General features: G+C 40.0%; 4 protein-coding genes across 4 annotated transcripts; 3 read left to right on the top strand and 1 right to left on the bottom strand.

Moving 5' to 3' along the window:
• The first annotated feature begins 43207 nt into the window (after positions 1-43207).
• LOC138874505 (uncharacterized) lies at positions 43208-44576 on the top strand. Its single transcript, XM_070153027.1, has 3 exons — positions 43208-43273; positions 43370-43561; positions 44427-44576. The coding sequence occupies exons 1-3, from the start codon at positions 43208-43210 to the stop codon at positions 44574-44576; spliced, it is 408 nt and encodes a 135-aa protein (XP_070009128.1).
• Positions 44577-55891: 11315 nt separating this feature from the next.
• Positions 55892-57985, top strand: LOC104240942 (nectarin-1-like). Its single transcript, XM_009795844.2, has 2 exons — positions 55892-56165; positions 57199-57985. The coding sequence occupies exons 1-2, from the start codon at positions 56042-56044 to the stop codon at positions 57735-57737; spliced, it is 663 nt and encodes a 220-aa protein (XP_009794146.1). The 5' UTR covers positions 55892-56041; the 3' UTR covers positions 57738-57985.
• Positions 57986-60825: 2840 nt separating this feature from the next.
• On the bottom strand, positions 60826-70680 carry LOC104240944 (glutamate--tRNA ligase, cytoplasmic). Its single transcript, XM_009795846.2, has 6 exons — positions 70344-70680; positions 69142-69238; positions 68817-68970; positions 63448-64571; positions 62560-63027; positions 60826-61337 (listed from the first exon to the last, which is right to left on the bottom strand). The coding sequence occupies exons 1-6, from the start codon at positions 70478-70480 to the stop codon at positions 61092-61094; spliced, it is 2226 nt and encodes a 741-aa protein (XP_009794148.1). The 5' UTR covers positions 70481-70680; the 3' UTR covers positions 60826-61091.
• LOC104240943 (serine/threonine-protein kinase AtPK2/AtPK19-like) lies at positions 67004-67954 on the top strand. The gene is made up of 3 exons (XM_070167769.1): positions 67004-67285; positions 67465-67575; positions 67670-67954. The coding sequence occupies exons 1-3, from the start codon at positions 67115-67117 to the stop codon at positions 67952-67954; spliced, it is 567 nt and encodes a 188-aa protein (XP_070023870.1). The 5' UTR covers positions 67004-67114.
• Positions 70681-72089: the final 1409 nt, after the last annotated feature.

Raw genomic sequence — 72089 nt, 5'->3', positions numbered from 1 at the left:
CGAACCTTCGCTTCAGAGGTTTCCTACATATCCTGGGCTGAACAGGAATCAGGTCAATGTAGTTCGGGAAGTTTTGGTAGCTGGGACTACCGTGTGACTGTCATGTTTGTTGTTGTTGTGTGCTGTTACATGCTGCTGTATGCCGTTATTTCTTACTGATCCCCTCGTTACATTGTGCTGAAAAGAAAACAAGAAGCTAGGCTATCCTATGGATCATAAGATCTCATCTATCTTCAACTTGTTCTTGTCGCCTTGCTTTTTTGTCGGCTTGCGTTTTCCTCCGGTGTTTTTTCTTCTGTGAATTTGGGGATGACACTGGTCCTTTGCCTTTTCTGAATGCCAGTTTTCATCATTTGCTTGGTCCGTTGGGGAAATGGCTTTCTTCAGTAAGCTTTTCAATGGTTCCCCTGGCGGTACGACTCTCTTCATCAGGTCTGTTATGCTGGGCCTGATTTAATGTTTACCAGCTGCTTCTTCCAAGATGCGTCTTTTCTTCCTTTTTACTCATGCGCCTGAGTTTGCAATCTTCTGCTTCCCGGTGCTGGGATTTTTATTATTCCTTGCTGGGGATTCTTGTTGTAACCTTCTGCCTTCCGGTGGGGTTACTGATTACAAAATCTGAAATATAAGACTAAAAGTATTCCCGCATTATGCTGGTGGGCGACCTAGAACAGAAAGTATTCCCGCATTTTACTAGTGGGCGACCTAGAATATGAAGTATTCCCGCATTTTACTGGTGGGCGACCTAGAACAGAAAGTATTCCCGCATTTTACTGGTGGGCGACCTAGAACAGAAAGTATTCCCGCATTTTACTGGTGTGCGACCTAGAACAGAAAGTATTCCCGCATTTTACTGGTGGGCGACCTAGAACAGAAAGTATTCCCGCATTTTACTGGTGGGCGACCTAGAACAGAAAGTATTCCCGCATTTTACTGGTGGGCGACCTAGAACAGAAAGTATTCCCGCATTTTACTGGTGGGCGACCTAGAACAGAAAGTATTCCCGCATTTTACTGGTGGGCGACCTAGAACAGAAAGTATTCCCGCATTTTACTGGTGGGCGACCTAGAACAGAAAGTATTCCCGCATTTTACTGGTGGGCGACCTAGAACAGAAAGTATTCCCGCATTTTACTGGTGGGCGACCTAGAACAGAAAGTTTTGAATTTGTTTCCTCGTTCTTCCGAGAAAATTTTCGACAACGGCAAAAAATTTTCTGCCCCGGTTTTGGTGATTTCCCTGGCATCGCGTCTTGCTGGCATCATCAACTTTTATTTTCCTGCAGCAGACAAAAGGATTTAGTTAGTTTTAATCATGGTGGGCAGCGGTGTCTTTCCGCTGGGAGATGATTTTTCTCTCTTTCTCTTTGCTGGCTTTGTGCCCCCCCCCCCCCCACAACTGGTTGGTGGGCAAAATTGCTTGCTGGGGGTGACCCGTCTGATGGGGATGGTCTTCCATTTATCCCCCTTTTTCTTTCCTCTTTACAGAACCAACTGTGGGAGTCTGCTTCCCTCCCGAAACCACTCCTTTAAGAGTTTACTTCCTCCCGAAATTGCAAGGCATAGAACTTTATTGCCTGGGGATAACCTTTGGGACTGTTAGGGTTATCTTGCATCGGATCAATTTCCCTTTCCTGGGGAGTCCGACTACTTTGGACTTGGGTCCGTGATTTATCGACGTTCTGCGGGGAGACCTTCTCGGAACTTGGTCCACGAGTCCTTCACTCGTCATTTTCCGCTCTCTTTACGTCACCCTTCTTTCGATGCAATTCGTCCTTCGGTTTTGCGACCGACACCTTTTGTCTTATTCTCGGTTTTTGGCCTATCCCTTTCGTATTTCGCTTTTGGACCCCTTCAGTCTCTGGTAGTAAACTTTGAAAGATCCTTTTCAAAACAAATTTTTAAAAAGAAAACGAAAAAAGGTAGAAAAGGAGAAAAATCTTTCTGAACCAAAAACTTATCTGGATGACATGACTGGTCCTTATGATCATGACGTGCACCATAGATTCCCGACCCAGTCTATTTGTATCAATCATCTTGCCTGATGGTCTTACTTGCTGGGGATAAAGGGGCGTCCATTTCTTTGCGAACGTGGGTCCTTTTACTGATCTGTCTTGTCGCCTCATAGTGCCCTTGAGGGGTTTTCACTAATGAGACTCTCTCTTTTCTCTCATCTCCCGGCGCCTTATGGTGCCTGTGAAGGTTTTCATCGATAAGACTCTCTCGTTTTATATCTCTCATCTTTCGTCGCCTTGCGGTGCCTGCGAAGGTTTTCACCGCCAAGACTCTCTCAATTTATTTCTTCAACGGAGAATTGGAGTGTTGTCGATATGACCCTATCTTTTGGAGATTCCTTTGTACTATCAATTCATTTCCAGTTTTATGATCCTCTTCTTCACCGGGGATCAGTGTATTATTCTCGGCTTTATTTGCCTGACTTGGCACCTCTTGGATATTGATCGGGAGGTCTTTTGGACGTTGATGTTGGTTTTGGCGTGGGGCTAAAAGAAAGGCTATCTAAAAATGAAATAACTTTGATGGGTGATCCGCTACAACTTTTGGAATCAAACCTTTGTTGGAATTTTTAAAACATAACCTCTGCCCCAGTTTTCTTGCTTGGGGGATTTTATTTTTTACTCTATGTTGAGCTATGTGCGTTACGCACACTGTGTCCATTATGCAAACTTATGGACATTATGCACACTATGACCGAGCCGTGAGGCGCCTACGTATCCTCTTTGAGGAATCAGGTCAAACATAGTTCCTAGGGTTTTGTATTTCTTGTGATTTTTATCTCTCTCTCTTTTTCTCTTTTTTTTCATTTTCTCTTAAAAAAAATTCTTTTCTTTTCTTTCTCTTTTTCATATCTTTCCCATTAGTGATTCCAAAAGAGGGGTATGAAATAATAACTTAAGACTCAAAAGGGGGAAACAAGGGTAAAAAGTGTTTGGATAGAAGAAAGAACTGCCTCCGTCATTTCATTATCCAATAAGTACCAAGTACAAACAAACGAACCAATAATTGCCATAATCAAAGAAATTACGCATAATATCTCTTGACTGCATCTGAATTGATAGCCATGTCAACACATCTCCCCTCGATATCCGTCAAACACAAAGCACCGTTGGACAACACTCTGGTCACGATATAAGGCCCTTGCCAATTTGGGGCGAACTTGCCTTTTGCTTCGACCTGATGCGGGAGGATCCTCTTTAATACCTGCTGCCCTACTTCAAACTTCCTGGGGCGTACCTTCTTATTATATGTTCTTGCCATTCTCTTCTGATACAGCTGACCATGGCACACTGCTGCCAATCTTTTCTCATCTATCAAGCTCAACTGTTCCAATCGAGCTCTGACCCATTCATTATCATCAATCTTGGCTTCAGCAACAATCCGGAGGGACGGAATTTCGACCTCCGCTGGTATTACGGCCTCGGTTCCGTACACCAACAAATAAGGAGTTGCACCTATGGAAGTCCGGACGGTAGTGCGATAACCCAACAAAGCAAAGGGTAATCTCTCATGCCATTGTCTAGATCCTTCCACCATTTTTCGCAGTATCTTCTTGATGTTCTTATTGGCTGCTTCGACCACTCCATTCGCCTTGGGGCGATATGGGGTGGAATTGCGGTGTGTAATCGTGAATTGTTGGCATACCTCTCTTATCAGGCTGCTATTAAGGTTTGCACCATTATCCGTGATGATTACTTTTGGAATCCCAAATCTACAGATGATATGGGAGTGCACAAAATCCACAACTGCCTTTTTAGTTACCGACTTAAAGGTTTTAGCCTCAACCCATTTGGTGAAGTAGTCGATGGTCACCATAATGAACCTATGGTTGTTGGATGCTGCCGGCTCGATAGGCCCAATGACATCCATGCCCCATGCAACAAACGGCCAGGGTGCTGACATAGTATGTAACTCTATTGGCGGAGAATGAATCAGATCTCCATGTATCTGACACTGATAGAATTTCCTCACGAAAGTGATACAGTCATGTTCCATGGTGAGCCAATAATACCCTGCTCGAAGGATCTTCCTTGCCAATACATATCCGCTCATATGTGGCCCGCAAACTCCAGTATGTACCTCTTCCATGACCGTCGTGGCTTGACCGGCGTCTATGCATCTTAACAATCCCAAATCCGGAGTTCTTCTGTACAAAACTCCTCCGCTGAGGAAGAAACCATTCGACAAACGCCGAAGGGCTCTTTTTGGTCTCTAGTGGCCTGTTCCGGATATATCCCCATTCTGAGGTACTCCTTGATATCATGAAACCAGGGCTCGCCATCCGCTTCCTCTTCCATCGTGTTGCAATAAGCGTGCTGATCACGAACCTGGATGTGCAAAGGGTCAACATACATTTTGTCAGGGTGGTTCAACATTGATGCTAAGGTGGCCAATGCATCCGCAACCTCTTTATGAACTCTCGGGATATGTTTGAACTTCACCGATCGAAATCGCTTTCTCAGATCGTGCAAGCATTATCGATATGGTATGAGTTTCAAATCCCGTGTTTCCCATTCACCTTGAATCTGATGTACCAAGAGGTCCGAGTCTCCCAAGACCAAAACGTCTTGGACATCCATGTCTGCAGCCAATCGCAGACCCAAAATGCAAGCCTCGTACTCGGCCATATTATTGGTGCAATAGAAGCGCAGTTGAGCCGTAACAGGATAATGGCGTCCTGTTTCAGAAATGAGTATTGCTCCTATTCCAACCCCCTTCGCGTTCGCAGCTCCATCGAAGAAAAGCTTCCAACCTGGTTCCTCAAGTAACTCCAGCTCATTTGTATGCATTACCTCTTCGTCGGGAAAATACGTTCTTAAAGGTTCGTATTTTTCATCAACGGGGTTCTCTACCAAATGATCGGCCAGCGCCTGGGCTTTCACGGTTGTCCTCGTCACATAGACGATATCAAACTCTGCGAGCAGAATTTGCCATTTTGCCAACTTTCCTGTGGGCATAGGTTTCTGAAAGATATACTTCAATGGTTCCAAACGGGATATGAGGTAAGTAGTATACGAGGACAGGTAGTGTTTCAACTTCTGAGCTACCCAAGTTAGGGCGCAACATGTTTTCTTGAGTTGAGTGTACTTGACCTCATATACCGTGAATTTCTTGCTAAGATAGTAGATGGCATGCTCCTTCCTTCCGGTGTCATCGTGTTGCCCCAGTACACAACCAAATGAATTTTCCAGGACCGTCAGATAAAGAATTAAGGGCTTCCCTGGCTTAGGAGGGACCAACACGGGTGGATTAGACAGATACCCTTTGATTTGGTTGAAAGCCTCTTGACACTCTGCCGTCCAACTTACCGCAGCATCCTTTTTCAGCAGCCGAAATATGGGCTCACAAGTGGCTATGAGTTGAGCGATGAACCTGCTGATGTAATTGAGTCTACCCAATAGACTTATTACCTCTGTTTTGTTCTTTGGCGGTGGCAAATCTCGGATGGATTCGATCTTGGATGGGTCTAACTCAATCCCCCGCCGACTGACGTTGAATCCTAACAGCTTTCCTGATGGAACTCCGAATGCGCATTTGGCCAGATTGAGCTTGATATCATACCTTCGGAGTCTTTGAAAAAATCTCCTTAGGTCTGCTACATGGTCTTCTTGACTCTAAGACTTTATGATCACATCATCTACGTACACTTCAATTTCTTTGTGTATCATGTCGTGAAACACAGTAGTCATTGCTTGCATGTACGTTGCCCCGGCGTTCTTCAATCTTAATGGCATTACCCGATAGCAGTAAGTTCCCCATGGCGTAATAAAAGCTATCTTTTCCGCATCTTCCTCGTCCATTAGGATCTGATGATAACCCGCATAGCAATCCACAAAGGATCCGATCTCGCGCCCAGCGCAATTATCGATCAAGATATGGATGTTGGGCAATGGAAAATTGTCCTTGGGACTTGCTTTGTTGAGGTTGCGGTAGTCGACGCACACCCTGATTTTCCCATCCTTCTTTGGAACTGGTACCACATTGGCCAACCACTCGGGATATCGAGTGACCCGAATGACCTTCGCCTGCAACTGTTTAATCACCTCTTCTTTGATCTTTACACTCATTTCTGTTTTAAATTTCCTTAACTTTTGCTTGACCGGAGGGTATGCCGGGTCAGTGGGCAATTTGTGAACCACTAAATTGGTGCTTAATCCCGGCATATCATCATATGACCATGCAAAAACATCTTTGAATTCCACGAGGGTTTTGATCAATTCTTCCCTGACATTCGGCTCAATATGGATGCTGATTTTGGTTTCTCGGACATTATCAGCGTCTCCTAGATTCACAGCCTCAGTGTCATTTAGGTTAGGTTTGGGTTTTTCTTCAAATTGGCACAGTTCTCGGTTTATCTCTTCGAAGGCTTTATCTTCGTCATATTCAGATTCATCGTCACAAACGACCTCTTGCATCATTGAGTCGGATTCAGATTGATTTATTAGACTAGGTCGAAGATCCGCTGTGCATGCCATGTCATTAGAACCAGTAAAAAGAGAACTGTTCAGAAAGAAAAAGAACAAAACAAAATTAAAATGGGACAAAAGAAGAGAACTTTATTAAACTTGCGGGATAAAAGGGTTCACACTTTTACAAAACAAAAGTAAAATTTGGATTACACCCTGGAATAATCCGAACAAAACAAAACAAACAAAACATAAATCAAAGCCTACTACCAAGACTCCCCTCGGACAGGAAGAGGAGTAACTGTCCAATTGTTGGTTTTGGCCTCAGGCCCCACAAACTGTATCTCTGCTCTGTTGGAACCTTCTCCAGCTTCTACCATACTGACATCAGCGAATAGCCTCTCGAAACTCCGATTTAGGTCCCCATCCATACCAATCAATGGTCCTAGAATCTTTGGTACCGGTTCCCTTTTGGCGCTTGCTCTGACAAAAGATCTTGAAAGACGTGGCACGGGTTTGGGAAGATACCAGACGTTCTTCTTCATTTTCCGCGCTTGCTTTACATCTGCTGCGGTTGGTTTGAACCCTAATCCGAAAGTTTCCAGATTTTTAGGCAGGGAGACAGGTTGGACAATCCCCTGAAGCTCGACTCCCAGGCCCTTTCCCGGTACAAATCCATTACCCAGCATTTCCCAGACCATCATGACTGTCGCGGCAGCTACCCTAGGGTGCGGGATGATTTCTCCTTCAGCAATTTTGGTTGCCGACCCTGTATCGAAAATCTGGTAGACCCAAGGACCTTTGTTATCATCGGTCTCTATGAAAGGTACAATGGCGCCACCCATGGTGCACGCCGTGTCCTCGCCGTGTAGTACGACCTCCTGCCTATCCCACTCGAACTTCACCATCTGATGTAGGGTGGAGGGCACTGCTTTGGCTGCATGAATCCATGGTCGTCCTAACAGAAGGTTATAAGATACTGTGGCATCTAACACCTGGAACTCCATGGTGAACAGGATTGGACCGATGGTCAATTCAAGTACCATATCCCCTACAGTGGTTGTTCCATTTCCGTCGAATCCTCGGACACAGATGCTATTCTTGTGGATCCTTCTGTGGTCAATCTCTAACTGGTTCAGAGTGGATAATGGACAAATATTGGCACTTGAACCGTTATCCACCAATACCCGAGTAACTACCGACTTTTCACATTTAACAGTTAGGTAGAGAGCTTTATTATGCTATGTACCTTCCATCGGCAGGTCATCATCTGAGAATGTTACCCTGTTCACCTCAAAAATCTTGTTGGCAATGGTTTCCAGGTGGTTTACAGAAATCTCGTTGGGCACGTGAGCTTCATTCAATATCTTCATCAAGGCCCGACGATGCTCCTCATAATGGATTAGTAATGACAGCAGCGAGATCTGGGCCGGTGTTTTCCTCAGCTGTTCGACCACGGAGTAGTCCTGCACTTTCATCTTTCTCAGGAACTCCTCAGCCTCTTCTTCGGATACAGGTTTCTTGGTTGCAGCTGGGTTGGTTCTTCTCAGCTCTACCGGAGCGAAACACCGTCCTGATCGAGTCAGACCTTGCGCTTCACAACTAACCTCTTCCACTTGTTCTCCTTTGTACATCACCACCGCCTTTTCATATTTCCAAGGCACAGCCTTGCTATCAATCATCGGCAGCTGGACTACAGGCTTTATGGTGACCAGTTCTCTGTATACCCCCTTCAACGCAACTGCAGGTGTGGGTGGAGTCCCTGATATTACCAACTTGTTTGGCTCGGGTTTGCTTGTTATGGTGGGCGGGCTCTTTCCCAATATCACTACTGGCTTGACGCCTTCTCCCTGCGTCTGTACCCTCGTTCCCCCACTGGTTGATCCTTCTTTCGGGGCGGCCTGGATCATCATCACTGTTTGTGAGGGTTTTCTCAACTCTCCTCCCTCATACACCAACTCGATCATGTGAGTCTCGTGGTGTGCTGGCAGTGGGTTCTGGTTGATGTTGGGGGCCTCCGGTGTCTGGACCTCGATCTTATTGGTGTCAATAAGATCCTGTATGGCATGCCTCAATTTCCAACACTTTTTGGTATCATGCCCCAGCATCCCTGAGCAGTATCCGCAACTTATTGATCGATCCAAATTATGGGGTGGGGGATTTGGTTCTCGAGTCTGGACAGGACTAACCAAACCCAGTTGCCTCAATTTGTGGAACAAAGCGGTGTAGGTTTCTCCCAACTCCGTGAAAGTTCTGCGTTTCCGCAGCCTGTCATTCCTAGCATCTGGATTTCCCCGAAAATCTGCCTCTGGCGGGTTTCTATACGCCCTCGGTGGAGGATAGGTGTTTTGTGGTGGTGCATATGTGTTCTGGGGAACTGGCGCGCGCCATTGCGGGTGAACCGGAGGCTGAGTGTATGTCTGGGCCTGGTGTACGAAGCAATGTGGTTCTCGAGGCGGATAGCAATGTTGTGATGGGTTGTATGGGTAGTTTGGCCTGTGAGGTCTGGGTTGGTTGTAGTGTGGATTGCCAACCCTGGACCAACTGCCTGCCTCGATCGTGGCAATTTCTTCTTTCTTTCTTCTTCTCAGCGCACCTCCCGTGCCACTCTGAATAGCCTGGGTCGTGGCCTTGAGTGCCGAATAATTCAAGATTTTGTCAGACCTCAGACCTTCTTCTATCATGACCCCTATCTTCACTACCTCGTTGAAGGATTTTCCAACTGTCGTCACCAAGTGACCAAAGTAGGTTGGATCCAATGTTTGCAAGAAGTAGTCCACCATCTCTCCCTCTCTCATGGGAGGATCGACTCTGGCTGCTTGCTCTTTCCAATGGAACCCGTACTCGTGAAAACTTTCCCTGGGCTTCTTTCCTGTCCTCAACAACATGAGACGGTCGGGGACTATCTCGAGATTGTATTGGAAATGACCCGCGAAAGCCTGCGCCAGATCATCCCAAGTGTACCATCTACTGGAATCCTGCCTGGTATACCATTCTAGTGCAGATCTACTCAGACTTTGGCCGAAATAAGCTATCAGCAGCTCATATTTGCCGCCTGCCCCTGTCATTTTGCTACAGAATCCCCGCAAATGTGCCATGGGATCACCGTGCCATTCATATAAATCAAACTTAGGCATCTTGAACCCGGCCGGGAGTTGGACGTCCGGGAAAAGGGAAAAAATCTTTGTAAGCCATGCTGACTTGGTTGCCCAATCCGTGCAGGTTCCTAAAGGACTGCTCCAGGCTCTTGAACTTTCTTAATACCTCATCCTGTTCAGGGGCTTTAACCGGCTTTTCAATCTCTGCCGGTACCTCCAAGTGCGGATTGTAGGCCTGTGGTTCGGGGGCATGGAATGTAGGCTCAGGGGATAGTATTGCGTATTGTGAGCCTGAAACAATGGCTCACTGGTCGTTCTTTGCAAGGTGGCTGATGTGGGTCCCACAAAAGTGGGAATATTTGGTGTTGGGAGACGTTGATGGGGTGGTGGAACTTGGGAATCATGTGGGCTTCTTTCCTGATGATAACGGGAATTCGGGAGGCTTGTTGAAGGGCCGGAGTGAGGGTATTCCGGCTTGTGCCCCAGCGGCTCAGGGCTCTTTTGCGCTTTGGCTAAAGCTAGTTGCATTGCATTCATCTCTAGTCCCATACTTTCAATCTTTTTCATCGCTTCTTTTAACAATTGGCTCATCGGCCTTTCTTCCTCGTTACTATTCTCTGAAGTAGCCATACTTGTTGCTACCGGTCCTTTGGATCTAGTTTGGTAAGGGTGTGTTGCCAGAATTCTTTAACAACTAACTGTCTGGATTCAGACAACAACAAACTTTGTTAGCGTTAGAGCTTAACAGATTTGATCATAACACATAGAGGATGCAATGCTCCTAGGCAGTTAACCGTTTCTACATGCTTTGCTTCAAACAACATGCGTCATCCCGGCTTGCTCATTTGTCCCTTTTTAAAGTACTTTGGGAAACCCTGTATTTTATTTTATTTTTGTATTTTCTTTTCTTTCTTTATTAAAAGCGGTCGAATCTTATGGGGATTGCCTACGTATCACGTCCCCGCGCGAATCAGACCAGGCGTAGTTCTGCCATAAAGTAAGGAAACACAAAATTCTTTTGGAATCATTAAATTCATTCTCAAAATTTTGCTATTACACATTACTTCAAACAAGGAACAGCAATAGAACAAACTCCATAGTTATTAACCCGATTTGACTAATAGAAAAGAAAACAACATATGGGAAAGCAACAACGCCAAATAAACAGGACTCGACCAGAGATTAATTTTCCAACTTAAGGGCCCGCGAAGCATCATTCGGCCTTTCCGCGGCCCTTGGTGTGAGGTCCTTCTGCAAGCTCTTCAACTCATTCATAATTCGGTGGATGCAGCCCATGATGGAAACAAGGAGGGTTTTCCGAGGTATTTGCTCCCCTGCTAGGCATTTCATGTAGATGTAATGCCCAATTTCGTCGATCCTTCCTCGAATGTTGTCCCTCTCAATAAACAATTGCCTAATTTGTTGGTGCTTCAATCCCAATGCCTGAGCATTGTCGGCAAGTCGATCCTGGAACAACTCCATTTGTCTTTCCATGCAGGCCATTGCATCGTAGCAATGTCTCATGTCGGCCTGAGCATCTCGTGCTTGTTTGATGATCCGATCATGTAGAGTGGAATTTGTTTCCCTTAATATCCCGATGCTCATTTCATAATCCCTTATGACCTATTGCAGACGCTGCTTCCGGGCCATTGTGCATTTTGCCCATCTGACCTTCATCCTTGCTATGCGAGCTTCTGATTGTTCTAATTCTTCTTGGCTTTGGACGACCTGATTTTCCAAACTTGCTATCAACCTTTCGTCGGAGCGACGTTTCTGTCGGTCAATGTTACTTTTGATAGCTTGGCGTAGGCGGGCCTTTAGTGTCTGGTTCTCTTGGGCTAGCTTGTTCTTTTCACCCTGCTCCGAGGCGACTTGCACGTTGTTCTCAAATACAAGCCTCTCGACTTGTTGCTTTAGCCTCCCGATTTCAGCCCGGTAGCCTTCTTCCCTTTTTAACCAGCTCCAGTCTGCCTATGAAGATTCCTCAAAGCCTTGGATGTGAGCTCTCTTGGTTGGTCTCTGATGTTTAAGCTCTCTTCTGTACCACGGGAGGTATTTCGGAGACACTTCGCCCTTAGCCCGATCTCGTACACAGGTATCTAACTTCAGGGTTTGACATTCATTCCAGATTCTCCGAACGAATGCTTCAGGGAACTGCCCACCAGGTCCAATTTCAATCACCTGGCTACTGAGATCTTCTTCCTTCGGGATTACTTGGTATCGTCCCAACTGCCTCAACACCCTGCATGGTGCGTAGGGCTGGATACTTTGGAGACCCATCAACAGCAAATAAGATTCGGTGGCCGCCATGTGTATGACCTCATCTAGGGGTAGCCACTCGAATGCCCACTCTATCTGGTTTGCTGAAACAGAGCGCAGTAGCGTGACCCATTCGGCGACCCCTTCCGGCAATCTGAACCCGTCGATCCTGGTGGGAAACTCTTCTATACAAGTCTTTTGTGATGACCCATACTTCAGAAATTGAGGGCGATGACATAGATGCTCTATCATCCACATTTGTAGCAGTATATTACATCCTTCAAAGAAATTTCCTCCGGTTTTGCAAAAGGTGAGCGCGCGGAAAATTTCCGCAATTATCAGTGGTGCCAGCGTGCTATTTTCTTGTCTGATCAAAGTATTGACGACCCCAGCAATTTGTATGTTAATTTTTCCGTCTCTTTTAGGGAACACCAAAAATCCAGAAAGGCTATCATAAAAGCAATACATCTATGCTTCTCCCATTCCAACCGGTTCTCCCCACTACAGATCTTACTCTCGGGATTGTTGAACCCTCCCAGATGACCGTATCTGTCGTACAGAAATGCAAAACTACAAAACCCTTTTGATAACTCTGGGTTATGTACCATTCTGCGGATCTTTACAATATCCAGGAATTTGTGTATAGTTACGGCCCTTGGTGCAATGAGATACTGCTCTTTCATAGGGATGTTGGGACATCCAATGTACCCTTCCAACTCCTCCAGTGTCGGGGTGAGTTCGAAATCTGAGAAGTGAAATACGTTGTGGGCCGAGTCCCAAAATGAAATTAGAGCCCTGATAATGTCCCCTAGCGGATCGATGTCCAGCAATCCAACCAAATTTCCCAAGTATATTTTGACCGTATCTTGCCCTGATCCTCCCAAGTCGCTCCACCACATGCGTAAGCCCAGGGGAACTTTGTTTATAATGGCCTCAGATGAACTTCTCCTTGTGCTCATTCTGCACATTTATTAAGGTGTTTTTAGACAAGAAAGAAAAGATTTTTTTTTTGAAAGAAATAATATATGTATATACATACATGGGTATATGTATATATATATATAATTTTTGGTAAACAAAATCGGGGAGTTGGACCCGATAAGGGTTGCCTACGTATCCCACATCCGGTGGGAATCAAACCGACATAGTTCGGGTAAAAAATTTATCTAAATCACGAGTTTTCTAAAAATGAAAAATATTTGGACATTGCTTTTTTTTCATTTTTATTTATGCTATCGAAACTCCTGTTATCACCCGCTGGTCAACATGCAAAATTTGAAGCAAATTAAATGCGATAACAGACAAAATGCCACATGATGGTCTCTTTTTTTTGTTTCAGGTTGCTATTCCTGGACGAGCCCAACCCCTCTGTTGAGCCCCCTAAGTCAAATGCAACGTGATGCAAATAAGCGTTTTCCTACTAGGGATCCGGCATGAAGTTATGTTTTACTAAGCTTCAAACTGGGCTTTGTTCTAGACCTGGCTTACACGAGCGGACAACTCGAGTCGAGGAGGGGGCTACGTACCGGGGACCCGCGGGGTCGTCCGGCTTTGTAACTTATCCGAGCCTCTTTCTACTTGGGATTGACACTAACAGAATAGGGAGTCTCGACCAGCGAGCTTCTCCCTGGAGGTAAGAAGAGAAGGGTTTCGGCACAGTTTATATGTACAGTTCAAATAATATCAAAGCAGTAAAAGCAGCATTTAACACATTAGGCTCAAACATGTAAAAATCAGATAAAACCAAATGTAACAATTTATCTAAGCTCGAATTTCTAACCCTGAACCAGTGGTTCTGGGTCTCGAATTCCCCAGCAGAGTCGCCAGAGCTGTCACACCTCCTTTTTCCACACCCGCAGGGGTGAAGGGAGTTTTTCCAATTAAAGGACAATGGAGACGGGATTTGTTTATTTATTTCAGAGTCGCCACTTGGGAGATTTATGGTGTCCCAAGTCACCAATTTTAATCCCGAATCGAGGAAAAGAATGACTCCATATTACAGTCTACGTACCAGAAATCCGGATAAGGAATTCTGTTAACTCGGGAGAAGGTGTTAGGCATTCCCGAGTTCTGTGGTTCTAGCACGGTCGCTCAACTGTTATATTCGGCTTGATTATCTGATTTTATACAAATATGAATTCATGTGCCAATCTTGTCTTTTAACCGCTTTTATCATTTAATGTTATTTTTTATCAAGAATTGCAACATCGTGGAAAACACACCTCGAACCACGTTACAATCAATGTACCCGTGGTTAGAGCTACGTTTCAACTCTGTTGAGATTGGGATTTGGGTCACATAAATGTGCACCCGGGTTTGGGAAGATAACATTATTAAATACGCACCTAAAGCGGCTAGCGTATTGTTATTTTGGGAAAAGGCCGTGAAATTCGCTAAACGGCCTGTCCCGAATTCTAAGTATTTTAATATATACATTTAGAGGGCCCCGCAACTTGTGCATTTTTGTTTGTCGAGGCTCGTCTCATTCTTTATTTTTTTAAAAGGAATTTGCAACGTCATGGAAATACATCTCAGACCACGCCACAATCAATATACTCGTGATTAGCGACACATTTCGATTCCGTTGAGACTTGGATTTGGGTCACATAAATGTGCACCCGAGTTTAAGGAGATAATATTATTAATACGCTCAATATTATTAATACGCGCCTAAAGCGACTAGCGTATTGTTATTTTGGGTAGGACCGTGGAATTTGCTAAACGGTCCGCCCCAGAAACTGAATGCTTTGACATATACATTTAACGAGGGCCCCGCAGCTTGTGCGTTCTTAATTTGTCGAGGTTCATCTCGTCTTTATTTTTAAAGGATATCCTATAGCGGCTATGTTTTCTTGTCGCATTTGTCTCTACTAATTGAAAGTAAAAACTATCCTACTCAATTACATGCTTGCAGGTTATTTATAACGGAATTCCGAGTGCCTTTGCAGAATAAGAAAACATGGCCATGCACGTGGGCAGCTAATCGAACATTATGGGCCCAAACCCAGCCCACACAGTATCGGCTGGGCCTGGGCCACTGCCTTTCTGATGAAAGCCTGCTGGGTTCGTTTGATTCGGGCTCGACCTTCGTGAGGTTGAGAAGTGCAGACTTGTGCTGTTTGTTTTAAAGCAATGGTTTGCCAATTATAAGGAGGCAATTTATCAAAAGGAAATGAAATTAACTAACATGGATAGTTTTATGCATTTAAGGACATGCTAAACGTAATTAGATAAAGTCTAATATACAACCTACTGCATTGGGAATACTTTTATCTATCAGCCTACATATACAAACTAACATTCAATCACCATACATTGATATCTACTAGGCATGCAGGCTACCTTCAGTATCTAAACAAGAACGTAAACTATTATACATTACATGAGGTTCAATATAACAGTCTATGTATGAAATAAACATCTTCAACTCTTCTCTTTTATATTCATGCTCAACTTTCAAGTTACATTGACACTATTAATCGTGTACCTGGTATAGCAAAGCAAAAGAAGAAGGAGAATGGTCAGCTGAGTAGTATGCAGCAAATACAGCAACAACAGATAAACATCAACAACACAGCAACAGCAACCAGCCACAATGATGAAGCTCACAAGTGGTCGAGCAACAAACAAGCAGTCCCAGAAACAGAATGATGAACCAACAGAGAACCAGAGTATTCAATGTAACAGCACCAGCAGTTCAACAATCACAAACAGCTCGGCAAATAACCAACAACAATTAGCAAAGACAGCTTGGCCAACTTGAACTCCTAAGCAGTTTTTAGACAGTGTTTGGTTACAATATTCTGAAAATTTCTTTATGTTTCTTTCTTTCTCTGAAGACTAAAAAATGTCCATCCCTTTTTCAGCTAAAAACAGCTCTATTTATAGTTTTTTCCAGAGAACCCCTAAGGTCTGCCTAGAATTTCACAGCCTCAGTGACTGCTCATCCCCTTCATTTCCCATGCCTAAGCATCTTCTTGATGCAAGTCATTTTGTTCCCCACGCCTGGCCTATTGCTCTATTCAAGAGTCATGGGTTCATTTAAGTATTAAACTCTCATGCTCTTATGTTTTGTCCCCAATAATACATTAGTTTAATCCTAATTCAGTGCCCTATTTGTCAGCTCACTTAAACTAATTATTTCTGTTCTTGTTAACACCCAAACTACCCTTGTTAACCCTGGTTATTACTGTATTAACTCATTGCAACAGTAGGGCATTTTTGAACTTCTGAAGGTTCAAATTCAGAGCTGCCCTGGACTGAATCTTTTCAGTTGTTTTGCAATGCAAACAAACTAATTTCAAACAATGTCGGGCATCCAGTCAACAACAGGGTTCGATCAATCATGTGAAGTTGTTAGACCATTTGATCATTCAGTCATAGAAAATTAATCGACGACGTTTATCAAGTCGACTATACTAATTATAACATGAGATAATCAGTCGATCAATCAAACAACACGAACAGGGCAATCGACTGCCTTCAACAACTTTGCACAACACAGAGAATCTATATGAATTATCTACTTGACGACTAATCTAATTGACAAACATGTACATCACAAGACGTGTTCAACATATATACAGAAGAACAAGCGACCAAATAAATGGTCTTTACAAAGACGGAAGAAATTGAAAGGAAAATATCAGAAATAACAAACAACTACAACAAAACATGCTAACAAATTCAGACAATACTCAAACAAAACTAAAAGGAAAAAGGAAAACTTACTGAAAAATGTTTAACTAAGAACGGGCCAGGCCTGAATTAGATTTGATCATTTGAGGCCGAACAAACTTTAATCGAGGTATTCTCAACCGAGAACACCTTGATTAGAGTCTATTAGACCCCAAACCCCCTATGAAACCGGTCGGATTCCAAGGTTCTTTTTGTTCTAGGGTTCGAATTTTCAGATTTGGTTTTTTAGGACTTGTGGGTATATTCGGACCAAACCAAGCTTGGTTTGGTCACGAGGGAGGTCAGGGGGTTGTCTAGTGTGAATTTGGGGTGGTTTGGTGTAGATCGAGTTTTGTCTCGAATCTTCAAATCAAGATTCGAGATGATAGAGTGTGATTCGAGGCCAGGGGGTAGCATATTTGGGTTTGGGGTGGTGAGATGCATCAGGGGTGTTAAGGGGGTGGTCACCGGCGTCCTTGCCGCCGGCTTTACGGGGAAGGTGAAGGGGGGCGGCTAGGGTTTGGGACATTAGGGTTGGGCTCTTGGGGACGATGGAACCGGGGGTGTTTGGATAGGGGGCGTGGGGTGTGATTGAGGGTTTATATATGGAAGGGGAAGATAGATCAGGGCCGTTAGATCAAGTGATCTCAACGGCTTGGATCTACTGGTGAGTGACAGGACGGGGTCGTTTGGTATGGGAACGGGGTCGTTTTGGTTTAAGTGAGGGGTTGGGTTGACCGGGTAAGGGGGATGGACCGGGTCATGTTACATGGATCTGGGGTATGATCCTGGCCGTTGGATTGGACTGGTTGGAATGGCTGAGATGAACCGTCCCTGAAACGACGTAGTTTTGGGGTTAAACTACGTCGTTTTGGTGGCCTGAGGATGGGTCTTGGGCTGGCTGACTTGGGCTGCTTCTGGGCCTCAAAATTTTGAAACAAATAGGCCCAATCTGATTTTCTAAATAATTTGCACTCTTTTCTTTTGTTTTCTAATTTTAAAATACAACTAAATTAAAATGAATTTAAAACACCCATTAATCGACACTTAACACAATTATCACACACATATTAAAAAATTTTAAATGGTTAAATCACAGCCTAGAATAAAATATGCATATTTTTGGGAATTTTCTTTTAATGACCGAATTATGGCTCAAATACATGGCATACATTTTTTGTATTTTGTTCGATAAGATTCAATGAAAAATGGACATAAACACAAATGACTACCAGCACATCTCACGTAAAAATTGTACCGCGATGCCATTTATTATTATTTTTGATTTCTTTTGGAGTGATTGTTCGTGGAGCAAAAATCATGTGCTTACACTCCCAACCCACTCATATCTACCAAACTTATAATGCTCAACCATCTCATTATCAATCACCCCCTACACGCCAAAATTTCCCTAGACCCCGACCTAATTTTGATCGCAGACCTCCAAAGCAATATACAGCCATCGTTGAACCTATCAACCAGCTGTATGAAATTCTCAAAGCTACCGGTTATGTCACCCCCATCCCTGCTGCAAATCCTGAGAATCCTTCTCAGTGGGTTAACCCAAACAAGTCCTATGCATACCACTCCGACATAAAAGGGCACACCATCGATGAACGTCGCTCCTTGAAAGACAAGATATAGTCTTTGATTGATAACAAGATCATTGTGGAAAAGGAACCCACTCTAAACATCCACAACAATCCTCTGCCAGACCATAAGGGTGGAGGTATCCACATGATTGAAATAGAAGATGATGGGGATCCGGAAGGATCAATCGGGTTGATCGCAGAAGGTGATGACCCAAAGAAACCAATAATTACTCTCAATCCAATCATAGTCCAGATCCAACCATCTGAGGACGCTGAGGTGAATATGTCTATACCTCTTGAGTTTGAAGCAGCACCATCCGCAAAGGCACTGGCACCAATTGAGGTTGAATTCGTGTCTCCAACAAATGCACATGCATCATTTGAGGTTGCAGTCTTGCCTCCCAAGGCACATGTTCCATTCGAAGTAAGGATAGCCGCGCTGGCCCCAGTAGCGATGTCAACCATGCCACCATTCTATACAAATGTTGTACCCTGGGACTATATAGCCGAGGCAAGAAGGAAAGGCAAGGTCAGGATTGAAGAAACTATCGCAGCATAGGGTATGACAAGAACTGGTAGAGTCTATACCCCTGAACATCTAGCTAAATCAAGCAAGTAGGCCTTCAATCAGCCACCCCTCATTGAGACAAGTCCGGACAACCTTTAGAGGAAAATACAGGCCAAGGAATATTCGATCATTGACCAGTTAAACAAGACGCCAGCACAAATATAGATTCTCTCTTTGCTGCAAATTCTGAGACGCATAAAAATGCTCTGTTAAAGGTGCTACATGAAGCATACGTACCAAGTAACATCACTAGCGGGGAAGTGGCTAATATGGTAGGACAAGTGCTGGAAAGCCATAAGATCACCTTTTATGAGGACAAGCTGCCTCCTGAAGGGTTGGGGCACAACAAAGCACTGCACATCACCGTGCAATGTGAAGATTATTTCATCACCAAAATCTTGATCGATGGAGGTTCCAGTCTTAACATTTGTCCGCTGGAAACACTCAAGAAGTTGGGTAAAGGGCTACATGAGATAAAGGATGGAGCAATCAATGTGAAAGCCTTCGATGGTTCTTAGAGGTCCACCATTGGTGAGATTATTCTATGCTTGCAGATGGGACCAACCTGGTTTGAGGTCGATTTCCAGGTGATAGATGTACCAATGTCTTACAACTTGTTGTTGGGACGGCCATGGATTCATGTTGTTGGGGCCATAGCATCAACGCTTCATCAGGCAATAAAGTTCTAATTGAATCACCAGGAAGTGATCATTCACGGCGACGGTAGCAATCCTATACACAGCAGCCAGACCATTCCGACAATCGAGGGAAGAAGGAAGCTGGGTGGAGAAACTTATCACCACATTGAATGGGTCAATGCTATCGACAAAGACAAATGGTGGGATAGCAAAATTAAGAGTATACTAAGTTTGAGTGGGTACGAACTTGGCAAAAGGCTCGGAAAGAACCTCCAAGGGATCTCTAAACCCATAAAACTCAAGAAATATGGCACTACCTTCGGTTTGGGATATGAATAAGCCTGGGAAGAATTCGATAACTAGTCGCTACCATGGCGCGGTCTTTACTATCCACTAGAGCAGCCAATACCCCATCTAGAGTAGACCTTCCAACAGGCCGACACTATTTATAGGTCAGAAGAAGAAGAAGCACTTGCAGTAGTGAAGAATCTGTTTTAGAGGATAGTGATATGGATTGTTGCATTATTCTCGAGGAGGAGGGGGAGGAAGGCCCTTCCATACATGTTATGAGCAGAGGGGTACATCTCAAGAATTGGACAATCATGACAACCAAATCCCGACGTGCCTTGGGGTAGCAAGGATAAAACAAGCATTATTCACTGTTTTTACTAAATGAGTTTCTTTTCCCATTTTTCAATTCCCACAATAAGATCTTCGATTTTCAAAACAGTTATTCAATCTACCAAAAGCATTTTTGATTTTTTCTTATCAATTAGTAATATTTATTGCTACCATTTTCTCTCCTTACCAATACAGCATTACCATTACTTATCTTGATGAACCAATGACTGTGACATGTAATGAGACAATGCAACAAACGAACATTGATTCAGAGAAAGATGACATACCTGATGAGATTGTCAAAGAAGTTGAGAACTTTGAGAACATACCTAAGTCCAACTTGTACGAGACCGAGATTGTCAATCTGGGAGATGCAGAAAACATCAAGGAAATGCGAATCAGCATTCACCTATCGCCATCGGAGAATAAAGAATACACAGAATTTCTAAAGGAGATGAGGACATATTCGTCTGGTCGTATGATGACATAACTGGTATGAGTACGTCTATTGTGGCTCACAAATTGCCAATCGATCCAATGTGTCCACTGGTAAAGCAAAAGCTCAGAAAGTTCCAGCCTGATATGAGTTTAAAAATCAAGGAACAAGTCACCAAGCATATCAAAGCTAAGGTTTTCAGGGTAATAGAATACCCAACGTGGTTAGCCAATATTGTGTCGGTGCCAAAGAAGGATGGGAAGGTCAGAGTTTGTGAACACTACCAGGACCCAACCGGGCCAGTCCGAAAGACAACTTTCCTTTGCCAAAAATACACATCCTAATTGACAATTGCGCCAAGCATGAGCTATAGTCATTCGTAGATTGCTTTGTTGGTTATCATCAGATCTGGTTGGATGAGGAAGATGCTGAGAAAATGGCTTTCATTACTCCGTGGGGAGTGTACAATTACAAGATGATGTCATTCGGCCTGAAGAATGCAGGGGCCACCTACATGAGAGCCATGACTACTATTTTCCATGATATGATACATAAGGAGATAAAGGTATATGTGGATAGTATTATTATCAAATACAAGAAGGTCACTGACCACATAGAAGATCTGAGGAAGTTCTTTAATAGACTGCGGAGATACAACCTGAAACTAAACCCCACAAAGTGTGCATTTGGGGTTCCTGCTGGGAAATTGCTTGGGTTTATTGTGATTCACTGAGGAATAGAATTGGATCCATCGAAAGTCAAAGCCATTCAAGAGCTACCACCGCCAAAGAACAAGAAGGATGTGATGAGTTTCTTGGGAAGGCTTAACTACATCAGCCGATTCATAGCATAGTCTACAGTTATCTGTGATCCAATCTTCAGGATGTTGAAGAAGGATACAGCCACCAAATGGACCGATGTCTGCCAAAAGGCCTTCGACAAAATCAAGGAGTACTTGTCAACACGACCAGTATTAGTCCCGCCCGAGCTAGGTAGACCCTTATTACTCTACCTTGTAGTGTTAGATGGTGCTTTCAGCTGCATTCTGGGGCAGCACGATGAAACAGGTAGAAAGGAACAAGCCATTTATTATCTGAGTAAGAAGTTCACCTCGTACGAGGCCCGGTATTCTCTATTGGAATGCACCTGTTGTGCATTAACTTGGGTAGCTTAGAAGATGAGACATTACTTCTGTGCATATACTACATATCTCATATCGAGAATGGATTCCTTAAAGTACATCTTACAGAAGCTCACGCCCACCGACAAGCTAGCCAAGTGGCAAATCCTATTGAGTGAGTTCGCCATTGTTTACGTAACTCAGAAAGCGGTCAAGGGACAGGCACTGGCAGACCACCTTGCTAAAAATCACATGGATGGAGAATACAAACCCCTGAAAATGTATTTTCCTGATGAAGAGGTATCGTTCATAGGAGAAGACATTGCGGAATCCTATGACGGTTGGAGAATGTTCTTCGATAGAGCAGCAAACTTCAAAGGAGTTGGCGTAGGAGCAGTCCTAATATCAGAAATCGATTAGCATTATCTGATGTCTGCCAAACTCAGGTTCCCCTACACCAAAAACATGGCAGAGTTTGAAGCCTGCATATTAGGACTCAAAATGGCCATTGACATGAACGTTCAAGAGCTGCTAGTGATTGGAGATTCAGACTTACTTATACCTCAGGTACGGGGAAAATGGATTACCAAGAACTCTAAGATACTCCCTTATTTACATCACGTACAGGAATTGAGAAAGAGGTTCACGAAGACAGAATTCTAGCATGTTCCCAGAATCCAGAATGAGTTCGTCGATGCATTGGCTACCCTATCATCTATGATACATCATCCAAACAAGAATTTCGTTGATCCCATTCTGGTGAAAATCCATAATCAGCCAGCTTACTGTGAACATGTTGAAGAAGAAGCAGACGGAAAGCCTTGTTTCATGATATCAAGGAATATTTGGCAAAAGGAGAGTACCCAGAGATTGCAAATCCTATTCAGAAACGCACACTTCGGAGATTTTCCAACAACTTCTTTCATAATGTAGGAATCCTGTATAAGAGGACTCCGAATTTGGGATTATTAAGATGTGTCGACATAAAGGAAGCATCCAAGCTACTAGAGGAAATTCATGCTGGGACCTGCAGTCCACATATGAACTATTTTGTCTTAGCAAAGAAGGTACTCCGGGTTGGTTACTTTTGGATGACTATGGAAACAGACTACATCCAGTATGTTCGGAAATGTCTCGGCTATCAGATACATGTCGACATGTTCAAGGTACCTCCAAGCGAGCTTAACACAACAAGCTCATCGTGTCGTTCGCCGTCTGGGGGGGATGGATGTTATTGGACCAATCGAGCTCGTTGCTTCCAACGGACACAAGTTTATCCTGATAGCCATAAACTATTTTACTAAATGGGTCAAAGTAGCATCTTACAGAGCAGTGACTAAGAAAGTTGTGGCAGACTTTGTCCGCAACCGCATTGTTTGTCGATTCGGGATTCCAGAGTCAATCATTACTGATAATGGCTCCAACCTCAACAGCGACTTGATGAAAGCTATATGTGAAACTTTCAAGATCAAACACAAGAATTCCACAGCCTACAGGCCTCAGATGAATGGAGTTGTAGAAGCCGCCAACAAGAATATCAAGAAGATATTGAGAAAAATGATAAAGAAGCATAAGCAATGGCACGAGAAGTTATCATTCGCTCTACTGGGGTATCGCACCACAATCCGCACATCAACCGAAGCAACTCCCTATATGTTGGTTTACGGTACAGAGGCTATCATTCCCGCTGAGGTAGAAATTCCTTCCCTAAGGATCATACAATAAGCTGAGCTCGACGACGCAGAGTGGGTAAAAAGTCATTATGAGCAACTAGCCCTTATAGATGGAAAGAAAATGAATGCAGTTTACCATGGTCAACTCTACCAGAACAGAATGTCGAGAGCCTTCAACAAGAGAATCAAGCCAAGATAGTTCACATCAGGGCAGCTGGTATTAAAGAAAACTTTTCCGCATCAAGATGAAGCCAAAGGGAATTTCTCTCCCAACTGGTAGGGTCCCTACATGGTTCACCGAGTTTTAATAGGGGGAGCCCTCATACTTGCATAAATAGACGGAGAAGTCTGGCCAAAGCCGATCAATTCAGATACAGTCAGGCGTTACTATGTGTAATCTTTGTGCTTTCCTTATATGATGTAAATTGAACTACGCCTGACCTGATTCCTGTTTAAGAGGGGATACGCAGGCAGCCCTATGGGCTCGGTCACAATTCAATAAAAATTTCCTTTCCCCCCGCAATTGGAAACTGGGGCAGAATTTTAAGGAGGACCCTGAAAATTCCGAAGTAATTGCAGCCAATCACCGCACGAGCAGTAGTCATAAACGTCAACCCATCAAAGTGGGGCATAATTTTGAGGAGGACCCTCAAAATTCCGTAGCAAGAGAGGATGCAATGTCCCGAGCTACGTCACGGTCGTTGGTTCATCTAAAATTTATTTTTAATTTATGTCATACTTTTACAAAATCATGCATGCTTATTATTGAAACTTCTTTGTTTAGCAACACTACCCCAATAATACAGACTATATCACCATATGAAAGCCGAACAAGTAAAGCAAAAGCCAACGGGGATATGAACTAGCCTCCCCCCTACAAAACTCACGATTTTCCTTTGGATGCAGGCACTCGGATTGTGAAATCATTAAACACACTGTACGCCTATGGGACAAACATTGTTCAAAATATGACTCTCAGAACCGTGGCACTTTCTAACATTTGCTATCAGCACACACCAGTGATGTTCCATATATCACAATGCTCCCAATAATCACAACACTGCAATCTGCTATCAGCTAAGAAAACTCTACTGTCAGTTGTTATCTTATTTCTTGCATAAGGCTACCATTCTGCCTTCTGAGGTTAAGCACTACCTCTATCTGCATCTGCATTCTTGCATAAGGCTACCATTCTGCCTTCCGTGACTAAATGTTGTCTCCATCTGCATCCGCATTGCATAAGGCTACTATTTTGCCTTCCAATCTGCATAAGGCTACCATTCTGCCTTCCGAGACTAAACATTATCTCCATCTGCATCCGCATTGCATAAGGCTACTATTCTGCCTTCCAAATTTCACATAAGGCTACCATTCTGCCTTCCGAGGTTAGGCTCTACCTCAACCCACATCTGCATTGCATAAGGCTACTATTCTACCTTCCAATCTATATAAAGCTACCATTCTACCTTCCGAGACTAAACATTGTCTCCATCAGCATCTGCATTGCATAAGGCTACTATTCTGCCTTCCAACTTGCATAAGGCTACCATTCTACCTTCCGAGACTAAACGATGTCTCCATTTGCATTTGCATTGCATAAGGCTACCATTATGCCTTTCGAGGTTAAGCTCTACCTCCATCTGCATTCGCATCTTTGCATAAGGCTATCATTTTGCCTTCCGAGGCTAAGCTTTGCCTCCAATTTTCTTCGAAACTAAGCGCTGTCCCAAACACTATTTATCTCGCCTCTCTTACGGGCTAAGCTCTGCCTTTCAATTCGCAAGACTAAGCTCTATCTTAACTGCATCATACTATTGCATCCTTCATGGGCTGAAATATTGCCAACTCATCCAAAGGCGTCATCGTTTGGAGGCACCATCTTCATAGCCCGAGAACACCATGTCATGGCCTGAGGATCTCTTTTGATCTCTTGCATATCATTATTCAAAGGCATCATGGTTCGGAGGTACCATCCTCATAGCCCGAGAACATCATTGCATGGCCTGTGAATCCTTCATCATAAGCTTCATAGCCCAGGATATCATGGTCTAAGGACGTCATCCTCATTGTCCGAAGACAACACTCATGGTCCAAAGGGAATTTACATCATGTTTAAATTTATGCACAGTATACGCATGTATTGCTTCTATTTGCAAGTAAGAAGGCAAGTAATGGCTACCCTAGCAGGAGCGATCCCGCTCCAATTCCCTCAGCCATATCAAACCTAACCATTCCTATAAACCATCCACTCACCCAGCCCTAGATGTTGCGTCCGTTCTTGAAATCGCTTCATCGGTATACTCCGCCGGTGGATCCTGAACTACATAGGTCTGATTCCTGTATAACCATGGATATGTAGGCAACTCAAAAGCCAGGGTGCGGCCTAAACCTCTTCAAACTGTTTCGCTCGGTCAAAATTGGCCATTATATCTTTATCCGACAACTCTTTCATCCTTCCCGAATAAAGAGGGGCAGCTGTTGATACCCAATTTTTCTCTATATTTTAGATATGCAAAATACCTTCAAAATAGCATATATATGCATATATAAGCATATCCAAGGTTTTTATTATTTTTTCCATAATTTTAAGATTTTAAATTAATTTATCTTCTCCCTTTTTATCCATAAAATCCCCAATAATTATTTTCAAAATTATTATCTTTGATAATTCATCTATTGGATTTCTATATTTATGCCAAAATATGGCTAAGGTAATTTTCATATATTTTTATAATTACATTTAGTATTTTTAAAGCTAAATTGCACATAATTGCAATATTAGTCCTTTTAAGATTTAATTATGTTTTATATGCATAAAATTGGATCCTATATTTTAAAATTGCTAATTATGTATTATAAATTATTTTAGTATTTTTAAATTGTTTTTTAGAAATTATATAATTTTTTTATAAAGTAAATAGGAAAAATGGGCTATTTAAATTTTGGCCAAATTGGCTTTCAAATCTAGCCTAAATCCAATGGACCCCAACCCAATTAAAAAACCCACCAAGACAAGCCCAAACCCAAACCAAACCCGGAACCCACCTACCCATTTAATCTCGACCGTTGATCTCCCAAATCAACGGTCCCCATTATTCCCTTCCAGAATTAATCCCAAACGACCCCCCCCCCCCAAACCCTCTCATTTTCACCAAACAGCCACCCTGAAACCCATTTCCTCTCCAATTCTCTCTGAGACCTAAACCTAACCCTAGCCACTGCCACCTAAAACCTGCCCTAATCACTTCGATCCTCACTCGATCCATGGATTCCCATGGTTGTTTGAGACGTATACTTGTCTTCTACGTCTCTTGGTTGCTTGTTTTTTGTGATTTTATGGAAGGATCTCGAAGAGATCTAGACCAGAGCTCAAAACTCTCCAAAAGCCTATCTATGGTCTTTCATGCCATTTTCCGGCCATCCATGTCTGTTCGAGTAAGATCCATGACTTTTTCAGCTAAAACCGTTAACGTTCTAAAGTTTTCTCATCTTCTTTGGGTTCTCTGAAACCCTAACTCTTGAAATTTTTCACTTTCCTTTAGATTTGTCTTAGATCTAGGTATATCCATGAGTTTTAACGGATTTTTCCTCATCTTTACTATCTTCTGAAACCCTCGTTTGCTACTGCTCGATTCTTCTCAGATCTTTATAGATCTAAGATGATTCAAGTATTATTAAGCATTTTCCTCAAAATATCTCCTATTTTAACTAATTATTTCGATTTTAGTTATTCTTTTCTAAAACTATGGTTTCTTGGAGTTCTTTTACGCATGTTCTAACTGATTTCGTTATGATTAAACCCTTTCCCTTGTTTGTTTTGACCGATTTTGTGCTCTTACTGTTTTTAACTTGACTCTGTTAAAAGCCTTTTTTTTAAGATTTTCTTTACTTTGTTTCTATAATTTTCCTTACTTTGCTTCTCTGAGTGTTAGCATGCTTTCTTTACTCTGTGTCTGTGTGTTAGCCTGCTTACGTGAGTCCTGTGGTTACTTTGCTTCGAATATGTTTTCCTGAATCCCTAGCCTACTTATGTCACTTTTGTATGACTATGCTCACTTTGTTTGTTCATCTTTTGCTTCTTTCTGTGACTATGCTTCAAATATGTTTTTCTTGCTACATCTGTGGACCTCCTCCATTTATTTGATGAAAGTATAGAGTCATGACTCCCTTTGATCAAGTCCGGTTTCCTTAATCGATGGTGGTTGAAGATTTTCTTTTAAAAACCCTAAAAGTTTTGCCCCATCTGTTAGGCTGACTGATTTCCTTACCCTATTTTGCTATGATACTTATTTTTTTCTACTAAGTTGTGTCCTTAATTAGGTCTTTATGAATTTGGTCCTACTCTATGCTTCTGAATCTCAAACCGTAATTTGATTAGTTTCTTACCTTAATTAATTCTTCTTGCCTTGTCTGCATTACTACTGATTGTCTCCTTAGTTTGAAAACTTTCTGAACCTAGCCTTAATTACCTGTTCTGTACTGGTACTATTTCTCCTTTGAACTCGGCTATTTATCCTGAAAAACTCTACTTTACAAACTTGCCTGCCTCCGCTCAACCTTTCTGCCCTTGAAATCTTTCCTTATTTGTTATACTCCAGTCGTGTATGATTTCTTCCCTTATTTTCACCTGCCCTTTACCATTCAAACTGACTCCCTTAATCAAAGGAAGATTCGAACCAATTTTCTATGCTGAGTTCTATAATTACTGAAGAATTGATTCTTTCCTTATTTTAACCAGTTTTCAAACTACTATATAAATAACTCTCTTCTACAGTCTTAACACATGAACACAATTCATAATACACACACACACACTCAAACTCTCTCTCCTTTTCTCCACTACTTGTGCTACTGCTTGTGTAGCCGGCTGAAAGCTAAGGCTAGACTGTGGAACTCTTCTTGCTTTACTTTTTCTGCACTTTGTTTCCTTAACTGGTATAATCCTAGTTCAATTCTGAAACTCAACTCTATATGTTCCATTGTTTGTCAATCCCTGTCTCTTTCTGCACCGACTTAATGGCTCGTGTTTTTTAATTGCCCTTCTTGTTTACTGCTTTATTCAGCAAGTTCTGCCCTCTCTTGTTCAAATGTAATCAGCTTGTCTACTTGAGTTCCTGTTTATGTCCCTCAACTAGTATGTCTCCTAATGTACTTGGTTAACACTAAGTCATGACTAATTATGTATAATATACCCCTGCATGACTACTCCCATACCCTGTCCCTATGTCTTATTACTATTCTAATTTCAAGCATGATTCCCCTGTTAACTCTTTGAAGTAGTAGTTGGTAGGCCAATCAGTTGCTACTTGTTCTTTGTGCTTGCTGGTCTATATGTTTCTCTTCGCATCCATGTTTATGTGTTTCTGATTTGGGCCCTCTATGTCCCTAACCTCTTACTTCCCTGCTTGTGAATGTTGAAATGATACTACAGTTTGAGTTTGTTCTGTGTGTGCTGGCTTGTTCCAAGTTACTATTGCTTCTATTCCCTTCTCCTTTTCAAAATTGTTCTGTTGTTTTTGCAAACATATTTCAAACATGATGTTTCAAAACTGTTTTCCAATTTAACCCTTTTTTTTAAACCATGACGAGCACTCCCACATATATTCTTAGACCACTAGGTTTTGTCCCTTTTGTGTGAACCTTGCCTTGGGACCCTTGAGCTCCCTCTGAACTTGGACACATAAAAGCTGGCCTTTTCCGCACTACACTTACTCTGTCTTGGCTATGATATATATGTGTGAGCACTGCCCAAGATCCCTTGAGGTCCTTAGGTAACTCTGACACACCCAGATGCGAGAATGACTATGGAACAATCTTGGCACCTGAGGTGGTTTATTACATAACTCAAGGAGGAAGTCCAAATCAGGTGTTGAAAAGTCTGGGCCTGTTTCAGATTCTCTATAGTATAATTTTTACTTTTCTTATGTAAATCATTCACATGGTCTGTAATAGTTTGTAAACGAACATTGGGGTTTGGATAGTGAAGTGGGCGTAGCTATGCATGTTATAGATATTAAAAGGGGTAGAAGCCATGCTTTAGGTCTATATTTCTTGTATGTGCAGTAGAAACTATGCTCTTAGGTCTCATGTATACTGTTTCAGCATCTCATTTTTTTCATTCTTATCACTTATAAATCCTGCTTTAGGATAAAGGGTCATTAAAACAAAGAATGCTACTCTTGCACACTTGACAGCATGCTCTATAATGTCGTAATCTTTTTCTGCATTTAGAAATCCTGCTTTAGGAAAATTTTGCAATCCTGCCATGCATTTAAAACCCCTGCTTTAGGAATTCTGCATATAAACCATCATGAGCTTTATACATTCATCTTAGATACCATATTTTAGGATCCCATTCGTACTTGCATCCATACTTAGTGTAAACTGCTGATTATAAAAGAGGTAAAAAGAGCTTCATATTTGATTATCCTGTTTTAAAAAAACTGGTAACAATTCCTGCATTTTATGACACCTAGAACAGCATGCTGTTAGGCAAAAACGACTTCTGAACTTCTAATGGTTCTAGTAAATGCTTAGGCAATCCTTAGGTATCCAATCTCTTATAAAACTGGAAACTGCTCTTTGTGTGTACTGCTTAATGATTAACAAGCTTAAAATCAGTAGGCAAGCCTGATTCGGACTTCTTTTTTGAGTCATGTAATAGATCTGGTTCTGTTATTGTCACTTAGATATCATGCTTAAGATCTGAATTTAGAACTTAATTGTGTATGAGTCATGTTGTCTATGTGCATTACTTGTGGAGGTGTATCTGAGCCTTCTATCTGTTTCTGTATTTTTTCCCCTAAACACAGTCTTATGTGTTCTTATTTGACGCCTAGTATTTTGCCTTTAAACCTGAAGGTCCGCCTAGAACCTTCCCCTTTTTAGGTTAGGAGTCCTAAATTCCTCCGGGACTGATTGGAAGGGACGGGTAGCAACATGCAATAGGGGTCGAGACTAACCCTCGCTTTAATTACCTTCACGGGGTGGGAAAGGGTAGATATGGATATGATGACTGGTGCATTAATATCACGTGTAGCCCCTCTTTGAGGAGTGTCATATCGGGTATTGCATTGATGTGATCCATATTACAAACAAACCTAGGACACCCCATTTACATTCATAAGCATGCTTAGATTGTAACTCTTTTCAAAATCTCGCTTTCTTCTCTAGTTGTTTTTCAAATACTTGTGTATTTAAACTTAAATCTCCTACTATTTGAGCCATACTTATTTATTTGCTAATTGTACAATTCACAAAAACTGTTTGGCCAGGAATGAACCCTTTAGGTGCCCTAACGCACCTTAAAATCGTTAGGTGGCGACTCTCCAAAATGCAACCTATTGATACCCAATTTTTTCCCTATGTATTTTTCATATACAAAATACTTTCAAAATAACATATGTACGCATATATAAGCATGCCCAAGTATTTTAGTATTTTTTTCCAGAATTTTTAAAGATTTGTTTAATCAATTTATTGCTCATTTTAGCAGTATAAAAACCAATAATTATTCCCAAAATTATCATTTTGGTGGATAATTTGTTTTATTTCCCATATTTATACCAAAATATAGTTAAGTTAATTTTTATATATTTTTACAAATTTATTTGGCATTTTTAAAGCTAAATTGCACCTGGCCCAACCAATTAACCCACCTGGCACTTTCTTTCAATCCAGGTCGTTGATCATTTAGATCAACGACCACGATTACCCCTTACCTTTTTTAATTAACTAACCCTACCCTAATCCCCACATTTCCATCTCTCAGCCGCCTTTGAATACTCTCCCTCTCTCCAACTCTCTCGAAGGTTCCTGAAACCCTAGCTTCTCTCACCCCCTTCAACCGCAATCTCACCGGAACCCATGGCTTCTCAGGCCATGGATGGCCTGTACTCACCCTCCTCCACCATTAAACCCTGGGTGTTCAAAATTTTGAGGTCCGACCTCGATGGTGTCCTTTCATATCTCTACAGATCCAAGGTTCTATGGCCTCTCCGGCCTGGCTCCGATGTATTCAAACATCAGAAGCCTATTTCTGACCTCTCCGACTCAGGATCGGACCTTATTCAGAGCCTTTCTCATTCTAGGGTTTCTCTGAAACCCTAAGCTATTCGAGGTTTTTCTACGGTTATTTTCTTATATCTCTGCTATGTTTGTTCTCTACTTGAGTTCTTAAACGTTTTCCCTAATTTTCTTTCAAAATTACTTCTCTTCAATTTAGGGTCTCTGAAAAGGTTTTAAAATGTTTTCTGACTCCTCTTCTTCTTCTCTTTGTGTGAATCTGTCTATGCTATATTTTTCTGTTCTCTTTTCTACCTCGCATGTCCTTCTCCTGTGTTCTTAGGTTTGCCTTATTTTGCATGTCCTTCTATTGTGCTCCATTCTTTCTTCTACTGGTTTCTATATCATGCTTTCACATTTTTATCTTATGTGTTCGTTTACCCCTATGTTCCTTTACTGTATTTTCTACTAAGCTTTTAGGTCTCTAGTTGCTTTCTTCTGGATTTTGTTTGAGTTCTTTGTTAAACATGTTTCCTCTACTGTTCTTTTAGGTGCTATACTATCTCGTTTCTCTTCTGAAACTTGTTTAAGTTCCAAGCTTTCTTAAAATGTGTTCTTTATGCTTCAAATCAGTTCTTCATTCTATTTGCCTTGAACCTGTTATTTTATCTTTTTGTTTTCACATGAATCCCTGAAAGAGACCTCTGAGCCTATTTCAGTTATTTGTCTTCTCTTCTCTGTATCTGACTCGAATTTAAAACCCTGGGATTTGGGGATTTTTTGGCGAGTTTGATCTTGTATTTTGGACTAGGGTTCTATTTGGGACCCTGGACACTCTCAAACTCATTCTGAGTCTATATACTGGATTTGGGCCTCTTTGTTATGACTCAGAACTCTTCTATACTAGGCTTTTTTGCATGATAGTTCTTTCTTGTTCGATATGTCTGTATGTTTTATATATGAGGAATTTTACCTTCAAAAGGTTTTGTCAACTTGTGATTGATTTGGAATTCCTCTTAATAAGGTTTGATTGATTGTTACTGATTTTCCTTAAGTAAAACCCTTTCCTCATTTTTCCTGACTTGGTTCATTCGAACAAAGCTTGCAATTTTGATTTTACTAGCTATTGAGTGATCGCCTTTCCTTATTTGCACAAACCATGTACCACTGGACTTTTGCCTTAAATAACTTCTATGTATTTACCCTTCTTGTGCTACTTTGGAAAAGATTTTGATCAAACTCTTTCCTTAATTATCTTACCCGTTTGAAATCAGAATCCCTTAATTGAAGGGAGACCTTATGTGATTGATTCCGAAACTATTTTCTTACTTGCTTTCTGCACTATAAAGGGCACGACCCTTCTGCACTTTTACACACATCCAATTCAATACTCTTTAAGACATTGAGTTCAATACTTAGACAACACTTATTGGACACTTCCAATTCAATACTCTTTAAGACCTTGAGTTCAATACTCTAACAACACTTATTGAACAATTCAAATTCAATACTCTTTAAGACCTTGAGTTCAATACTCTGACAACACTTATTGAACACTTTCAATTTCAATACTCCTATATTCTCAATTCAACACTCTACTCTCTTCTGAAATCTTCTGGCTGTGTGTTTGCAATTTGGCTTTACTACTACTCTTCTTTTCGTATTTCCCTGAAACTAGTATGTTCTAATTTAACTTTTAGCTTCATCCCTATGTGTTTGCATTACAGTTTCAACAATCTTGTCTACTTTACTATTTATGTTCTGTATTTAATATGTTGTCTCTTTGCATCTGTTGCTGTGTGAATTCCCCATACCCTTATTCCCTTCTATGTGTTTGAGTTAAAGTTCAAAGCATGGCAACATCCAAATTATTGCTCATGTTTGGACTTGATCCTTTAATAGATCCTAACTCCCAAACAATGTGGCTAATAGGCTGGTTGGGGCGTGCCAGCACTTCCAGTTGCTGGGTAGGACCACCAGCTGTCTTGGCTTTCCCCAAAATCCCCTCTATTTACTTGCACTCTCTCTTAGATTCTATGTTTTCCCCCCCCCCTCCTATGAGCCTTGCTTTAGGACCTTGAGCTCCCTGTGAACTTGGACATTTGAGGGCTGACCCTTCCACACTGCACTATAATCCAATTCTGCAATATATTTGGGTATAAGCACTGCCCGGAGTCAACTTGAGACTCTTAGGGAACTTTGACACATCCTAAATAGGAGAAAGGCTTTGGAATTTGATCTTTGGAGTTGGTTTACTTCATGCTTCAGACAGAAGTCTGAATCAGGCTCTCCTTAGTTGGCATTTTTAGCTTTATAATGTAATTTTATTTTACTTTTCTTTATTCATTCTGGGCTGTAATAATTTGTAATAACTTATGGGGTCTTAGTGAAATGGGGAGGGTCACTCATGTATGCATAAGAGTAGATATCATGTTCATAGGTATTTACTGCTGCAATCATGTCCAGTTTTCACTTCTACATTTTTCATATAGAAATCATGTTTACAAGTCCTGCACTTCTGCGTTTTTCACATAGAAACCATGCATACAGGTTCTGCATTTCATATAGAAATCATGTCTATAGGTTCTGCATTTCATACGTAGATACCATGTCTATAGCCTCTGCATTTCATACATAGATACCATGTCTATAGCTTCTGCATTTCATACATAGAGACCATGTCTATAGGTTTTTACGTTTCTACCTATCACATAGAGAACATGTCTATAGAGTTTCCTGAATTCTGCATATGCATCTATCACTACGCAAACGCATTTATAGGCTTAAATAATAAAAATCAGTGTTTTAAACACCGTGCCTATAGGATTTCTGCATTTTTGTAAAGGTTAAACTCAATAACGCTTAGAAAGCATGTCTATAGGAGTAACCAACTGATCTGAATCGTTTACAAATCTAAAATCAGTAGCAACGTTACTCAATGTCTGTAGAACTTATGTTTTCTATAATCAACAGGCCTTCTTCTTGTAAAAATCAGTAGACTTCTGCATTATTAGATGTCATGCTTGTAGGTTTCACTCAGGCAAGCTATAAGGTAAAATTAGCTAATTGAATCAGACTCTGTTAATTCCAACTAGCAGGCAGGTCTGATTTCTGTTTCTTATCTAAAGTGTGTAATAGACCAGTCTTCCTCCTTAACGTTTAAGTTTAATTCAGATCATAACCAGTATCTGCAAGACATGCTAAACAATCTGTCTTTAAGTGAAGAGGCTCATCTGAGCCTTTTAAATTGTTATGTGTTTCCCATAATCTGCCTTATGTGTTTTTTGTTTGTCGCTTTAGAATTTTATCCTTTTAAACCACACAAAACCCACATTTCCCTTCCCTTTAGGACTAGTAGTCACAAATGCCTCCGGGACTGATAGGATTGGGGCGGATACTAGCATGCAATAAGTAACGAAACCACTTCGCATTTAAATACCTCAACGGGGTGGGAAAGGGTAGATGTGGATATGATGACCGGTGCGCTAATACCACGTGTAACCCCTCTTCTGAGGAGTGATTACCGGGTATTGCATTGATGTGATCCATATTATTTATAAACCTAGGACCCCCTTCCCTTTACTTGTTTATTTTATTACTTTCAAAATTTCAAACTCCTTTTTCTCAAATTTCAACTTCCTTGTTTCTTCAAACTTTAACTTATTTGCAATCACAATGTGACAACCCCTCATATTTGAAACCCTTAATTGCTTATTTATTGTTTGTACTTAAGTCACAATTGTAGCATGGCCAGGAACCACACTAGTGGATCTTGAGGGGTGCCTAACACCTTCCCCTCGAGACAATTTCTAGCCCTTACCCAAACTCTGGTTTTTCTAAACAAATTCTTCCTAGTGTCCTAATGCACTTAATAATTAGGTGGCGACTCTTCAAATCAAAAAACCCAATTCCCAAAAGGGACGAGTTGTCCTCCAAATGTCATAAACCCAATTTCGTGAGAAAAAGAGGGCGCGACAGCGTGGCTACTCTGCTGGGGATTTCTTTAAGGCTTTTACCATTTCATACTATTTGTGACTTTACCCTTCCTTGAATGTCTTTAATGCCTTTAAGTATTTATTTTGCTCTCCTACTTTGAAAACTGACTTGGCTCTTCGTTTCTTCTCTTTATTTCTCTTAATGCTTTCTTTTACCGCTTTCCTTTAATACTGTTGTAATTTTGAGAAACTATTGTAATTATTACCTTATGAATGTGAAAATACATTACAATTTGTTTAATTATTGTAACTGCATATTCAATATCATATTCCACTCGTGCCAAACAAAATGTCATAGCAACGCTTATAATGAGTGGTTGCGCCCTTTCGATATTATTACCCCCTAAATTTGGCAAAGGTGTATTTGCAGTAAAACCAGTCGATCAATGGTGTAGTCGACGGTTCCGTGTCTTTCCCTCTTAAGTTGTCTTCTTAAAAACCCTACTCTGTTTAATACCCCATAAAAACCCCATAAAAACCCTACTCTGTTTAATTGTGCATGCATCACTTTCAAAACCTAGCTGAGTCAGTTATGTTGTCCACGTAATGACTCTTTAAGATAGCCTTGTCCAAAGTCCACTGGGTTTCCTTAGAACCCAAACGAGCATTACCACGTTCTGTGCATTTATTTGGAGAACTAAATGCTGCTTATGCCAATTATTGATAGTTAAATAGTCGAGTCCGGCGGGGGTAAGGGCCTAACACTTTTGTTTTGCAGAAATGAGGCACGAAGTCCCCAGATTCGGCATGGTCACCAACATCCACCCGAAATTGCTAAATTGGTGGGAAGACTTGCATTCTAGTGATCAGGCCCTCATCCGAAAATACTTGGGAAATTTACCTTCCCTTCTGGAAATCCAACCCAACAACAAAATTATTGAAGCTGCAACCCTATTCTGGGATTGCGATAGGTCTGTGTTTCGCTTCGGGGAGATTGAGATGACACCCTTACTGGAGGAAATAGGAGAACTCGCTGGTATACCATGGGAGACTCCGAGTTTGTTAATGCCAGAGAATCGCAAAGGTAGAGGTTTTCTCAAGATGATGGGTCTATAGAAGAATCCAGATTTAACTTGCCTAAAGGAGTCGTACATTCCCTTTGATTATTTGTACGAGAGGTACGGTCATAGCAAATCCTACCGTAACTATCCTGATGAGTTCGCCCTTACATCATTAGGACATATCCATCGAAGGGTCTTCGTCTTTATGTTCTGCTTTTTGGGGATGATAGTATTTTCCATGAAGAAGGCTAGGATCCATACCAGACTAGCCATGGTCACCAAGACCTTAATAGAGGGAATTGGTGGGCAACCATTCAGCATAGTGCCCATGATTATTGTAGAGATGTACCTAGCCCTAGAAAAACCCCACACTTTGAGGGCTGCAACTTGCTACTCCAACTCTGGCTCATGGAGCATCTTCAAAGGGGTGAATATCGGCAAGAGATTCAGCGTAGAGACTGGGATGATCATATAGCCTTCCATCAACCAAGGCAAATGAACTACATACCCAACATGTTTGCTCAGCTAGGAGATGCTAAGAGGTGGGTGGAGCTGTTTGAAAATCTAACTGAGGATCAAGTACAATGGATGTTCGAGTGGTTCCCTACTGATGAGTTCATCGCCCGATCCAGGGATGATCCATTTCTGATACTAATCGATTTGAGGGGAACCTACCCTTATATCCCTCTCTGAGTTATGAGACAAGCTGGTAGAAAATAGGTTGTACCAAGGGTCGACAAGATAAGTCACTTCCGGGCCGACTTCCAAGTTGATGACAGTCCTTATAAGTGCCAAGCTCAGCATAAGTGGCATTGCAAGATCATCATGGGGAGAGATACTATCGAGCCCGACAATTACCATGTTGGCTGCACACCATACTATTCAGGCTGGCTGGAGGATAATTACAATGGTCTGGGCCAACCCGGGTTTGTTCGAGGTCACAGAATCATCGATGAAAGGGCAGGAGCACAGGTCAAATACAACCAACTATGCAAGAGGATTCGAGAATGTGAAAGTGAGCATGGGATATACAAGAAGCCAACCAAAAACTAATTGAAGAATGGAAAGACATGGCTGTCAGTGCCAACAAGCGATTAGGATACTTGGAGCGGGGTTTAGTGGAGCTGGAAAGAAAGTTTCTCAAAAGGATCGAGGACTGCCAGAATGCTGAGGGAAACGAAGGTGGACACCTGGCCAAAGCCTACTTGTTGTTAGGACTTCGTGAGCTGGTGAAGTTGTTCGATGGAGCCAAAGATGCCGAGTCTGGGGAAGGTCCTTCTGGGACCAAGTAGTTAGGATTCCTTTTCTTTTGCTTTAAATGTAATAAGGCCAACGGCCAGTAGTGACATTTTATCTTCTACTATTTTCGTGTCGTTTTTGGGATTCGTCTTATTTTTATCAATAAAATGAGGCATTTAGCATTATAAGTTCTCCAAATCAACTTGTCGCTAAGCCTACCTCGAGCACAACAAGGCTCCCAAATTAGGACACGGTTTATATTCTCGCACTATGTGTTTAAATATCGCAACATTTTTTCCTTATAATCTGCACTAACTTGCTACCTTTTTGTTTTTACTTTTGTTTTATTCCCCTCCCCAAAGGTTAGTTCGTGCACTCTGGCATCGTCATCATACTCCACAATATCCAAGGGCCCTCCACCCACTCCTCCTCCTAGTCCCGTCAGAAACAAGAACAAGGAAAAAATGGAAGATTTGAGCAACATCAGAAAGGAAAACTCGATTGAACAGGTAGAAATCACTCAGGGTACTCATGTCGCCAAAGAAGGTGCATCCCAACTCGAGCAGAAACTGCTAAAATTTCAGGAGGAACTCGATCAAGTCCGGAATTTGGCAAGCTTGTCGTTTTCCCTCACCACCCCAGTGTCAACTTTTCTAACACTCAAGACCCCACACGTCCACAAAACACCCCTAAACCACAAAACCATCTCGCTCCCCATCACCACTGTAATACTTGCCACACTTCCAACAACGCATCGCTACTCATCCCTGAACCACCAAACTCCACAAATGATCATCTATATCCTCACCATAACCCCCCATCTATGTGGAAACCATGCCACCCTCTACCCAACCTGTTTCAAGCACACCCGAGTCTGATGATAAAGACTCCCTTATCAGGAACCTGGCCGCAGAACTCAAGAAGTTGACTAGACGAGTTCAGGGTATTGAAGGAAGCAAGGGAATCGAGGGATTGAACTACGAAGACCTCTGCATACAACCAGATGTCGAACTGCCCGAGGGGTACAAACCTCTTAAGTTCGAAATGTTTGATGGTACAGGGGATCCCAGAGTCCATTTAAGGACATACTGCGACAAGCTGGTCGAAGTAGGGAAGGATGAAAAGATTTGCATGAAGCTTTTTATGAGAAGTCTGAAAGGAGATGCTCTGTCTTGGTACATTAGCCAAGACTCGAATAAGTGGTCGAATTGGGTAAGTATGGAGTTAGATTTCATGGACAGGTTCAGGTTCAACATGGAGAATGCGGCAGATGTGTTCTACATCCAGAATCTAAAGAAGAAACCCACAGAAACTTTCCACGAGTATGCCACTCGTTGGAGATCAGAGGCTGCTAAGGTCAGACCGACTTTAGAAGAAGAACAAATGAACAGGTTTTTCATCCGAGCTCAAGACTCACAGTACTACGAAAGGTTGATGCTGATTGAAAGCCAAAAATTTTCCCACATCATCAAGCTGGGGGATAGGATCGAGGAAGGTATCAAAAGTGGCATAGTCACAAACCTTGAAGCTTTGCAGGCTACCAAGAAGGCTCTACAGTCTGGTGGCACGTCCAAGAAAAGGGACATAAGTGCCGTGATGGTTGCACAGAGAACAAAATCCCCAATCAAATACCGAACCTACCCAATACCTCCACTTACATATCAACCTACCCCAAATTACCAAGCACCCTCGCCCTCTTACCAAACTCCACCACCTACTTACCAATCACCTCCACCACCCACATATCAACCTACTTCACCCAGATACTCCCAACTCGCACCGTCTACCAAGCCTACAACACCCAACAAGCCCACTATAAATCACCTCCCCCTAGCCAAAACTTTCCTAGACCCCGACCAAATTTCGATCGCAGACCTCCCAAATAGTATACCACCATTGCCGAACCAATTGACCAGCTATATGAAAGGTTCAAAGATGCTGGTTATGTCACCCATATCCCTTCCATAACCCCCGAAAACCCCTCCCAATGGGTCAACCCAAACAAAACTTGTGCATACCATTCCGGCATGAAAGGGCATACAATTGATGAGTGCCTCTCTCTAAAGGATAAGATACAAGCTTTGATTGACAATAAGATCATCGTGGCAAAAGAGCCTGCCCCGAACATCCGCAGCAACCCTCTACCAGACCACAAGGGTGGAGGCATTCACATGATTGAGACAGAGGATGATTGGGACCCCAAAGGATCGATCGAATTAATCGTAGAGGGTGACGATCCAAAGAAATCAACAGTCACCCTTAACCCGATCGTGGTCCAAATTTAGCCTTCTGGGGACGCCAAGGTGAATATGTTTGTACCACTTGAGTTTGAAGCACCACCCCCTGCAAAGACGCCAACACCAATTGAGGTCAAGTTTGGGTCCCCAAAGGCACCTGTACCATTTAAGGTTGTTGTATTACCTTCCAAAGCAAGGGTGCCCATTCCGGTAGTAATGACAGCCATAACATCGTTCCACACAAAAGCCATACCATGGGATTACACAGCCGAGGCAAGAAGGAAAGGGAAAACCAAGTTCAGAGAAATAGTTGCGGCACAGGGTATGACAAGGATAGGCAGGGTTTATACTCCAGAACACTTGGCTGAGTCGAGTAAGCAGGCATCTGGATGGCCAGCCATCACTAAAGCTGGGCCCGACGACCTCTGGAGGAAGATACAGACCAAAAAGTATTCAGTCATTGATCAATTGAACAAAATGTCAACCCAGATCTCTATCTTAGCTCTACTACAAAGCTCTGACGCACATAAGAATTCCTTATTGAAGGTGTTGAGTGAGGCGTATGTACCAAGCAACATCACCGGAGGAGAAATGGGAAATATGGTAGGACAAGTATTGGAGAGTCACAAAATCACTTTTCATGAAGATGAGTTGCCACCTGAAGGGTTGAGCCACAACAAGGCATTGCACATCACCGTGCAATGCGAGGATTATTTTATCACCAGGGTCCTGATCTATGGAGGGTCCAGCCTCAACATTTGTCCGCTGGTACCACTTAGAACATTAGGGAAAGGGCTGCATGAGATCAAAGACGGGGCCATTAATGTCAAAGCCTTCAACGGTTCCCAAAGGTCCACTATTGGGGAAATCAGCCTGTGTTTACAGATGGGGCCTACTTGGTTTGATGTCTATTTTCAAGTAATAGATGTGTCGGCATCTTAAAACTTGCTCTTGGGACGACCATGGATTCATGTCGCTGGAGCTGTAGCATCAACCCTACATCAGGCAGTGAAATTTGAGTGGAATCACCAAGAGGTGATCATATACGGTTACGGTAGCAATCCCATATATAGTCGCCAGACCATCCCAGCGATTGGAGAAAGAAGGAAGATAGGCAGAGAAACCTATCACCACATCGAGCGAGTCAATGTCGTTGACAAGGATAAATGGTGGGACAAAAAAAGAGAAAGCATATTGAACTGGTGCGGATATGAGCCAGGCAAGGGACTTGGCAAGAACCTACAAGGGATCGCTAAGCCTGTCAAGTTGAAGAAATATGGTACCACCTTCGGTTTGGGATACGAGTACACCTGGAAAGAGTTCAATGAATGGTCGCCTCCATGGCGTGGGACAAATTATCCACTAGAGTACCCGATACCTCGCTTGGAGCAGATTTTCCAGCCAGCTGATGTTATATATGGGTCAAAAGAAGAGGAAGCACTGGCAGCGATGAGGGATTTGTTTTTGGAAGAGGAAGACATGGATTGTTGTGTCATTTTCGAGGAGGAGGGGGAGGAAGGACCTTCCATACAAGCAGTGAGCCGAGGAGCTCGCCTCAACAATTGGTCCATCAGAACCACCAGAGCCCGGAAAGCCTCGGGGTAGCAAGGCTGAACAAGCATCATGCACTATTTTTTCATTTTGACTTTTTGCCTTTTAATTTCGCAATAAGATCTTCAATGTTCAAAATAGTTATGGAATTCTTCAAAGCATTTCGATTTTTCTTATGAATCTTACTCTTATTACGTTCTCTCATTTACTTTATTTACAGTATTACTATTACTTATCTTGATGAACCAATGACTATGACATGTAACGAGACAACGTGACAAACAGACTCGGAGGAAGATGATATACCATAAGAGATTATTAAAGAGGTTGAGGATTTTGAGAACAGACCTAAGTCCAACCTGGACGAGACCGAGATTGTTAACCTCGGAGATGCAAAAAATGTCAAAGAAACTCGGATCAGCGTTCATTTGTCACAGGCAGAAAAGGAATAATACACAGAATTTTTGAAGAAATATGAGGACATATTCGCCTGGTCGTATGACGACATGACTGGTTTGAGTACATCTATTATGGCGCACAAGCTGCCAACTGATCTGACATGCCCACCGGTAAAACAGAAGCTCAGGAAGTTCAAGCCTGACATGAGTTTGAAAATCAAGGAAGAAGTCACCAAGCAAGTCAAACCTAAGGTTCTCAGAGTAGTAGAGTATCCAACATGGCTAGCCAACATCGTGCCAGTACCAAAGAAGGACAGGAAGGTCAGAGTCTGTGTCGACTATCGAGACCTCAACCGGGCCAGTCCCAAAGATGACTTTCCCTTGCCAAACATACACATTCTAATTGACAATTGCGCCAAGCACGAGCTGTAGTCATTTGTTGATCGTTTTGTTGGGTATCATCAGATCTGGATGGATGAAGAAGATGCTGAGAAAATGGCCTTCATTACGCCGTGGGGAATGTATTGTTACAAGATGATGTCGTTTGGATTAAAGAATGCTGGAGCCACCTACATGAGGGCCATGACTACCATTTTCCATGATAGGATACACAAGGAGATCGAGGTATATGTAGATGATGTCATCATCAAGTCCAAGAAAGCCACTAATCACATGGATGATTTGAGGAAGTTCTTCAATAGACTAAGAAGGTACAATTTGAAGTTGAATCCCGCAAAATGTGCATTCAGGGTTCCTGCCGGAAAACTACTTGGGTTCATTGTGAGTCACCAAGGAATAGAACTGAATCCGTCAAAGGTCAAAGCCATTCAAGAGTTGCCATCGCCAAAGAACAAGAAGGACATAATGAGTTTCTTGGGAAGACTCAACTACATCAGCTGGTTCATAGCTCAATCTACTGTCATCTATGAGCCAATCTTTAAGATGTTGAAGAAAGTCGATGCTGCTAAATGGACTGATGACTGTCAAAAAGCCTTCGACAGAATCAAGGAGTACCTGTCCACACCGCTAGTCTTGGTCCCGCCCGAGCCGGGCAGACCCCTATTGCTCTACCTTGCACTATTGGATAGAGCATTTGGTTGTGTTCTAGGACAACATGATGAAACGGGAAGGAAGGAGCAGGCCATCTATTATCTCAGCAAGAAGTTCACCCCATACGAGGCCTGGTATTCTCTGTTGGAACGCACCTGTTGTTCTCTGACTTGGGTAGCTCAGAAGTTAAGGCACTATTTCTGTGCCTATACTATGTATCTCATATCAAGGATGGATCCGTTGAAGTACATCTTTCAGAAGCCCATGCCCACTGTCAAGCTAGCCAAGTGGCAAATCCTGCTGAGTGAATTCGACATTGTCTACGTGCCTCAGAAAGCTATCAAGGGACAGGCTTTGGCAGATCATCTTGTCGAGAATCTCGTGGATGGAGAATACGAATCCTTAAGGACATATTTTCCTAACGATGAGTTATCCTTCATAGGAGAAGACATTGTAGAATCCTATGATAGTTGGAGAATGTTTTTCGACGAAGCAACAAATTTCAAAGGAGTTGGCATAGGAGCAGTTCTAGTATCATAAACCGGTCAGCATTATCTGGTGTCCGCCATACTCAGGTTCCCATGCACCAACAACATGGCCGAGTACGAAGCCTACATCTTGGGACTCAAGATGGCCATTGACATGAACATCCAAGAGTTACTAGTAATCGGGGACTCATACATGCTTATACATCAGGTCTGAGAAGAATGGGTAACCAAGAACTTCAAGATACTCCCTTATCTGTATCATGTACAGGAGTTGAGAAAGTGATTCACAAAGACAAAATTCCAGCATGTTCCCAGAGTCCAGAATGAGTTTGCTGATACATTGGCTACCCTGTCCTCTATGATACAACATCCAGATAAGAACTTCATTGATCCTATTCCGCTGAAGATTCATGATCAGCCAGCCTATTGTGCTCATATCGAGGAAGAAGCAGACGGAAAACCTTGGTTTCATGATATTAAGGAATACCTAGCAAAAGTAGACTACCCAGAGCTTGCCAACACCACTCAGAAGCGCACACTTCGGAGGTTATCTAACAATTTCTTCCACAGCGGAGGAATCCTATATAGGAGGACTACTGATTTGGGATTATTAAGGTGTGTCGATGCAAAGGAAGCATCCAGGCTACTAGAGGAAATCCATGTTGGGACCTGCGGTCCACATATGAACGGTTTTGTCTTAGAAGAAGATACTCCGGGCTGGTTATTTTTGGATGACTATGGAAACGGACTGCATCCAGTATGTTCGAAAGTGTCATCGCTGTCAGATACATGCAGACATGATAAATGTTCCCCCAAATGAGCATAATGCAACAAGCTCGCCGTGGTCGTTCGCCGCTTGGAGAATGGATGTCATCGGACCTATCGAGCCCACCGCATCAAACGGGCATAGGTTCATTCTAGTGGCAATTGATTATTTCACCAAATGGGTTGAGGCAGCATCATACAAAGTAGTGACTAAGAAAGTTATGGCAGACTTTGTCTGTGATCGCATCATTTGTCGATTCGAGATCCCAGAATCAATCATTACTGATAATGGTTCCAATCTCAACAGTGACTTGATGAAGGCCATGTGTGAAACCTTCAAGATCAAACACAAGAATTCTACAACTTACAGACCTCAGATGAACGGAGTCGTAGAAGCTGCCAACAAGAATATCAAGAAGATACTAAGGAAAATGATAGAGAAGCATAAGCAGTGGCACGAGAAGCTCTCATTCGCTTTATTGGGATACCGCACCATAGTCCGCACATCAACTAGGGCAACTCCCTACATGTTGGTATATGGTACAGAAGCAGTCATACCTGCTGAGGTAGAAATTCCTTCCTTAAAGATCATACAGGAAGCAGAGCTCTACGACGCAGAATGGGTGAAGAGTCGTTACGAGAAACTAGCTCTTACAGATGGAAAGAGAATGAATACAGTTTGCCACAGTCAGCTCTATCTGAACAGAATGTCCAGAGCCTTCAACAAAAGAGTCAAGCCGAGATAATTCACACCGGGGTAGCTGGTGTTAAAGAAACTTTTTCCGCATCAAGAGGAAGCCAAAGGGAAATTCTCTCCCAACTAGCAGGGTCCGTACATGGTTCACTGGGTTCTGACAGGAGGAGCCCTCATACTTGCAGAAATGGACGGAGAAGTTTGGCCAACGCCAATCAATTCAGATGCAGTCAAGCAATACTATGTGTAACCTTTATGCTTTCTTTTATGATGTAATTTGAACTACGCCTGACCCGATTCCCGTTTAAGAGGGGATACGTAGGCAGCCTTATGGGTTCGGTCACAATTCAATAAAATTTCCATTTTCCCCGATATTGGAAACTGGGGCAAAATTTTGAGGAGAACCCTCAAAATTTCAAAGTCGATTCCAGCCATTTATCATTAACAGCCGTCAGGAGCAGCATCCTGGTAAACTGGGGCAGAATTTTGAGGAGGACCCTCAAAATTCCGGAGCAAGCAAAGTTGCAATGTTTTGAACCACGTCGCAGTCGTCGGTTCATCTAAAGAAAATTATTCTTAATTATGCACTTATATTATGCTTTTACTAAATCATGCATGTCTGTTACCAAAATTGCTTTGTTTAGCAACGCTACCCTAATTATACGCACAGTATCACCAAAACAGAGCTTAGCAAGTCAAGCAAAGTCAGCGGGGATACGAACTAACCTTTCCCCTTTACAAAACACACGATTTTTCTTTGGATGCAGGCACCTGAGTTGGAAAATCATCGAATATACTCTACACTCATACTGATCAGGAATACAACTCTCAGAATCGTCACCTACTCACAGTTGCTATACGCACACAATATCCCCAACAGCCACAATATCGAAATCAAATATCAGCTAAGAAAACTCTGCTGCCACCTTCCCTTTATTTCTTGCATAAGGCTACCATTCTGCCTTCCGAGACTAAGCTCTGTCTCCATCTGCATTCTTTGTATTGCATAAGGCTACCATTCTGCCTTCCGAGACTAAGCTCTGTCTCGATCTGCATTCTTTGCATTGCATAAGGCTACTATTCTGCCTTCCGAGACTAAGCTCTGTCTCCATCTGTATTCTTTGCATTGCATAAGGCTACCATTCTGCCTTCCGAGACTAAGCTCTATCTCCATCTTCACTCTTTGCATTGCATAAGGCTACCATTCTGCCTTCCGAGACTAAGCTCTGTCTCTATCTACATTCTCCGCATTGCATAAGGATACCATTCTACCTTCCGAGGTTAAGCTCTACCTCCATCTGCATTTCTCTGCATCGCATAAGGATACCATTCTGCCTTTCGAGACTAAGCCCTGTCTCCACCTGCATGGCTGAAATATCGCCACTTTATTTATGTCTCGCATGGCTAAAAGATCTCCACTTTCATCTACATCTTGCACGGCTGAAATTCGCCACTTTTATTTTTCTTGCATGGCTGAAATATCACCATTTTCTATCTTGCATCGACTAAAATACCGCCACCTCGTTTACATTTATTGCATGGCTGAAATATCGCCACTTTCTATTTACATCTTGCATCGGCTGAAATACCGCCAACGCATTTACATTTTTTGCATTGGCTGAAAGATTGCCTCCTTCTGCATCTCATGGGATGAAAGATTGCCAAATTGTCCGAAGGCATCATTGTTCGGAGGCTCCATTTTCATAGCCCGAGAACGCCATGTCATGGCCTGAGGACCCCATTTTATCTTTTGCATATCATTATTCAAAGGCATCATAGCTTGGAGGCATCATCTTCATTGCCCGAGAGCATCATTTCATGGCCTACGAATCCTTTATTATACGCTTCATGGCCCAGGACATCATGGTCATCATATCTTTACCCGACAACTCTTTCATCCTTCCCGGGTAAAGAGGGGCAGCTGTTGATACACAATTTTTTCCCTATGTATTTTTCATATACAAAATACTTTCAAAATAACATATGTACGCATATATAAGCATGTCCAAGTATTTTAGTATTTTTTTTTCAATTTTTTAAGATTTTTTTTAATCAATTTATTGCTCATTTTAGCAATATAAAAACCAATAATTATTCCCAAAATTATCATTTTGGTGGATAATTTATTTTATTTCCCATATTTATACCAAAATATAGTTAATTTAATTTTTATATATTTTTACAAATTTATTTGGTATTTTTAAAGCTAAATTGCATATAATTGCAATTCTAGCCTATTTTAAGATTTAATAGCATTTTTATAATTATAAAATTGGTTCCAACATTTTTAAATCAATATTTATATATTATTAACTTATCCATTACTCTTAATTTACTTTCAAAATTATTTTACTATTTTTTATAAAATAAAAGGGAAAAACTGGCTATTTAAAATCTGGCCCATTTTTATTTTAATCATAGACAAATTGACCCCCCCTAATTGAACCAATTTTGAATCCCAATTGGATTGGCCTAATTCCAATCTAACTCGACCCCCGACCCAACCAATTAACCCGCCTGGCCCTTTCTTTCAATCCAGGTCGTTGATCATTTAGATCAACGGCCATGATTACCCCTTACCTTTTTTAATTCACTAACCCTGCCCTAATCCCCTCATTTCTATCTCTCAGCCGCCTTTGAATACTCTCCCTCTCTCAAACTCTCTTGAAGGTTCCTGAAACCCTAGCCTCTCTCACCCCCTTCAACCGCAATCTCACCGGAACCCATGGCTTCTCAGGCCATGGATGGCCTGTACTCACCCTCCTCCACCATTAAACCCTGGTGTTCAAAGTTTCGAGGTACGACCTCGATGGTGTCCTTTCATATCTCTACAGATCCAAGGTTATATGGCCTCTCCGACCTGGCTCTGGCGTATTCAAGCATCAGAAGCCTATTTCTGACCTCTCTGACTCAAGATCAGACCTTCTTCCAAGCCTTTCTCATTTCTAGGGTTTCTCTAAAACCCTAAGCTATTCGAGGTTTTTCTTCGGTTGTTTTCTTATATCTATGCTATGTTTGTGCTCTACTTGAGTTCTTAAACGTTTTCCCTAATTTTCTTTCAAAATTACTTCTCTTCGATTTAGAGTCTCTGAAAAGGTTTTAAAATATTTTCTAACTCTTCTTCTTCTTCTCTTTGTGTGAATCTGTCTATGCTATGTTTTTATGTTCTCTTTTCTACCTCGCATGTCCTTCTCCTATGTTCTTCGGTTTGCCTTATTTTGCATGTCCTTCTATTGTGCTCTATTCTTTCTTCTACTAGTTTCTATATCATGCTTTCACATGTTTATCTTATGTGTTCGTTTACCCCTATGTTCCTTTACTGTATTTTCTACTAAGCTTTTAGGTCTTTAGTTGCCTTCTTCTAGATTTTGCTTGAGTTCTTTGTTAAACATGTTTCCTCTACTGTTCTCTTAGGTGCTATACTATCTCGTTTCTCTTCTGAAACTTGTTTAAGTTCCAAGCTTTCTTAAAATGTGTTCTTTATGCTTCAAATCAGTTCTTCATTCTATTTGCCTTGAACCTGCTATTTTATCTTTTTGTTTTCACATGAATCCCTGAAAGAGACCTCTGAGCCTGTTTCAGTTATTTGTCTTCTCTTCTCTATATCTGACTCGAGTTTAAAACCCTGGGATTTGGGGATTTTTTGGCGAGTTTGATCTTGTGTTTTGGACTAGGGTTCTATTTGGGATCCTGGACACTCTCAAACTCATTCTGAGTCTATATACTGGATTTGAGCCTCTTTGTTATGACTCAGAACTCTTCTATACTAGGCTTTTTCGCATGATAGTTCTTTCTTGTTCGATATGTCTGTATGCTTTATATATGAGGAATTTTGCCTTCAAAAGGTTTTGTCAACTTGTGATTGATTCGGAATTCCTCTTAATAAGGTTTGATTGATTGTTACTGATTTTCCTTAAGTAAAACCCTTTCCTCATTTTTCCTGACTTGGTTCATTCGAACAAAGCCTGCAATTTTGATTTTACTAGCTATTGAGTGATCGCCTTTCCTTATTTGCACAAACCATGTACCACTGGACTTTTGCCTTAAATAACTTCAATGTATTTACCCTTCTTGTGCTACTTTGGAAAAGATTTTGATCAAACTCTTTCCTTAATTATCTTACCCGTTTGAAATCAGAATCCCTTAATTGAAGGGAGACCTTATGTGATTGATTCCGAAACTATTTTCTTACTTGTTTTCTGCACTATAAAGGGCACGACCCTTCTGCACTTTTACACACTTCCAATTCAATACTCTTTAAGACCTTGAGTTCAATACTCTGACAACACTTATTGGACACTTCCAATTCAATACTCTTTAAGACCTTGAGTTCAATACTCTGACAACACTTATTGAACACTTCCAATTCGATACTCTTTAAGACCTTGAGTTTAATACTCTGACAACACTTATTGAACACTTTCAATTTCAATACTCCTACATTCTAAATTCAACACTCTACTCTTTTCTAAAATCTTCTAGCTGTGTGTTTGCAATTTGGCTTTACTACTGCTCTTCTCTTCTTATTTCCCTGAAACTGGTATGTTCTAATTTAACTTTCAGCTTCATCCCTATGTGTTTGCTTTACAGTTTCAACAATCTTGTCTACTTTACTGTTTATGTTCTGTATTGAATATGTTGTCTCTTTGCATCTGTTACTGTGTGAATTCCCCATACCCTTATTCCCTTCTATGTGTTTGAGTTAAAGTTCAAAGCATGGCAACATCCAAATTGTTGATCATGTCTGGACTTGATCCTTTAATAGATCCTAACTCCCAAACAATGCGGCTAACAGGCTGGTTGGGGTGTGCCAGCACTTTCAGTTGCTTGGTATGACCACCAGCCTGTCTTGGCTTTCCCCAAAATCCCCTCTATGCACTTGCACTCTCTCTTAGATTCTAAGTTCTGCCCCCTCCTATGAGCCTTGCTTTGGGACCTTGAGCTCCCTCTGAACTTGGACATTTGAGGGATGGCCCTTCCACACTGCACTATAATCCAATTCTACAATATATTTTTGTGTAAGCACTGCCCGGAGTCCACTTGAGACTCTTAGGGAACTCTGACACATCCCAAATAGTAGAAAGGCTTTGGAATTTGATCTTTGGAGTTGGTTTACTTCATGCTTCAGACAGAAGTCTGAATCAGGCTCTCCTTGGTTGGCATTTTTAGCTTTCTGATGTAATTTTATTTTACTTTTCTTTATTCATTCTGGGTTGTAATAATTTGTAATAACTTATGGGGTCTTAGTAAAAAGGGGAGGGTCACTCATGTATGCATAAGGGTAGATATCATGTTCATAGGTATTTACTGCTGCAATCATGTCTTGTTTTCACTTCTGCATTTTTCATATAGAAATCATGTTTACAAGTCCTGCACTTCTGCGTTTTTCATATAGAAACCATGCCTACAGGTTCTGCATTTCATATAGAAATCTTGTCTATAGGTTCTGCATTTCATATGTAGATACCATGTCTATAGCCTCTGCATTTCATACATAGATACCATATCTATAGCCTCTGCATTTCATACATAGATACCATGTCTATAGTTTCTGCATTTCATACATAGAGACCATGTCTATAGGTTTCTGCGTTTCTGCCTATCACATAGAGAACATGTCTATAGAGTTTCTTGAATTCTGCATATGCATCTATCACTAGGCAAACGCATTTATAGGCTTAAATAATAAAAATAAGCATTTTAAACACCATGCCTATAGGATTTCTACATTTTCGTAAAGGTTAAACTCAATAATGCTTAGAAAGCATGTCTATAGGAGTAACCAACTGATCTGAATCGTTTACAAGTCTAAAATCAGTAGTAACGTTACTCAATGTCTGCAGAACTTATGTTTTCTATAATCAACAGGCCTTCTTCTTGTAAAAATCAGTACACTTCTGCATTATTAGATGTCATGCTTGTAGGTTTCACTTAGGCAAGTTATAAGGTAAAATTAGCTAATTGAATCAGACTCTGTTAATTCCAACCAGCAGGCAGGTCTGATTCCGGTTTCTTATCTGAAGTGTGTAATAGACTAGTCTGCCACCTTAACGTTTAAGTTTAATTCAGACCATAACCAGTATCTGCAAGACATGCTAAACAATCTGTCTTTAAGTGAGGAGGCCCATCTGAGCCTTTTAAATTGTTATGAGCTTCCCATAATCTGCCTTATGTGTCTTTTGTTTGTCGCTTTAGAATTTTATCCTTTTAAACCACACAAAACCCACATTTCCCTTCCCTTTAGGAATACTAGTCCCAAATGCCTCCGGGACGGATAGGATTGGGGCGGGTACTAGCATGCAATAAGTAACAAAACCATTCCGCGTTTAAATACCTCAACGGGGTAGGAAAGGGTAGATATGGATATGATGACCGGTGCGCTAATACTACGTGTAACCCCTCTTCTGAGGAGTGATTACCGGGTATTGCATTGATGTGATCCATATTATTTATAAACCTAGGAACCCCCTCCCCCCTTCCCTTTACTTGTTTATTTTATCACTTTCAAAATTTCAAACTCCTTTTCTCAAATTTCAACTTCCGTATTTCTTCAAACTTTAACTTATTTGCAATCACAATATGACACCCCTCATATTTGAAACTCTTAATTGCTTATTTATTGTTTGTACTTAAGTCACAATTGTAGCATGGCCGGGAACCATACTAGTGGATCTTGAGGGGTGCCTAACACCTTTCCCTCGAGATAATTTCTAGCCCTTACCCAAGCTCCGGTTTTTCTAAACAAATTCTTCCTAGTGTCCTAATGCACTTAATCATTAGGTGGCGACTCTTCAAATTAAAAACCCCAATTCCTAAAAGGGAACGAGTTGTCCTCCCAAATGTCATAAACCCGATTTCGCGAGAAAAAGGGGGGCGACACAACCCCCTTTCCAAAAGGAAAGAGTTGTCCCAACCAAATGTCATGAACCCGATTCCGCGAAGGAAAAAAGGGGGTGAGACAGACATGTATTAAATAAATTAAATCCTAAATAATTAAGGTGTCCTACTACAACTTTAAATTAGTTTTCCAACATTCTCCTGAAATTCAAAGTTGTATACGTCTGACTTGTTCATTGTGCAGTTATGTTAGAGCACTTCTCTCCAACTTTCACTTTTTATGAAGCACGTGTTTTTATCCCTCAATTTGTTGAAGCACATGTCTCCAACTCATGTTGATGCACTATGTCACCAACCCAATTTTATTGAAGCACCTGTCTCCAACTCACGTTGATGCACTTTGTCACAAACCATTGATGTACTTTGTCACCAATACTTTGTTGAAGCACCTGTCTCCAAATCCCATTGTTGCACTTTGTCACCAACCCAATTTTGTTGAAGCACCTATCTTCAACTCACGTTGATGCACTTTGTCACCAACCGCTGATGCACTTTGTCACCACCACTCAATTTTGTTGAAGCACCTGTCTTCAACTCACGTTGATGGACTTTGTCACCAACCGTTGACGCACTTTGTCACTAACACCCAACTTTGTTGAAGCACATGTCTTCAACACCCGTTGATGCTCTTCGTCACCAACCCAAATTTGTTGAAACACATAATCAACTTACAACTTTTTTAAACCTCTCTCCAACTTTTAGAGAAGAGTTTCTTCCGCTTGTTCCATATTTATTTGCACCTTTTTAAACTTGTTTCTTCTTTTTTTTCTTGAATTTGTCTTGAAACTTTTCATCGAATAGTCTAATTTTGTTGACAACTATCTATGATTTTGCCAACATATGTTTTAGCCAGACGGGTAGCATACATTAGCTAATGCCACCCGCCGGCAACAGAAGCAACTTGATTCTCTCCCAAGATCATAGAATCTCTACCAATATGAAGGAAAATATTTTATTATAAATCTCTAATTGATCTCTACAATATTCTTTCTTTTCTCCACTCATAAAATAAGCTATCAATACCCTTATTTATAATAGTACGAAACCTATTTCAACTAGAAACAGGAAAGCATATTCCTAGATTTATTCTAACTGTAAATCCTATTTAGATATGTATTAAATAAATTAAATCCTAAATAACTAAAGTTTCCTACTACAACTTTGAATTAATTTTCCAACAGGATATTGTTTGACCAAAAGATATTGAAACCCTTTTGATTAAATCATTAACGAAGATGAAGAGGTAAATCTCAGCCAAGTATGATAAAATCTAGATTAAATGGTGAAAGAGATGAACAAGGTGAATAATGCTTCGTAGTATGTCGAAACTAAATGATTAAGCGTAAATACGATAACTTCAAATGTAGAAAAATATTGCAATGAATGCGATCATCCAAGATAAAAGATGATGTATGGATCTCAGACTATATTGAGAAAAGTTGTCTTTTTTTGTATTCACTTTCCGATCCCCTTTTACAAAATCTTCTCCCCCTATTTATATGGGACAATGCCCTTTTAAACCCTAAAAGGTATAAAATGAAGAATATTCGAAAAGCATATTCCTAATATCTCCTACTACGCTTGCACTACTGCAAACGTCGTACGTTCGCTAACCACTGTTGGTTGTCACCCTTTATAACGACCAAAAGACGTGACATCGTAAGGCTCTAGTTCCTCTCCATACTCGATATCTATTTGTTGTTACTAGGAATGTTAAAATGGTTAAAAGAAAATAGTTATCCATCCATATTAATCATTAAAAAATAGATTGGATAATGAACTTTTTAAAAATGAATCAAATATGGATAACAACTATATTATGCACTTAGAAAAGGATAACCAATGGCTAACTAATAGGTTTAACTTTTACATTTGTAAAACCTCAAATCGGGGGTTCCTCAAGTTTGGGAGACTAAGAATTCTCCCAAAAGTGATCATATTCAAGAAGTCATGGATAATATGGATATCCATATTATTCGTCGGTTACCTATTTTTTATCCGTATTAAATATGGGTCGGATCGGATAATTTATTCATTTTTTGCGTTACCTGTTTTTTTACCCGTCCCTATCCAACCCAACCCGCCCGTTTGTCGCCCCTAGTTGTTACGCTTTTTTGCTAAATACTTTGATGAAAATAGCACGAGCTAGCCAGATTTCGGACTGGTAATTGAAAAATATTCAGTGTTTGCAAAGTCATTGAAAATAGCCACTATTTTGCTGCAACACGAAAAGTTCCAGCATAATATACTGGAGATTGGTGCACCTGATTATGCTGGAACTCCAACACACGGAAAGTTCCAGCATAATATACTGGAGATTGGAGCACCTATGTTGGACCAGTATATTATGCTGCAACTTCAGTATATTATGCTGGAAGTCCAGTATATTATGCTGGAATGCTGGAATATTTTCTAGATTTTGACCAGTGTTTTCTTTCAAATTTATCTTTACATGAAAAATATCTAAATGTCGATTACTTTTAAAACTGTGACTATTTTTCAATTACCATTTGTAAATCAGACTATTTTTAAATTTCACTCAATACTTTGTGCACGAACTTTCCATCCCGAAACCAAAACCCAAGAGGGGAAGGAGCAATTAGAAGTATAATACAACAACTGACCTGGCCGGATCCATAACTTTTACTTTGTACTGTATGTACAATATTCAACAATTTTAGAAATATAAATACAGTTACACTAAGTTCGTGCGCACGTACTGTTAATAATGGTGATGGTGGGTTCATGTGGTGATATTCTATACCTTCTAACTTAAAATCTTGAATTTGTTCTCAAAACAAGTCCATTGGAAAAGAAAGAAATAATTTTAACAAAAAAAATAGTTACTGGCAAATTTGGGCATGTTCCAATTTGAAACAAATTATCTAATTATGGAATTGACAAGGCAAATTCTAGCAATTATTTAGTGAACAACTTTAAGAATGGCAGGATGGAACCACCAAACAATGACTATTTGCTGGCCATCTGTCGGATTTTGATTAGTAAAACCTTTACGCTCATTTTCTTCCGATAATATACAATATGGTTAAGGATAACAAGAAAACGACATAACAACAGACATCTTTATATACGTTTTACACTACGCCCCGTACCGTAAAAGTAAATGTTTTCGCTAATCCATAACGTTGAAGTCCCACCTCCATCAACATTGACGCTATTATTAGTTTCAAGCTGTTTCTTATTTGTTCGTCTAATATTCAGTGCAGCAAAAGTACAAATGCTGCAAATGTAAAGCATCTTAACTAGTATTTGTTGCTATGTCATCAATAGGATTAGTGTAAGGTTTTTTAGTTTGTCGTTGTTCAATATTAGGACAAAATAACACATCCTTTGGGCAAAAATCCTAATTATTTGACCATCCAATCGTTAAGGATGCATAACTCAATTTTGACAAACACTCAAGCAAGACTTTGAGATTTAACGATCATATCAGATTGCTCTTAAGTTATTCGGTGCGTTGGTACAAGAACTGTCACTTTAATGGTGTGGCACTAATTTAATTAAACTTGCTGTTTCTTTTAGAAACTTTTAATTAATTGAGGTTAAGAATCATGCTAACAATGGTCTAAAATGACCATTAAAATTAAGTTGGCGACTTAAAGTGAGGCCGAAGGAATAACAATTTTATCCTAATTTAAGAAGTACGTTACAATTAACTATAAGTAGATTACTAGTAATTTGTTTTCACTTCGAGATGAGTGATCAATTCTCCGCGACAAGTTGAAAACGAATGCCAAGCAATAAGTTCAACGAATGGATTAATTTTTGGAATGTATAACGTGATGCGTACGTGTATTTGTAGAAAACAAAGCTTTTTTTATATATGAGAGCTGTTATTTGATGTGATTTTTATATCCAAATGGCTAAGTCATCCATGACATATGCAATGCCGCGTAGAGTTTATATAGGTCAAACAGCCTTGTTGAATTCCTATTGTTTGGATAAGTTATGCAAAAACTTTGTCACGTTGAAGCGATTAATGTGGTCTATACTATTTGTTTCCCCGTAAAAAATCCTCAAAGTTACATTGTAGATCTAATTTCTTAAATGGTCTTAGAGCTTACATCATTTTTTTAGAAGTCATTAAACTTCTTTTATCACTTTAAAATTATTCAATGTATAAGTTACTATTACACAGAAGTTACTAAGCTAATTTTTGTCACTTTAAATACTAAACTTATGGATGGTTACTCAGAAATTAAATGAGTTTACAAAAGATGATTAAAAGACTAGTATAAATTAGTCAGGTCTCGTCAACGGGTACACGTAAGCCCAAAATTCAAGCTATTATGGGCCCTCAATTCATGCCTTTGCTTTGGGTCGAAGAGAAAAAAGAGCATGTTTCGTGCGTTTACGAACACAGCGTTAAAAACCCGCACGTTTTGCTCACGTGACTTCAAAGTCCACCATTGTTTTCTAGTCTTTCCCCCTTATAAATATAGCCATCCAATTTTCTCTCTCCCCATTGTCCAAAGCAGCAGAGAGTATTCAAATCTCCTCTCAACTTCCTCTATTTCCGTGCCTCTCTTTTGATTGCTTCCTTTTCGGCTTATATTAAACAAAGAGTTGTTTAACGAATAGTACTTTTCTATTTCCACCATGTCTGCATTTGGAAAACTTCTTGTGATTATGGCTATGGCTATTTTAGCCATTAACTTAAACAAAGTTTCTGCTGGAGATCCAGACATGCTTCAAGATGTTTGTGTTGCTGATCTTACTTCCAGTAAGTTCAATTTTCCCATTAGTTAGCACACTTTTACTTCTTTTTCTTCTTTTTTTTTAAAAAAAATATATATATATTTTTAGTTTCTTTTAGATTGAGAAAAGTATATTCTTGATCAGTGTCTTGTGCTTCAATTTGGGGGTTTTGGATCTCTTTGGCTCGTTCTTAATTTTTTTGGTTTTCTTTGTCTTAGTTATCATTTGTACTGGATGTTGACATTTCTCCTTGTCCAATTTTTGCTCTTTCTTCTTCCTTACATTTATCATTTAGGCGTGTTGAAAATCAAGATCCAACTATATTAGCTGGCCAACAGTAGAAAATCGACCATATTAAATGTTACAACTTGTACCATACATAAGATATAGGAGTCTTGAATAGAATTAGGTAGTACTATTGATTAGCTGGCGAAAAATAGAAAATCGACCATATTAATATATATTAATGACCAACTGGTGACAATGGCCACCAAACATAGTTCCTGTATGCTGTCTTTTCACCTGTTTGTTTTTTTCAAACTTAAGAAAATATTTAATACTACCATTAATCATAAAAGGGTATTTGACAAAAAAATTCTTTATCTCTTTCTTAAATGAGTAATTAATGATGGAGTACAGTAAATGTAAAGAAAAAAAATTGGCTAATAAATTGATTTTCTTGACTGATATATATTTTGGATCAAATTTTTGTCTATACAATTTATCTTCGTCTCAGTTGGGAAAAGATGTGTAGCTTTTTCAGGGGGTTTAATGTCTAGTTGGATTAAAAACAGTCACACATAATGATTTAATCATTATCTTCATGATTCAAGTAAACCATGCTGCTTATTTATTTCGGTGTTCTATTTGCATTCCCTTGGTGTTAGTTCTTTTAGTATTTTCACTTTGGTGACAGAATTAGTTTGCTTGTTATTGTCCTTCCATTTATCTTTTACATTTTACACTCCTTAGACCCCACTTGTGAAAACTACACTGAGTATGTTGTTGTTGTTATAACATGGTGCTTATTCAATTTTCTATTTATGTACATGATATAGGTTTTACCATAAATGGATTCCTTTGCAAGAAGAACTTTTCAGAAATAGACTTTTCATCAATGGTCATAGCCAAGCCAGGAGCAACAAACAACACATACGGTTCCGTAGTCACAGGTGCCAATGTTATGAAAGTACCTGGTCTTAACACACTTGGTGTCTCACTTTCTCGTATTGACTATGCTCCTGGTGGCATTAATCCACCTCATACTCATCCTCGTGCTACAGAAATGATCTTTGTTACAGAGGGTGAATTAGATGTTGGTTTTATTACAACATCTAATGTTTTGATTTCGAAACATATTGTAAAAGGTGAAGTGTTTGTTTTCCCTAAAGGACTTGTTCATTTCCAGCAAAACAATGGCAAAGTTCCGGCAGCGGTTGTCGCCGCCTTCAACAGCCAGTTGCCGGGGACTCAATCTATTGCTACAACGTTGTTCGCTTCCTCACCAACTGTTCCTGATCACGTCTTGACTAAAGCATTCCAAATTGGAACTAAACAAGTGGAGAAAATTAAGTCAAGGCTTGCACCTAAGAAATAGACTTTTCGTTAATTGCTCGTGACTATTATTTTCTTTGGTGAGGTTGTTAATTGATAATGATTTGTGTGGGTTCAAATAGGAAAGAGAATGGATACTTTCATTTGTTTTTATCCTTTCTAAATTTATTTCCAATAATGTTGTATTTACCTTATGAGAACTTCGTTTCTCTATTCGTCAGCAATAATGTTATCTTTGTGTATTTTTCTCCTACTCTAACGACTTGAATATAAGAAAATGATCATACAAAAGATTTTTTGTGCTTTATTTGTATCTTCTTTGTTGTTTTTTACTTATCTTGTGTGAAAAGGATCATATAACTAAAATAATATTTGTAATTGACTGCAATCCGAATCTCCCTATTGGTCAACAATAATGTAATCTCTGTACGGATTTTTGACTTTTTACTAAAAGGGGAAGGGTAAATTATCTCCAAAGCTCATCTAATAATTTGAATATAAGAAAATGAACATAAGAAAGATCTTTTATGTACTATCGAAACATGTCTTTTATTTTTATTTTTTACTTATCTTGTGTAAAAAGAATCATGTAACTAAAATAACATTTGTAATTGACTAAAAATTATATCTCCCGAAGAGAAATTCTTTAGTTCTTATTTGTCTTCAGAGGAACTCTTTTCTTAATCCTTCCAAAAATGTGTCGACAAAGTACGTACCTTACAGAAATTTGCAGAAAACGATATCAAGTAACTGGTCGAGCTTAATGATCTTCAAAATAAATTGGGAAAATGAATAAGTACCCCCTGGCCTATACCCGTAATCTCAACTATACACTTTTTCTTTGCGGGAATTCTATTAGCCTCCTAAACTTATTTTAAATGGAATTATTTGCATCCTTAACGCTGACGCTGACGTGGCAGAGTGTGTGTATTTAACTCTCCCAAAGGAGAGTGAGAAGCAAGAAAAAATAATTTTCGGATTATTTTACTCTTTTTTATCATTTTTTTCTTACTTTTTTTTCCTTTTCCTTTTTCTTTGTCTTTTTTCTTTTACTTTTTTTCGTTTCTTCTCTATTTCCGGCAAATATTCATTCACCGTCGACTTTGTCTAACCGTTTTTTCTTCCATTTTTTCTTTTCACACAAATTAAACTCTCAAAAAGATCTATTCATAAGCAAAGCAAAATACATTCAGATTTGGGGGAAAAATTCATCATCGGAAAACCTTCCCACGCCGGAAGAAAATGATGTATTGAAATTTTAACTGAAAAAAATTTTCTCATCTTATATTCGTTTTTATTTCTTTTGTTCTTCCTCCCATACATAAATTACACTTTCAAGAAAAATTTATATATATATAACAAAACACACTTAGATCGGGATAAAAATCTGTCGCCGGAAAAAATAGTGTTTGTGAAATTCCGACGACCACCATTTTATGCCGCCGGTGACCAAAACAAAAGGAAAGAGAATGAAATCACCAAAAAAAATTAGAATAATAAGAAATAAGAAAAAAGGACAAGAAAAGGAAAAAAGAATAAAAAAAAGTGCTAAAAATATATGTGGGACGCGTGTAGCTCACCACTTGCCAAGAGTTTGGTTGTCAGCGTTAAGGGTGCAAATAATTTTATTTAAAATAAGTTTAGAGGAATAATAGGATTCTCGCAAAGAAAAAGTGTATAGTTGGAAATCCGGGTATAGGTCAGGGGAACTGATACATTTTGCCAAATAAATTAGGTAATTCATATCTTCAAAAGGGGTTTCGAAAAGAATAATGAATGTCATACATGTCTAATTTCTTTACGCGACCAAGTAATTAGTGTATTAAACTAACTAAATAAATTGCCAGTTCTGAAGTCACTTTCGTCTAAAGCAACTTAGATTTGACAAATTTGTTCAGAAAAGGAGGGCAAAATGGAATGATTCTATCATCAGATGAAAATAGGATAATGGGATGGGACTGAAGAACGAATGTAACAATTATGGTTTTTCAAATCAGGTTTTCAAATATGTTATGATATGGATGATGACAGCGTAAAAAGTGGTATAGTTTCCACATAAAAAAGGAGGGTTAGGTGAATTATATTGTTCAGAATTTTTGTAGCCTGTTTGGCCAGGCTGGAAAAATCAGCTTATTTTGAGAAGTATTTTTTTTAAAAAGTACTTTTTTCAAAAGTTATTTTGAAAGAACAGTTTGTGTTTGGCTAATTAATTTGAAAAACACTTTTAAGCAGCAATTAGGGTTTGACGAAACTTTTAAAAAGTGTTTTTAAGTACTTTTCTCAAAAGTGCTTCTAGGAAGAAGCTGCTTTTTTTTGCTTCTGTTTTTCCTTAAAAGCATTCCAAACAATTGAACTTTGGAATTAGTCGAGCTACCTCATTTGGCTCTGTGTTTCAAGCGAATAAGATTTGCTTAATAACTACTTAACCACTCAAATAATGTTGTCTAAACTTACCCTTTTTAGTAAAACTAAAAGCCTTTGAACGCCTCGTAATCTAGAAAACATGCGCAAAAGCTCATTGTTGGTTAGAGTAAGTTTCTGCACAACTCAGATCTGAAAAGGTTCAGATTTGGACTAAATCATTTTAAAAGATGTTTTAAGGCAATTATAAAATGTATTGTGCCTTTGGATGGCGAAAATTACTGTGAGCGTACAAGAAAGAAAACCTAAAAGATGGTTAAGATTCTAATGTGAGGTGATTCTTGATATTGCTATGAACTATTTCTGAATAGCCAAAACCAAAATACGTTATGAAATTAAAGCACCATGTTTAACAAAGCGTAAACCAAAGTCATGGGAACATAAATATGGTGCTTTGATTTCATAATGTATCCCAGAGAAATTATATTTAAATAGTTTCAAGGTTCTAAAATAGTGCATAACTGGTCTTCACTAAATAAACCAAAAATATTGGGAATAGAAATGTACTTGATGAACGAAATGGACAACATAGTTCCCAAGTTCTGCTATCCTCATGCCCTTTGTGATATAATACAGAAAACGTAGTCCTTCCTATGTAAATTTGGTTTCAAAAACGAGACAATCATATAAAACCATGGGATTCCTCTGTAAGCAATGAAAACAACTAGTAGTTTCAGCGAAGGCACGACATAATTAAAAGAGAACAGAACTCGATCAGGCAAAAACTGAAAATAGGTAACCTTAGTTTTATGATTTATCCAAATGACAAACTAGGGCAACGAGGTATATATCACATGTTTCACATCTGCAGCCAAAAGAATGCCACAACTATGTCTGCGACACAACAAAAAACTAATATAGCTAGTAAAGACTTCTAAAACAAGACAATTAAGGATTGGTAATCTAATCAACTTGCATTAGAAGGATTTCAGTCACTTCTCAGTAATCCAGCACTAATGTATCAAACTGACTGTCTTCATTTTGTTTTGCCATCTGAGCCTGCAAACCGCAACACTGGTTGTTGTCTACCATCTGGGATGGCAAAAAGAACAACTGATTTTGTTGGTCTTAAGAAAGGAACATCACATCTGAAGTAGCCCTTCCTCTCCAGCTGCAACACGTCTCCACGCTTCAGGTTTCTCATGTTGGAATCACCAAGTGCCGAAGTCTCCTTTCTTGTGCAAGGATTAACAACATCAACAAAATTCTCATCTTCCTCGAGCTGCAAGACAAAAATTTACAATTCAATACATGATTGGTACCAACTACCAAGTCCTCTCCAAGTCAGGTGGAAACAAATAAACAGTCCAAAACAGCACATCAAGAAAGGTATTATATAACTTTAAATGTACATTGTTAATGGGCCAAAGGGTTTGTTCCATTACACTGTAATGGATTATAAACAAGTAGGGAGAGCTCATAGTACTCTCTGGTTTTATTACCTTTTTGTTTTCCATACCATCCCTATCATCAATACTTCCCCAAAATTCGTATGAAGCATATAACAAAGTTCATATTCTAAATCAATATTATTATTGAGGGGGGCTCTCTTTACCAATGTATGCAAAAATATCGTTTCTACCATTGTGTAAATGCTTGACAAACCAACAGTAAAAATATACTCATCGTTCATAAGTTCTACAGTAATATTTTTCATATAGACAACCCAAAGAATTCGTATCACCAATATTTCCTAAAGCTCCATCAAAACCATATAATATGCACTTATATCTAGATCAATGATATTATTGAATCAAAAGTAATAGCTCTTTCTTAACATTATATAGAAAATTGTATCATTTTATAATCTCCTAAAATGCTTGACATTGTTGACCAATATAGCATATCGTAAAACATTTAAAAGTTCTAAGAAATCAACTACTACATTAAAAAACAAATTTATCTGACCATGTGGAGGCAAGAAAGACTACAGTTAGTTTACTAGAAGGATAGGCTAGAATTTCATGCTTTGCAGTAATAGTATGTGAACAATAGTCTTTACGATATCTTACATTACAGATCTCTACACTAATCGAATACTCATGATTCCCAAGTTCGAAGTCAATTGTGAAAGAAAACTCAATCATCCTTATTACCAATACTTCCCAGAACTCAATCCAAAAGTCAAAAAGGCACACTTCAATTTCTTCGTATCAATCTGATTATTCAAGACGAATTAGCCCCTTCTTACCCATCAAATAAAAAGTAAATAGCCCCTTCTCACTGTTACCAGGGAACAATAGTATTTTTCAGTTTTACTTCACATAATTCAACAATATGGTATACCATAAAACATTCACAGGTTCCAACAATTTGACTACATTAAAACTCCAAATTTAATTGGAAATGTGGAGGAAAAGACTATAGATAGTTTAGTAAAAGGAAAGGCTGGACTTTGTAAACCCATCTGAATATAAAACCTATTTAAGTGAAAAAAGTCATACCTTCTTTTTTGTAATTAAATAGTCAAAATCGACCAAAGAGAGTTTAACAAGCTCATCACTCTCTGGCAACCAAGTGAGCTTCAACTTCGTTGTTTTAACTGACCCTTCAAGGTGCAGAATCCCAGACAGATGAGTAACATTACCCTCTTGGTCCTTCTGTATCTCTTTCACTATTGCGTTACCCCAATCCATCAATGTTACTTCCTCGTTGACAGAGATTGATACAGCATCATCATAGTCTATCCAGATTCTTTTGGAGTAAGTTGTTGCCTTTTCCCCAGCACCTGCATATTTTTTATGCTTGGGTACAATACGTACAAAAGGATCATCTGGCCCATTACTCAAAGTCAATAGGACTCGTCTTTCTTCAATGACTGCAGTATGCCTAGGACATACAGGATCAATGAGCTTCTTGTTAATGGCCCACAGCTTGTCCCACTCCATTAGATTGAGATTCTTTGATGCTCCCTAAAGATTTCGTGAAGAACATTCTTTAGGCTTCAAGATACAATATCAAACATATAAAAAAGAATGCTTCCTAATTCAGAATCTCAGATTAGTCAAAGGACTTGCTTTGGACTACAAATGCAAGTCCTGTACGCAATAAAGGAAAATAAGTTTTTGCCCCCCTCTTTCACCTAAAAGAAGAGGGAGGGGTATGAAAAACAAAAACAACAAAGAAGCGAAGAACCATCTCTTATTTCAGACTTATGACAGAAAATACAGAGATGGTTTTGCTTAGTCAGATTATGAAATAAACGGTTATTCCAAAGGGACGCCTTCCTAAGTACGCATTGATATTCTGAGTGATTTAGAAAACATGAATTTGTGTTGACAACATTCATTGTACTTCAAGTTAACAATAAAGCAACACCGTAGCTATCTTACTTGTTCAAGAATGAACTGTATCAGCGCCTCAATCTTCAGCCCTCTGCGCACTATCCCTTGTACAGTCGGAAATCGAGGATCATCCCACCCTTCAACCAGTCCATTTTGCACAAACCACAGCAGCTTGCGCTTACTAAGAAGTGTATAGACCAAATTCAACCGACTAAATTCATAAATATGAACTTTTCTGAAACCCATATCAGTTTGAATCCTATAGTACTGGTCATTCCTGTCATGATACTCACTAGATCGAAGAGCATGTGTAATACCCTCAACAGCATCTACAAATGGGCATGCAAAATCATAAGTAGGGTATACTTTATATTTAGCACCAATCCTGTGATGAGGAGTCTGATTGCAGCGGTAATATACTGGGTCCCTAACTGACTTGTTAGGATCCTGCATATCCAATTTCCCTCTAACACAACACATTGTTCCCCTCTCTGAGCCAGCAATCATCTCCTTCCATAATTTCAGATTCTCCTCCACACTGTTGTTCCTACACCTTGATTCAATCCCATCCATTCTTTCTTTTTGCATTTGCTCCCTTGGTGTATCATCCACATAGGCTTTACCCTCACGAATCAATTTCTCAGCCATCTCCATCAATTTTGGAAAGTAATCAGATGTATATGTCACAGTCCTATACTTAATTCCTAGAGTTTCAATATCTTTCAGTAGATTATCCACAAATTCATTGCTTTCCTTATCAGGATTCGTGTCATCGAAACGAATAATAACTTCCCCTTTATATCTTTCAGCAAAATACTGGTTCAGTAATGCTGCTTTTGAGTGACCAATATGGAGATAACCACTAGGTTCTGGTGCAAACCTCAAACGCACTTTTCCAGCCTCTGCCTCTGGAAGATCTACCTCAAATGTTGGTCTGCTACCTGATTTTTCCTTGTCAGTGGAATCACCATTTACTTTGGCCAAATTAGCATTTGAGCCATCTTGCTCTTTCACTTTAGATACAGTTGGCTTTCCCGAGCCTTTCTTTCCCATATATGTTGCTGTGACTTCATTTAGAACACCATCATATTCAGCTAATATTGAGTTGAACCACCTTGCCAGATTTTGGTACTTCTTAGAAGATCTTAGGCTTTCCCATCTCTTTCCAGTACCTGTGCACAAGGAAGTTAAGCATCAATAAGCAAAATAGAGCATGGCACTGAATAATTATAAAACAAGCACAAATTCATATCAAATTAATCCAACTAAGGGTCGATTTCTAGCCGGAAGATAGACAGATTTTGGCAAAAATGCAACCTTCCCAATTGATTTTCAGTGATGAGACCACTTGTAAGAAATTCATGATGTATTCACAGGGCCTTAATTATGATTTAGTTCTTGTGATGCCCCAAAAATGGAACAAAACGCAAAATATTTTTTCCCAAAGACAAAGCAAAAATGTGCTTCGAGAAGCAATAATGCTAATTTTCTCAACCAAAAAAATGGAAGCATAGAGGTTAAAAGTCCCAAGTTTTTATCAGCTTTGCGTCCTTTTTAAAAAGTTACCATCGGTGCAGTTCAGGCATATTACACTCTGCTTCACTCCTAGAATTTTCTCCTAATGCAATTGAAAATAGATCCACCTGCACTAACATATCACCAAGCACGGACAACCAATTCCCAACGTTAACTGACATTTCCAGCTCAATTGGAATTAGAGCTCCAGCACTGCTTTAACAGCAGAAAGCGCAAAAAGGAACATTGTTTACAGAGTGAAGCACATAAGTTCCAGAATACAAGAATTAGCTACCATATGGGAGTTTAGCACTTATAACACTGTTTTACAATTGAAATCATTAATTTCAATATCCAATATAAAGTCAATAAATCTTTGACCTCAAAATCGATTTTTCGTTCTCAATTAGTCAACAAATAAGATAAACTAGTTTGCATTTCAATTTCTATTAGTTGCTTCAAAACTGCTTTAATAATTAACTTAAATGCAAGAGTCACTCTTTTGATGCAGGGCTTTACCTTCTAGTGGTACTATACCAGCTATCTATTTCGTATTTAGTATTTCGTATCCTGTATTTCATATTTCATATCTCTTACATATTGTTGTTATTTTTATTACGCATTTTTATGGTACTAATATATCATCTCCTATTGCTTTTTTGAGCCGAGGGTCTCCTGGAAACAGCCTCTCTACCCTTCGGGGTAGGGGTAAGGTCTGCGTACATATTACCCTCCCCAGACCCCACTTGTGGGATTACACTGGGTCGTTGTTGTTGTTTGCAAGAGTCACTCTTTTATTTCCTAACAAATAACAAAGGGATTTGATCAAAAATTGGCTATTGCTACGAACAAGGATACGTTGCCCCATAGGTTAGTGCAACAAACAAGAGACGGAAATATATCTTGTGGAAAGGAACTAATGAAAAATATAAAGGCCAAAGTCATTGCAGTCTCCTAAAGTGCTACATTGAGCAATTTTGTGAACCTTTCAAAAACAGAACTTGCCACCATATTTAATATTTATGGAATCAGTCCTTCCAAATAGAAATCAACTGGCGGATCCAGGATTCTGAGCAAGGGGGTTCAACATTTGTAAAGAAGTGAATAGTAAAAAAAAATTGTCAAACGGGTTCATCGAAATTTTTTATATCTATATGTAATGTCAAACGGGTTCATCAAAAAAATTTGAATCTAGATGAAACTTAAACTATTTGTCAAAAATCATGCTAACAATATTATGTTGGATTAATTTGTTTTGAAGTAATCTATTTTCCAAAAGAAAAAAGTAATATGCTAGTAAAAAAGGGCATTCTAAGGAAGAAAAGGCACAAAAATATAACGTATAATAAATAATAAACAAGAAAATGAACAAAAGATGATTATTTAATAATTAAGTAAGACTATACTTAATTTAAAAGAAGTTCAGACTTGAAGGTAGACAATAAGAGTCTTATTTGACTCAATTTCTGCATGATGTAGCGTTCGAAACAGAAGGAAAAAAATATATTTGCGTCATCTGGGAACTGGGAATCGAACTTGCAACCTTAAGGAAAGTTTGAACCCCCTTGACCACAAAACTAAGCTTTAGGCTTGTGTCAAGGGGATGCAACATTTAATATATATATATCCATTAAAAAATAAATCTAACCCTATCCACACAGTGTAACTTTCCGGCGAAACCCCCTTCTGCCCCCCTAGATCCATCCCTGGAATTGGATGAGGATGAAAAGGTAGATATGATTACATCCAAAATGAAAGGGAATATTGAAACAACAGTTTTGACAATGGTGCTCGGCAACTCTAGTTTAGTTCAGAAGGAATTCAATTACACTCGAACAATTAATAAGTTAACTATCTAAATTTAGTTCCCTTAGCTTAGGAGAAAATGAAAGATTTCTGTGTATCCTTTTCAAACCCACCACTAGCTACACTTTTTTTTCCTGCTCAAACCATTGCACACTCTCCTTTCCGTAAGCAACCGGAAATCTCAGTACACCAGTAATGATACTCATCCACAAGCTCGTCATACATATATCTTATTTGGCTAGAAAAGCTTAAAATGCAACATCAATCATGTAAATTCCTCAAATTAAGATCTACACAGTTTTTTGTACTTTTAAGGAATCAAAACAGACCACAGTGCTCATTTCTAACACACAGCAGAGTTTGATAGTCAATCTATGTTCAATTCTTGCAGGTCATGCTGACAGATTTTGGACTGGCAAAAGAGATTGATGAATCAAGCAGATCAAATTCGATGTGTGGAACTATGGAATACATGGCTCCAGAGATTTTACAGTCAAAGGGCCACAATAAAGAAGCTGACTGGTGGAGCGTTGGGATACTTCTGTATGAGATGCTGACTGGTCAGGTAATCTAAGTGTTTGCATTAGAACACTAGAATCATTCATTTTTGTAATAATGCAAAAAGCGTAGAGCATTGGACATTCTATGGAGCTTATTTGTTGTGAAATGTACTATTAATTGCATTATTTTTTAGAAAGATTTTTGTGGGGTCGTTGGAACACTGTTGACTCTCATTTCTTTCAGCCACCATTCACACATTCAATTAGAAAGAAGCTTCAGAAAAAGATCATCAACGAGAAAGTGAAACTTCTACCACGTCTGACCAGTGAAGCTCACTCTCTGCTGCTCAAAGAAGTATGTACAAATTATCAATTGACTGCTTGCCCAGACTTTCTTAGAAAAATGCTTGTAAGTCACCTGAATGACAACTTCCACTTTTTTCCTTTAGTTGCTGCAAAAGGACGCATCAAAAAGATTAGGCAGTGGACCAAGAGGAGGGGATGAGATCAAAAGTCACAAGTGGTTCCGGTCAATCAATTGGAAGAAATTAGATGCCAGTGAACTACAGCCTAAGTTCAAACCAGATGTAATTGGCAGAGCTTGCACTTCCAATTATGACAAATGTTGGACTACGATGCCACCAGATGACTCACCAGCAAATACTCCGACAGCAGGCGAACACTTTCAAGGTTACACTAATGTAGCACCAAATCCTTGGCTCTCCTCTAGTTGATTAAGACTGACAATAATTCCAACTCCTTTTGTTTGCTAGTGTAAGCTCATTATTTGTTACAGAGAGGATCATGAGAAATATATGGATTAGATTGTATCTTGATAAAAGCAAACTCTTCCAACTCTTTTGTTTACTATTGTAAGCTCATTCTTCTTAGGGACAAGATGTGAGAAATAAACACATTTGTCTTTTCGCGTAGCTCTTGCGTTTTATATGTTCCCTCTCAAGCCTATTTGATTCTGCTCTCGCGAAATTGTATTTTCTTGAAAAAATGTTTACTGCAAGTGCAAGAGAGTGTAAGAATGTGTTCACAGACGAGCTTTTCCACCACAATCATGTTGCACCATTGTAGGATCACATGATGGAGGATGGTAATTGCGAGTTTGATCAAAAAAAGGATAGAGGATGGTAGCTATGGTCTACACTCTAAAATAGTATCTCTAGTTACCGGGGGTGTGGGATTGTACTTTGCTTCCTCATCAAAAAGTATCTCTAATTAACCAAGTTAACTGGACATCAACTTGCCTAAATTTTCACTTGAGGTATTGAGAGAGTGCATGTGAAGGCAATCTTAAAACAAGAATCTTTGACATTTAATTTCATGGTTGATATTCAGTGAACATGGAACTTTAGCTGCCAATATTCCAGACTGTACGGTCATTAGTTCTCACTTATGTGATGAGTTCCTACATTTCAATTTCAAATTGCAGTTTTCTGCCATCCAAGTAAAATCTAGTCTAACACAAGAATCTAGTTGCAATGCCTAACAGCAGCATCACAAATAAAACGCCAATACTTCTTCAAAAACGCTAACCAAGTTTAATATAAAGGCACTGATTTGTTTTATGTCCAAATCATTTACCTGCAAGGCTAGACCAAACTGCAATATCCGCAATTGAGAGGATATGTCCAACAAGAAATGTGCACTGCAGAAGATATCCATCAACATAGCCACATGCTTCCTCAAATTGAGGGCCAGAAGCAAAAATAGGAGCATACTCTAGCCATTCATCTATCTGCAACAATGACAGAGAAAAATCAGAACACAGAGAAGCATAAAAATCACGTATAACTCTTAAAATGGCAAAAAGCTCTTTTGATTGTGTTCCAAAGTTCTCATTTGAACTTTTGGAGAACAGCAAATAGCTCTAAGTCAATGCTTTGGACAGCAGAGTTTAAAAGGCCACCTGACAAGACTCAAAGGCGTCTCGCTGGTATAAATCAGGAATGTTTGCAACCCGACTAATGTACCTTAGAAGCACAGAAGTTCCCTGCAGCTTCAATCTGCAAAATAGGTTGAGTTAAGATACTAGAGGAGAGTTGGATGACGGAAAGCTCGATCATTTTAAAAAATAGCTTAAGATCATTTTCTTGCATTTGGTATTACAACAAAAACCTCTAGCATAGCTAAAAAATGACATGCCTTTTTTGGAAGAAAAAAAGAGTAAAGAGCACATTACAAAAAACACAGAACGACACACCCAAGAGCAACGGGAAATAGATACATAAATTTAATTTTTAAAGATGGTCAATTGGTTATTCTAAACACCATGGAATCAATATGTAAATTACATCAAGGGCTATATCACTATTGACTATTGAGATTCATCTAATAACATGATTGACAGATCAATTTACAGAAATGCATTTCTTTAATGTTTGTCAACCCAATACGTATTAATGGAGGATGTCACATGCACCAACAAAGAAGTAGAAGCCTGGTGGTCAAACCTGACACTACTTTTTGCATAACGTAAGTAAATGGTAGCACGTGAATAATTGAACTTGAGGGTCTTGGATATTGCATGTAAAACAACAGTGGAACACCAGAAGATACATAGAAATAAACTGAACCATCCAATACAATTTCATCCTAAGAAAGTGTACAATGGATTATTTGGCTCTGGACGATAGGTTCAAACAACACAAGCCACCAAGAGACCTTCATCACGTCAATTAATTGGCACCATTTCCGTTTTTGACCATTTGTCTGACCCAAAAGACAGTCTAAAACACGACCCAACCATAACAATGTTCTAATATTTCACTTCAGCTGAAGTTTATGTATCACCATTCTCAAAAAGGAAGAAAACAATTCTCTGTACAGACAACTAACTGATCTACAAAGCTGCTGCTATATGCATAATTAAGTTCCGACAATACCATTGAAACCTACAACCAAGGTTAACTTACCCTATCTGGATCAAAAAAGATGTGTCATTTTTATTATTTTATGATCTAATTCTTGCCTGGTCCATGACTCATAAAAAAGATTTACAAAATAGTGGCAATCAAAATATGTGCAGGAAAAAGAAAACAAACATCTATAGTTTTGCAAGTCAATTATTGCGAAAAGTAAGGCTAAATATCGGAGAAATTGAGAAATTACCCATTAGGGAGAAGGATAATAGGAGGAGAACCAGGAGAAAGAGTTGGATCAGTAGAGAGTGGAACTCCGGCAATCTTCGCCGCCGCAATAACAGCCAAAGGCGGAGTATCCGCGGGGAATGCTAGCTTCAGCTCCATTGCTCGCCGACGCTACCCTACAATTCTCCCCACAGCTGAAAGATTATAGAGAGAGAGAGAGAGAGGAGAGCAAATGAAACCAGCGGCTAGTGATGGCAATGGTTTAATGACTGAAACCAGCGGATAGAGGGGCAGGGCAAAAGCAGGGCGGGGCAGGGTAATGGTTAAACGGGGCGGGCCAGGGCGGGGTAGGGGCGGGTCAAAACTGAAATCTTTGAAAAATTAAAGAGGGCAACGCCGGTAGTAGGGCAAGCTTTCCGTATAATCTGGTTTAATGCTTGATGAGTACGGTGTACAAACCGAACGGAAAACCTTACCAAACTTGTCACGACCCAAACCGATGGGCCGCGACGGGCACTCGCTACCTTACTCGACCGAGTACCAACATAACGTATCGTTCTTATTACATCATCATATACACATGATATATGGGCCTAATAGGCCAACATGATCCTTTATAAACTCAAAACATAGGCCGACAAGGCCGTGCAATCTTTCACATACAAGACATATATCTACAAACCTCTAAGAATACATAAATGTAATAAAGGTCGGGATAGAGTCCCGTCATTCCAAACAATACATGTCTAAATTATACTAACCAAACGAGCAACTCCGAAGCAAATGGAGCGCACCAACATCTTTTGCTGAGATGATAGTCTACCTGGAGGGCTCTCGACCTGTCTATCGGGACCTGCGGGCATGAAACACAGCGTCCCCAGGCAAAAGGGACGTCAGTACGAATAATGTACCGAGTATGTAAGGCACATAAGTAAGTACATCAGAGACATGGAAAAAATATAGAGTACATGACTCAACCTGCAAGTATGAATAACTTTGTAAATCATAAATTACTTTTAGCGTCATGCATGTGCGTATGAATGCCATGTCGTGCGTAGGTACATGTTTCATAACATCATCAGCCTCTTAGGGCATTCCATTATATCATACCGGCCACTGTGGGCAAAATTATCATTGTATACCAGCTGATCAGGTGGTAGTGCACCTTTCTCATATCCCATATACATATATTTTCATATATACGTGTATATAACGTCGTTTGAGTACATACATATATATGCGTATATAACGTCGTTTGAATAATATTTCAGCCACTGTGAGCAACATTATCATCATATACCAGCTGATCAGGTGGTGATGCGTATATAACGCCGTAACCTTTTCCCATATCCCATGTACATATATTTACATATATATGCGTATATAACGCCATCTGGTCATGGGTCAATGCATATGAATGCAGTACATAAAAAGTACGTCAATAAAATCATTCGGAATGTCATAAGACCATTTTGCCTCTGAGTAATATTATAAAGTAAACTCTTTTCAACTTTCGTATTTTTCTGAAACCCATGAACAGATGATAAGATATTATAACACACGGAAATTCAAGAACACAGATATCTCTAATACTTGTATGAATAGAGTCATTCATGGAATTTGTGCATTTGCACATTCTGTTCGTATCGTATGGATCATGCCAAAAGAAAGAAGGGATAGCCTTAACATACCTGGAGTATGGAAAAATCCGTGTGATATCCTTGAGGAGGTTTACACCGTATTCCCTTAAAATTGCAAAATCTCTGTT

Source organism: Nicotiana sylvestris, chromosome 1 (genome assembly GCF_000393655.2).
Source record: "Nicotiana sylvestris chromosome 1, ASM39365v2, whole genome shotgun sequence".
NCBI classification, from domain to species: Eukaryota; Viridiplantae; Streptophyta; class Magnoliopsida; order Solanales; family Solanaceae; genus Nicotiana; species Nicotiana sylvestris.
Note: the sequence above shows the minus strand (reverse complement) of the source record. Positions and strands in the feature narration are given on the sequence as shown.

What these genes read in the sequence shown, in the direction of transcription:
- LOC138874505 (XM_070153027.1), top strand. Translation starts at nt 43,208, where the DNA reads ATGGCCATTGACATGAACATCCAAGAGTTACTAGTAATCGGGGACTCA. An exon ending in CATACATGCTTATACATCAG is followed by an intron (nt 43,274 to 43,369) that starts GTCTGAGAAGAA and finishes ACAAAATTCCAG; the next exon opens with CATGTTCCCAGAGTCCAGAA. An exon ending in TTAAGGAATACCTAGCAAAA is followed by an intron (nt 43,562 to 44,426) that starts GTAGACTACCCA and finishes AAGATCATACAG; the next exon opens with GAAGCAGAGCTCTACGACGC.
- LOC104240942 (XM_009795844.2), top strand. Translation starts at nt 56,042, where the DNA reads ATGTCTGCATTTGGAAAACTTCTTGTGATTATGGCTATGGCTATTTTA. An exon ending in TGTTGCTGATCTTACTTCCA is followed by an intron (nt 56,166 to 57,198) that starts GTAAGTTCAATT and finishes TACATGATATAG; the next exon opens with GTTTTACCATAAATGGATTC.
- LOC104240943 (XM_070167769.1), top strand. Translation starts at nt 67,115, where the DNA reads ATGCTGACAGATTTTGGACTGGCAAAAGAGATTGATGAATCAAGCAGA. An exon ending in ATGAGATGCTGACTGGTCAG is followed by an intron (nt 67,286 to 67,464) that starts GTAATCTAAGTG and finishes CATTTCTTTCAG; the next exon opens with CCACCATTCACACATTCAAT. An exon ending in ACTCTCTGCTGCTCAAAGAA is followed by an intron (nt 67,576 to 67,669) that starts GTATGTACAAAT and finishes TTTTTCCTTTAG; the next exon opens with TTGCTGCAAAAGGACGCATC.
- LOC104240944 (XM_009795846.2), bottom strand. Translation starts at nt 70,480, where the DNA reads ATGGAGCTGAAGCTAGCATTCCCCGCGGATACTCCGCCTTTGGCTGTT. An exon ending in ACGCCTTTGAGTCTTGTCAG is followed by an intron (nt 68,971 to 69,141) that starts GTGGCCTTTTAA and finishes TCATTGTTGCAG; the next exon opens with ATAGATGAATGGCTAGAGTA. An exon ending in ATTTAATTACAAAAAAGAAG is followed by an intron (nt 61,338 to 62,559) that starts GTATGACTTTTT and finishes TTTGTCTTGCAG; the next exon opens with CTCGAGGAAGATGAGAATTT.